Source organism: Homo sapiens, chromosome 8 (genome assembly GCF_000001405.40).
Source record: "Homo sapiens chromosome 8, GRCh38.p14 Primary Assembly".
In the NCBI taxonomy this organism is placed as follows: Eukaryota; Metazoa; Chordata; class Mammalia; order Primates; family Hominidae; genus Homo; species Homo sapiens.
In genome coordinates, this window is record NC_000008.11 from 8,602,149 (window position 1) to 8,667,862 (window position 65,714).

The following is a 65,714-nucleotide window of genomic DNA, read 5'->3' on the forward strand; positions in this document are numbered from 1 at the left end:
AATGTAAATCAAATTCATCTTACCATCTTCTCAGATGTTAGGCTTGATCCAAAGCCCACCAACATATGTGCCATATCCTGGGAAAATAAGACCAACTACACACAAATCTGTCTTTTAAAAATGATTGTGAGCACCTGAGTGTGTATGGTGGCTCACACCTGTAATTCCAACACGTTGTGAGGCCAAGGTGGGCAAACTGCTTGAGCCCACAAGTTCGAGACCAGCCTGGGCAACATGGTGAGACCTCGACTCTATACAAAAAATACAAAAATTAGCTGGGAGTGTTGGCACATGCCTGTAGTCCCAGCTACTCGAGAAGCTGAGGTGGAAGGATCACCCGAGACCGGAGAGGTAGAGGCTACAGTGAGCGGTGATGGCACCACTGCACTCCAGCCTGGGGGACAGAGTGAGACCCTGTCTCAAAAAATATATATATATAGTTGTGGTTATTTTATACTTGATAAGTGTTTGTTGTCAACATAGCATCTTAACTATGAAATACGACCCATTCTTATTATTGAAACTGGAACTTGTGGATTCATTTTAATTAACATTCCTTTTCAAGTAGCTAGTGCTATGAAAAAGTAGACATTGCCTGGTTTAGCAAAGTGGAGTGAGTCTTGATTATCTTCCGAAACTGATAACAGCAGGCAGGGAATCCGGGGTACACAGGGAACAGAACTGACTTTGCCAAGGCACTTGAAAAACAACTGGTTTTTGTTTATTTCTTTTTACTGTGGCTTTGTGAAACATATTCGGGTGATTTAATTAACCTCACTGAGCCTCATTTATTCAGTTGTAAAATGAAAAAAATAGTTGAACCTAAATCATTTGTTTATTGTGAGGATTAAATAAGAGGAGGCATGGGCTGGGCACTAGTAAACACTCAATAAATATAAGCTTTTTTTTTTTTTAAATAAGGGCAGGACAATTATAGCCTCAAGTGTCACATTCAATGTAACTCAAGTCATACCCTCTCACTTGAAGTTGAGGGTCACAGGCTTTTATTCCAGAACTTCTCTAAGACCACGTCATACTGAAGTCAAGGGTTAAAGAGTTCCCAAAATATTTGGACCCTATTAAAATGATCTGGGGTGAGCTTTCTACTGAGTCCTGGCAGAGAAAATCAGACCTAAGAATCAACCCATCACAGTTAAAACTTACCTGCTCAATTCTAAGGCATGCATATATATATATAAGTGTGTGTGTGTGTGTGTGTGTGTGTGTGTGTGCTTTATAAATCAGTTTACCTTAATCAATTTTGCCTTTAATCAATATCTACATGTAATTTAGAGTTTTTCTTTTCTGCTCCATCCCCTTTTGAATTGGTGGCTTGTCTCAGGATCAATGTTGATGTAAAATTAAGTACAGTGTGGGCATATGTTATTTTTAAAATCCTTCGTGAGTTTTATAATTTCTTTTAAAATACCATCTTATTTAGTAAGAATTTATGGATTATTTGCATTTATCAGGATGTCTGTTTTAATATGGAGTTGATTCTGATGGAAAATCTTCATTGATTACACCTTGGGCCCATCTTTGCTTTTAGTTCTCCACAGAAAGCCTACATGAATGAGCCACTTTATCACTTCTCTTAACCATGGAAGTAAAGTCTAAGAGACGAGGAAATAACACTTCTGGAATGAAGCCATGCAATCCCTGGAAAGGAACTTAGCGTCAACTCGGGCAGTGACCCACTGTGACCCTGTTGGTTGGCCATACCAACACCTGCCGGGCAAAACCCCATGCCTGAGGACTTCTCTGGGCTCTGCTACTACCAAACCTTTAATGCCGGGTCTAAGATGAATGAAAATGGTTTTCTATGAAGACCAGTATATAAGGACAGAGCAAGATTCCTCATCTTCAAATATTTATTATTTCCTTCTTCTGGTATTAGCAAATTTTGGCTTTAGATGATACTAATGCATATAGTAGATAAGAAATGTGTTATCAAAATAAGCATATTGATGAATAGTACATAAGATTCTATAAAGTGTATCAATTCTAACCTGTATATCTAATAGTAACATATTTTATATTATTAATATTACAGTACTGTAAGCCCTCTGTGTTCATGGGTTCTCCCACCAGCCACAGATGGAAAGTATCTGAAAAAAATGGGTGATTGAATCTGTACCGAAAATGTGCGAACTTGTCATTATCCCCTAAATAATATGTTATAACAACTGTTTACAAAGCACTTACACTGTATTGAGTATTATAGGTAGTCTAGCGATGGTTTAACGTATATGCGAGGATATGTGGAGTTTCGATGCAAATACTATCCCATTTTATATCACGGACTTGAACAAACAAGTACTTCGGTATGAGAGTAGGGACTGCAGTCGTCCCTGCCAAGGGACAACTGTAATCACATATATTTATTTTTTGTAATACCACTCTCAGCAAATTCTACATCAGAATCCAGACATTACATAGACAAATGCACATTCGAATTATAGAATGTTGGACCGGATTATATAGATTTATACAGATGTTCTATCATTTATCAATTGAGCAAGGTTCAGTTTAGATTTTTGGCTAATTTGAATTCATTTGATTTTGAAAGTGCTAGAAGTTGAAATTATCATTCAGTGATAAAATAAGAAAGATTATGATATTTGAGAATACTGTTTTTATCTTGACTATAACCTCTATACCTGGCAGAATTAGTGCCTAATTTTATGAACAATGCAAAGCCTTATTAGCACAGGAAGGAGGCTGGGCCCAATGGCTTACACCTGTAATCCCAGCATTATGAGCGGCCAAGGGAGGTGGATCACTTGAGCTCAGGAGTTTAAGACCAGCCTGGGCAACACAGTGAAAACCCCTCTCTACAAAAAATATAAAAAATTAGCCGGGTGTGGTGGCATGTGCCTGTAGTCACAGCTACTAGGAAGACTGAGGTGGGAGGATCCCTTGAGGCCAAGAGGTGGAGGGTGCAGTGAGCCAAGATCGTGCCGCTGTTTTCCAGCCTGAGAGACAGACTGAGAACCTGTCTCAAAAAAAAAAAAAAAAAAAAAAAAAATCAGTTAAAAACAAAAGGGAACAGAAAGGAGACTTCCTTCTTCCTCACCTGGCTTACAATTTTCAGCTTTGGGAGCAGTGCTGTGGGTGAGGATAATAAAATTACAGATGCATAAAAATACTCTGAGAGAAAAATGAGATGAGGGTGAAACTAACAAAAGAAAAAGTGTATATGGTCAATCCACATATGAAAAACATATAACCTTACTAATAAAGCAATGCAATGCAAATTATAATTTTAAAGTATCATATTTGCCTTTCAAACAGATGAAAAAGGTTATTACCCCTGATGAGCACATGTTAAAATAAACATCCTCATACACTTCAAGCCACGTTTCACTGGACACATCACAGTATACATTAAAAGCCTTAAAAATCTTTAAGCCTGACCCAATAAATCCATTCCTAGAAGTATACACTAAGAGGAAAAAAGAGATGCATTTTGATATTTATGTTTAATGATAATTACTACAGTATTATTACTTATAAGAGTCAAAATTAGAGACCTAATGTGTCCCATAATACAAGAAAAAACAAATTTTAGAATATGAAATACTTTAGGGTAATTTAAAATGTTTTCAGATAATATTTAACAACATGGAAAAATGTTAATGATTAGTGGGAAACTGAAATGTTGTCGGAAAAAAAGCAGGAAAATCAAATTACATATGTATTCTATTTCCAATTTATTAAACAGATATATACAGAAGTTTTCCTGGGACCAACATCATGGTTATATTTTTTAGGGACATGAGAACTGTCACACTGGGTCAGGTCCAGGTTCAAAAGTCAAAGGAGGCTCCAGGCCACATTTTAGGAAGACGGAATTGTCCTCCCTAAGGAATGCTTTCCAAAGAATTTAGATTTAATAATAAGAGCCACAACAATTTTTTATGCGTGTGAAGCACTTTACACTTTACAAAATTTTTCAGATTTACTTTCTCTCTGGATTCTTAAAACAATCCTTTGAGGTTGGCTGCATACTATTATGTGTTTTACAGGTGAGAAAATAAAAGCTCAAAGAGTTACCCAAGTGGTAAGTGGCAGTTTTCAGCTTTGACCATTACCCTTCCCTTTCTCATATTGGCCACTTCTTCTGGAACTGTGATTCATAAATACCTTCAGGCAATTTTGGAATACACTTCTAACTCCTGTGTATACTGTCTCTTGAGAAAATGTATTGTTTGCTTTTAGTCTATCCTATGTGCTCTGAAATTTCCTGGTTTCAGTATCCGTGGGCATATTAATGTAATAGTTATTTAACTGTATTATATATAATTAGACATAGGGGGTAAGAGTGAGCTTAATAAGGCCAACTACCACCAGCAGCAAACACACTTGCAACCATCTTTCCCAAGAAATGTAAGATGGGGGACAGGAAAAACACCATTTAAAGGGACTTCCCTTGGGTCACAGGGAAAATTTCTAGGAGAGCATTGAGAATCAAGAACCATCATGATGTATCAGCTAAATAAGGTGTCAACAAAAACCATGCTTGGCCTTGTATGAAGCCCAGAGCTGGCATTTCCCCACCCTTGGTCATTCTCTTCCGCCCTGTGTCTATCTAGGTCAGGCTTCTCAAACCTCACCATGGCAGATGCATCATTTGGAGACCTTGTGAAAATGTAGACTCTGATTCCCTAGGTCAAGGGCTGAGATTCTGCATTTCTTTCAAAATCCCAGGTGATGCTGCTGCTGCTGCTGCTGCTGCTGCTGCTGCTGCTGCTGCTGGTCTAGACCACATTTTCAGAAGTAAGGATTTAAACAATCAGCACCCAGGGAGCTAGGACAAATCTTCCGCTTGATTCTTACTTGTAGGTTGGTTTTCTATAGCTAAGTCAGTGAGAACTCTCACCCCTTTGTTTCTCCATTAGCAATTGTTCTTTTTTGTTTGTTTTTATAATCTATTTAATTTTTAATTTTGGGAGTACATAGTAGGTGGATATATTTATGGGGTACATGAAATATTTTGATACAGGCATGCAATGTGAAATAAGCACATCAGGGCAAATGGGTCATCCATCACCTCACGCATTTATCTTTACTTTGTGTTACAAGCAATGCAATTATACTCTTAGTTATTTTTAAATGTACAATAAATTGTTCCTGACTGTAGCCACCCTGTTGTGCTATCAAACTAGATCTTATTCATTCTATCTAAATATATTTTTGTACCCATTAGCCATCCCTATCTCCCTCCCTCCACTACCTCTGATAACCATCCTCCTACTGTCTCTCTCCATGAGTTTGCTTTAATTTTTAGCTCCCATAAATAAATGAGAACATGTGAAGTTTGTCTTTCTGTGCCTGGCTTATTTAACTTAATATAATGACTTCCAGTTTCATCCGTATTGTTGCAAATGACAGAATCTCATTCTTTTTCATGGTTGAATAGTACTCCATTCTGTATATGTACCATATTTTCTTTATCCATTCATCTGTTGATGAGCACTCAAGTTGCTGCAATGAACATGAGAGTACAGATATATTCTATGTACCGATTTCCTTTATTTTGAGTAAATACCTAGAAGTAGGATTGCTGGATCATATGGGAGCTCTATTTTTGGTTTTTGAGGAACCTCCATACTGTTTTCCACAGTGATTGTGCTAATTTACATTCCCACCAACAGTGTAGGAGGGTTCCCTTTTCTCCACATCCTCACCAGCATTTGTTATTGCCCGTCTTTTGGATAAAAGCTATTTTATTGCGGTGAGATGATATCTCATTGTGGTTTTTAATTTGCATTTCTCTGATGATCAGTGATGTTGAGCACCTTTTCATATACCTGTTTGCCATTTGTAAATCTTATTTTGAGAATGTCTATTCAGATCTTTTGCCCATTTTTAACCAGATTATTAGGTTTTTTTTCCTATAGAGTTGTTTGAACTTCTAATATATTTTTATTATTAATCCCTTGTCAGATGAGTGATTTGTAAATATTTTCTCCCATTCTTTAGGTGGTCTCTTCACTTTGTTGATTGTTTCCTTTGCTGTGAAGAAGCTTTTTAACTTGATATAATCTCATTTGTCTATGTTTTTCTTTGGTTGCCTGTGCTTATGAGGTACTACACAAGACATTTTGTCAAGACCATGCCCTGGAGAGCTTCCCCAGTATTTCCTTTAAGTAGTTTTATACTTTGAGGTCTTTTATTTAATCCTTTAATCCAATTTGACTTGATTTTTGTATATGGAAAGAGATAGGGGTCCAGTTTTATTCTTTTGCATATAAATGTCAAGTTTTCCCAACACCATTTATTAAAGACACTATTTTCTTCCCAATGTATGTTCTTGGCACCTTTGTTAAAAATGAGTTCACTGTAGACGTATGTATTTGTTTCTGGTTCTCTATTCTGTTCCATTGGTCTGTGTGTCTGTTTTTATGTCAATACCATGCTATTTTAGTTACAATAGCTTAGTAGTATAATTTGAAGTCAGGTAATGTGATTCCTCCAGTTTTTGGGTTTTTTTGCTTTGTTTTGTTTTGTTTTGTTTTTTTTTTCAGGATGGCTTTGGCTATTCTGGGTCCTTTCTGATTCCATATAAGTTTTAGGATTGTTTTTCCTATTTCTTTGAAGAATGTCATTGGTATTTTTATAGGGCTTTGAATCTGTACACTGCCTTAGTTAGTATCGAGAATTTAACCACATTAATTCTTCCAATCCATGAACATGGAGTATCTTTCCTTTTTTTGTGTCCTCTGATTTCTTTTGTCAACATTTTATAGTTTTCATTGCAGAGATTTCTCACTTCTTTGGCTTAGTTAATTCCTGGGTATTTTGTTTCATTTGTAACTATTGTAAAAGGCATTACCTTATTGATTTCTTTTTCAGATTGTTTGCTGTTGGTATATAGACATGCTAGTGATTTTTATGTTGATTTTGTATCCTGCAACTTTACTGAATTTATCTATTAGCTCTAATAATTTTTTAGTGGAGTCTTTAGACTTTTTCAAATATAAGATCATATCATCTGCAAACAAGGATAATTTGACTTCTTCCTTTCCAATTTGGATGCCCTTTATTTCTTTTCTTGTCAGATTGCTCTAGCTAGGACTTCCAGCAATTGTTCTGTGTTACATGAAATTCCTTTATAATGACCCTCAATCTTGGTTCTACATTATAATCATCTGGGATGCTTTATCAAACTTTGATTCCTGGGTCATACACCAGTAAAAGTAAATCAGAATTCCAGATATCTAGGTGATTCTAATGTGCAGCCAAAGTTAAGAACCACTCACTAGAGGAGTGTAGAAGGCAGAGAACCCCATAAGTCTGGCTCTGGTCCATGCTGCAAACATTTCTTTTTAAGCCTGGGTCCCTCTTTTGCCTTTAATGTTAACCTGAAAGTCAACCAAAAATAATTGCCTCAGAAGCCTGCTTGCAAAGACAGGTCATCTGCTCTGAAGACGGAGAGAGAAGGTCACTTCAAAGAGACTCTACTGGAGAAAGGTCAATACAGGAGCTAGAGACTACATTTTTCCTTGATTTCTCTGACTTGGAATTACATCATAAATTCATTCATAATTTTACCTTCCACTTTTGAATCTTAAGAACATATTCTGTGAATCATTTCTGAAGAAATTGATTATTTTTCTTCAATAATATGCAAACACTTTAAGACAAATATTCAGCTAATAATCAGGTAATTAAATAATCACAGGTACCCAGGGAGCTGATAGCACTCAGAGACAGAAGTTCAAACAGATGAACCTCTAAGAAGAGAGAAACCTTTTCCCTATGAAGTTGAAAATGAGCTTTCAAGCAAAGTAAAACACCCAAAACCATGTTATTTCTGAAGCAAAATTGAGAAAAGGAAGACCTTAAAATATATATAAAACATTATATTCATCACAGTTTCTAGCTTTCTCTCCACCTTTTCAAATATCTAATAATTCCCTGATTAGTAGGTGACTATTTGCCAAAAAAAAAGCCAAAACAGAAAAGAAAACTTTTCTCTACAAGTCACTCCATGTATGATACATGTTTTTAAGTGACTGTAATTTATTTAAAACTTTTTATTCTTATGAGCCCCCCCCCCATTTTTTTATAATAACCTCATGATTTACTTGGCTAGAGTGTTTGTTCTCACTCAACAGGAAGAACAAAACAAGACATCAGTAGGGAAACGCAGCCACACCCAGACTGAAGAGAACAGCCGTATCCCTCAGGAAATTAGAGGAGAGTTCAAAGTTCTGAGCCAATGTATTGTTCAGCCAATTAAGCATCCTGAGCAAGGATATTCACTTGATACCTGAACACTGTGTTTTCAGAAAGGCTCCAGAGATATCCATTCACTCATCCATTCATTAATCCAACAAGTATTGTTTGAGGATCTATTATGTTCCAGGCACTATTTCTAGGGGCAAAATATAAAAGTCATGGCCCTTGTCCTCAAGAGTTTAGACACCAATGGGAGAAGCCAATTTATAAACAAAGAGGCAACAGGTAGAGCAGAGAGGAAGAACTCAGGCTCAGGAATCAGGCAGATGGATATTCGAATCCCAGCTGTGCCATTTTCTTAGCTGTATGATCACAGTTTATTTACAGCCTCAGTTTCTGCATCTATAGAATCCACATAATAGTAGTACCTATGTCTGAGGGTTGCTGCACAGGCTAAATGAAATCTTCCATGTAAAACCACTTAGCCCAGTACTGGGCATATACTAAACAAGCCAGGAATGTGAGGCACGTGTGCGGTTCAGTGGTCGCACACAGAGAGAGGAGTGATTAATGTGGCTGGGGGACAGAGGCACTACTGTTTCAGGACTTTATGAACATAAATAATACTGTGTTGAAACCAGCTAGCCAGCTATGAGGGCTGAGAGGGAATGTCTCAAGTAGCCCTGTAGCCACAGAGCATTCAACTTAGGAAAGACAGAGCTACCTAATTATCACTGGGACTGAAATCAGAGAAGACCTTGATTAGTCTCAGAATGTACAATACATCTTGATTCTTTCCAACTCTCCTTTTGAACCTTTATATCTTCATAGTTTGTACTTCCTGTACACATATGTCTTCAGTTAGAAGATGAATTTCATAACAAGGGTTCCATCACAGTGTTGTTGCTGTCAAATAAGATAACGTATGTGAAATGCTAAACACTAAAGCATTGTACAAAATACACGAATGCACTAATTATGCCAGACAAGACAAAGTACTGTCTCCAAGAAGCATGCCAGGCAATCCCGATGACGACAACCACAAAAGCCTCTCTAGAGCTGTTCAGTTGCCCCCTGCTCTTCCCTGGCCCCAGCTACCCAACCCTTTCCAGTCTGAGTTTAGAAAACCATGGGCTCCCCTCTTAGGGAACCTGAGCACAGTTGATGAAGGAGGCACTGAGAATAAGAAAGTTGAGTAAGAAAGGATGAGTCAAGAAAATTCCATAGACTGGTCAGAGGTTAGAACAGGCTTAGCAACCAAGGACCCATCCCCCTCAGGGAGAAAGGGAAAGCCTGAAAGGAATGAGTGGCATCTCCACTCGCCTCCCGGAAGGCAGGTCAAAGATTAGAAGATAAGAAATACACCTGCCTGAAAATGAGAAGATGGCAGACACTGAGCCCAAATAACTGTGACCTGGTGGCAATCATGGCATGTCCTAACCAGCCTACCTCTGTCTGGCTGACAGATGTCCCCTGATCTGAGCCTGGTATTCTGGCCAGTGTACAGACACATAGACTCTAAGAGCTACCCACTTCCTCCCACGTTTCTTAACCTTTTCACACACCCCCATAACCACTAAAACACTTTTTAAGACTTTTTTTTTCCTCTGATCATTCCCATTTCCCCATCCCCTCCAATGACATTTTAATATCACAGATATTCAGTACATCTGTTTAAAGACGATGACCCTGTGGAGGGTAACGGACTATTGCAATATCTAAGCTTTTCTTTGGTCCTCAGAGACTAATTTTCACTCCTTCTCTGGGCAATGTAACCCCTATTGAGAATGAATGTATTAAATCCGCCTTCTGCTTATGCAAGACAGACTCCAACTCTCATATTTACAACCATGAACCTTGATAAGAACACCCCAACTCATGCTGTTAAAACTCAAATCCACAAAGTTGATATTATGTTCATGTACTCTACACCAAAGCTTCATAAGATTCTGTTAAAATTCAAAATATTGGAAAAAATCCTTTTAAAAAAATACCAATAGGTACTGTCTATCAACCAAGCACTGGGCTGTGTATTTTACACATCACCTCATTAAATCCTCACATCACTGTAAGCATCATTGGTCTGCTTTACAGATCAGGACTCTGGAGCTCAGACAAGTCAATAGCCGACCCAAGGTTATCCTGTTGGTCAGTGGCAGAGCCTGGAATGAGCACAGCCTTGTCTGATTTCAAGGGCGTGGGCCGTAAGCACAATGCAACATGCTGGCATGCAGAAAGTAAGACTCGCGCCTTGCTTACCTAGCTTCACTGGGGGTTGGCTTAGGAGTTTAGGAGCTCTGCTTATAAAGGAGTAATAGTTTTTAAAATATTCACATGTGTTTTCATTTGCACTTCTGTATGTCTTGCCTTCCTCCCAGGCAGCCTGAGATAAGGAGTTAGGGTAGATACGAAATTTGAATTATTCAACAACCAGTGCTGCACATGCACCAGCCAATCAGAACAGGCCAATCACCAGCCAATGAGAATAGACCAGGCTCCAGTGAACCATAACAGTCCAGGAACCGAAGTACTGGGAACCAGCCAATGAGAATAGACCAGGTACTAGCCAATGAGAACAGTCCAGGCCTTACCATTGGAGCAGAGTTCAGCTGCCACCTGTTACTCCAGGTGTACTTGGGGAGGGGTTGCGCTGGTGGGACAATGAGGGGGCTTGGGGCAGCAGCTAGTCATCTACCGATGTGGATGCAGACTTGGTTCTACAAGACCTAGAGACACTTTCTTTTTTCTTTTTTCTTTTTCTTTTTCTTTTTGAGATGGAGTCTCCCTCTGTCGCCCAGACTGGAGTGCAGTGGCGCGATCTCGGCTCACTGCAAGCTCCATCTCCCAGGTTCACCCCATTCTCCTGCCTCAGCCTCCTGAGTAGCTGGGACTACAGGTGCCCACCACCATACCTGGCTAATTTTGTTTTTGTATTTTTAGTAGAGACAGGGTTTCACCGTGTTAGCCAGGATGGCCTCGATCTCCTGACCTCGTGATCCACCCGCCTCGGCTCCCAAAGTGCTGGGCCTTAAGGAGTTTCTCTCTTGTTGCCCAGGCTGGAGTGCAATGGCGGGATCTCCACGCACTGAGACCTCCACCTCCCGTGTTCAAGTGAGTCTCCTGCCTCAATTCTACAAGTAGCTGGTATTACAGGTGCCGGCCACCACACTCGCCTAATTTTTGTATTTTTAATACAGACGGGGTTTTGCCATATTGTCCAGGTTAGTCTCGAACTCCTGACCTCAGGTGATCCACTCACCTCGGCCTCCCAAAGTGCTGGGATTACAGGCATGAACCACCGCGCCCGAACTGTTTCTTTCATAGTGTAGAGGATGTTTCATAGAGACGGGTGTTGCCTTATGGGAGGTGGACAAAAAGACACAGAGGAAGGGAACGAAGCCCAAAGTCTGCCCGAGGATTCTAGGGGAGGAGACAGGAGGAGACACAAAGGGAAAGCAAGGAGAGCAGAAGCCGGAACGTTCATCCCCACTCCACTTTTTACACCTGACCTTGTCGGAAAGGGGATTATTTAGAAACAACCAAGAATAAAAGGGACTTTTTCTGCTTCCCCCGCCTTACCCGCGGGCACCTCCACAATGGCACCAGAGCCATAGTCAGAGGGAGGCAGTGGAAGGAACGTAGATAAACAGCTTTAGGGCAGTGCTCCTGCCTCCCTCGCCTGGTATACAGTGGCCCAGAGGGGATGGAAACCTCCAGTGCCTGAGGACTGACAGAGGCCTGGCGCCAGGACAAAGAAGCTGATGAAGCAGTAACTTTAAAATGTGCGGATGTTCAGAACCACAGGTGGGAGGTGAAGTGTCTTTTGGAAATAAACGAAGACCAACCATAGGAAAACAGAACGACCGTTTATTTAGAGCTTACTATAACAAGAGAGTTAGCCAGCATCAACTGCATTTTGGCAGAGACTCAAAGACAGGCAATGGAGTGGAAGAGCTTCACAGTGGCAAGAAGTGAAGGCATCAGGTGTGTCCTGATTGGAGACTGCTGGCATGGGGAGGCTGCAGGCGGGCAGACTCAGAGCAGGGCATCCTATGGGATTGGTTAGGGAAGCATATTTGGCTTTCTCTGGTGGGTCCTAAATTGGAAGCAGGGACAAAAATGAGGATAAGCTGTGATTTATTAATCAAGTCCTGGCCATTTGGAGCCAACTGATACAGAAGTGATTTTTTGGCTTTCAGGACTGTTACTAGAGATAGCAATCTGGCCTCCTACAGTTTCGACTTGTTGCTGGGCTGGTTAGTGTAGATAAGGGGGTTGGTTTCTGGAGCAGGTTTTAGATCAGTGTTCTGTTTTTATATGTGGTCTGGCCATTGTTCAATTGTGTCTTTAGTCTCTCCATTTTGGCCCAAAAGGCCATATAGGATCAGTCACATCTTAGCGGTCAGGACTTTGAATGAGAAACAACCCGGTCTCTTCCCAGCAGAGTCAGTGACTATGCAATCTACCTATGTAGATCTGGGAACACCACTCCTCAGCCAAGACACTGACTATAACGTGGGAGGATGACCTTTCAGAAAGGTAAGCATCATAGCATTGACAGAGTTGTTCCAGAGGCTCTGCAGAGGACAGGCCACCCTTTCCATGTCCCTGTGCCTCCACTCACCACCCCTTTATGCCATCTGGGCTCTGCTGTGTGCCTGCCTCATTTAGCTCCAAGGAATGACTCTGATGTTGGTCATGGATACTTTAGTTCAGGTTGAGAGATGTGTTGTTCTCAATGTTTTATTTACATACTATTTACTATGTATTATTATATAATCATTTTTTAGATTACAGAACAGGTGGTTTTATCTAGTATTAAGGTTATAGGTCCTTTGCAGAGCTCCTGAAATCACAATGCACAAGATATCATAAGGCTTTTAGCTGGTTTATTTGGTTGATCCTTATGAAATTGCCAATATTCAGTTGCTTTTGTCCTGCAAAGTAGACGTTTTGTAGGGTTCAGCCAAGAAAATGAACGAATATTCTGAGTTTTACTTCTAAGAACCAACTGGGTGACTAGAAAATGCTTTTTAAAAAACCATGAGGCCAATTTTAAATTTTCATTTTTATTTAGAAAAACTGCAGATATCTTTGTGACAAATATGCAGACGCACACACACACAAATGATGGCTGATCCCTCTTAATATTTGTTTAAAGTATAGAGATAGAAACTTTTAAAACATGCCCCTGTCTAAATCAGCAGAGCGGCTTAACTATTGCGTGGGAACAGTTTTTATGAATCATATTTTACTTCACTTTTTCATTTACCTACTGTTGATTAGAGACTTTTTTTTAGACCTCAAAGTGATGGGTTTGAATTCCCCTTCAAGGTGGAGTGATAATAAGATTCAGTTTCATCTCATCTACAGGGAATTGGCAAACGGAAGGCAGAGCAAAGTGAGAAACACTGTTGATGGCCAGTAAAGAAGCCTATAAACCAATATTAGGTAAACTGCAAATAGTTACACATATCTCCCTGGCTGTCAATCAAGCGGAGCCCATCACAGCTCCCTGATGTCGAAAAGCGTGTTTGTCATTGATTTTCTAACGCGCTGGTTGAAATCTTGTCAGCCACTGTCAATTCAAAGCCCCCTGTAATTACACTTCTTGTAGGAGAGATTCTGATTGTATTTTCTGTGCCAAAACCTTGTCCTAAAACATGTTTCATGATCAGTCGGAAGGGAGGCTCTAGCAATTCTTATCCCAAGGAGTGTGTAAGGCTCCCTGAAGAATTTTTCTTTAATTAATGAATGAGACATCTTATCCCCCTGATGGAGGTCATTTTAGTCATCTTTCTTTCCTAATGGAGCAAAAACCTTTCATGTGTGAGACAAGTTCAAGGTCAGGGAGTGTTGTCAGTGGAGTTACTGGAGTCTGAACTCTGAGCTGCCCACCAGGTTACATCACATTTTTGAGGTTAAAGATATAAGGGTCCTCTATCTGGACCATGGAGTTTTGATTCCTCTTGACACAGATTATCTTGGACATCACAGTCAGCATATATTACTATTTCTTTCACTCCCCTGGTACTTAATTGTAAACCAAAAATAAAATTTTAAGATGTGCCCCCCCTTCCCTGCTGCCCCCGCCAATCATCTGAGTGGACCCCTCGTCTCAGCCAAGTGCATTCCAAAAATTAACCTGAAAAATCTAGTTTAGGACATGATGGGAAGGGGGAACTAGATATGCTTCATTGCAGCCTCCTTACTTTTGGAATTGCTTTAGAACAGACTCTTTAAGTCTGATAAGAAACATTTACAAGACTGGGCATGGTGGCTAATGCCTGTAATCCCAGCACTTTGGGGGTCCAAGGCGGGTGGATCACCTGAGTTCAGGAGTTCGAGAACAGCCATAGCTAACGTGGTGAAACCCAGTTTCTACTAAAAATACAAAAAATTAGTCGGGCATGGTGGTGCATGCCTGTAATCCCAGCTACTTGGGAGGCTGAGGCAGGAGAATCTCTTGAATCCAGGAGACGGATGTTGCAGTGAGCTGAGCTCGTGCCATTGCACTCCAGCTTGGGCAACAAGAGCAAAATTCCGTCTCAAAAAGAAAGAAAGAAAGAAAGAAAACAAAAGAAACATTTACAATCTATTCTCTCTGCAGACTGCTACCTGGAGGCTTCATCTGCATGATAAAACCTTGGTCTCCACAACCCCTTCTCATAACCCAGACATTCCTTTCTATAAATAATAACTTTTTCAACCAATTGCCCAGCAGAAAATCTTTCAACCTGTCTATGACCTGGAAGCCTCCACTTCTAGATGTCCCATCTTTCTGGACCAAACCAACGTACCTCTTACATGTATTGATTCATGCCTCGTCTCCCTAAAACTTGTAAAAGCAAGCTGTGGCACATGTTCTCAGGACCTGCTCAGGGCTGTGTCACGGGCCATTGGTCACTCATATTTGGCTCAGAGTAAATGTCTTCAAATATTTTACAAAGTTTGACTTTTTGTTGACATAATCAAAAACAGACTTCAGATCTATCTTATATGGTTAATTTTTCTTCTTTCTCTTACATTGTAAATCTAGTGAGAGAAGAAACCATATGCTCTACCCCAAAACACCTATTTCAATGCCAACCATAAATAATGTATCTGTTGAGTGGTAAGTGGACCTTCGTCCATACAACAAAGACTCTGTCCAACTCTGAGAAGCCACTAGAGGCCATAATTAGCACTGTTGCTAATGTTATTGATATGAACCCTGGACTCAAAAGTTCAGGCATTAAGTGTAATATTTATTTCATAAAACTGGGGGATTTTGAGAAGCCACTGGGGAAAAAAAGCTATCCTATGTATGGACATTATATAGAAGCACACAGGGACCTTAACTGAGGTAATATGCTTTCAAATGCAAGAGGAAAATGCGAGCAGGTAACTAATCCAAATAATCTCCTGTATTCTCCCTCAGAAAGGAGTTCTAAGGTTCTGGCCATTGGGCATCTCTCCCACCCAATGCCTGTTATGTGCAGCAAAACAGACTGTGCTCTGGCCTCTTGCCAAGATATCACCTGACGAATTCTCCAATAATATCACTATAAGGTTTCTGTACAACAAAGAAATATAAAACCAAAGATATCACAGGAAATGTCAAAAAAAAAAAAAAAAAAAAAAACCCCTCATCCCCAGCTTCACCCCTGAGGGCCAAATATTCAACTTGAGAGTTTGGCAGTAAGAAAAAAGGACATGCAAAGAACAACAAAACAAACCCAAAAAAGCCTACTGATTCTTTGTCCCTTTCTATTTTGTTTGAAATGAAAACTTCACCCCAGAAAACAGAAACAACTAAATCCCCAGAAAACATAAAACTCTCTTAATTTTGTTTCCAGCACTGAACCTCCTGCTACTGCCCACTGCTGCATTTGCCAGATAACCGATTATGGGACTAAAAAAACGCCAAAACCTGACAAATAAATCATTCTGAAAGCTGGGGCTTCCCAAGGGTAACATCAGAGATTATCAGTCAGGCAGAAATGTTAACATCCATTTTCCCATCATTGTGAGGCCCTTTGTTAATGGGTTTTCTTTGCAGAAAAGGCACAATGCCCTGCATTATGGGGACATTTTATGCAAATAGCACTTAGGCTGTGTGAAACTCTGTATCAGACACTGTAGCCCAGGCAAATACCTCTTACAGAAAGATCTTCATCCCAGTGCAGAGCCACCTCACATGGCCCTGAGGATTAAAGGACCAGCCAACCCTTCATGTCTACTCCCAAATGAAAATGACCAGGTTTTGAACAGACCAAGCTCTGAGTGGTGGCCCAGGTAAGATGGGGCTTTATTCAACAGCAGGAGAGGAACTTTTCCTCACCTCAAGTCCTGAGACTGAAAAGGGGATCAGCTCCTAGGTCAGTCTAACACCAGGAATCATAGGAGTTCAGAGCTAGAAGCACTGTGTCATTTTATCTACTTACTTCAGTGTTGACACTGAAGCCTGAAAGGTGATGTGACCTACCCATGCTCAGAAAGCCCACGCATAGGGAATCAGGACCAGAATCTAAAGTGACTGGGCCCAGCTTGCTAAATTCATTTATTCGTTTCCTTAATAAGTAGTAATATTAAGGCTGGGGCACTGTGCAGAGTTCTGAAAGAACAACAATGAGTAAGTTGTAGTCTATGCCCTCAGAAGCACTAACAGTCCAGAAGGGGAGGTACAACTAAAAAGATAGATACAAGGGCAAAAGATTTGATGACCTCAATGCCTGTCATCATAGAACTGGTTAAATAAATTGTGGTACATCCATATAGTGGGATAGCAGGCAGTTGTTAAAATAATCATAGGATGATCTACATGTACTGATTGATATGGAAAGTCCTCCAAGTTATGTTGCCAGGGGAAAAAAGTGAAGTGTCTGTGGTAGATATCCATCCAACTATATCAATAATCCTTTTTAAATGTCAGTAGTCTAAATGCACCAATTAGAAGACAGAGATTATTGGAATGGATTCAAAAATGGATTAATACCCAACTATCTATTGCCTACAAGAGACCCACTTCAAATATAAACATACACATAGATCAAAAGTAAATGATGGACAAGCACGGTGGCTCACACCTGTAATCCCAGCACTTTAGGAGGCTGAGGTGGGCACATCACTTGAGGTCAGGAGTTCAGGACCAGCCTGGCCAACATGGCGAAATCCTATCTCTACCAAAATACAAAAATTAGCCAGGCACGGTAGCACGTGCCTGTAGTCCCAGCTAGTCAGAAGGCTGAGGCAGGAGAATCACTTGAACCTGGGAGGTAGAGGTTCCAGGGAGCCCAGATCACGCTATTGCACTCCAGCCTTGGTAACACAGTGAGACTCAGTCAAAAAAAAAAAAAGTAAATCATGCAGAAGAAAGACTATGCTAATATTCACCCAAAGAAGCCAGAAGTAGCTATTTTACTTTCAGACAAGCAGACTTCAAAGCAAAGAAAGTTACGATGGATAAAAAGAGGCATTACATAATGATAAAGGAGGCAATTCTCCAAGAAGATATAAACGTTCTTAACATATATGTGCCTAACAACAAAGTGTTAAAATATATTGGGCAAAAATTGATAGAACTTCAAGGAGATACAGATGAATCCACTATCATAGTTGGAGACTTAGACACTCCTTTACCAGAAATGAAGATCCAGCAGGGAGAAAGTCAGTAAGGACACATGTGAACTCAACAATATAATCAATCAGCTGAGTATAACTGATATCCATAGACTATTTCACTCAACAAGAGCAGGATACATGGTCTTCTGAAGCTCACCTGGAACATTCACCAAGGTAAACCACATTCGGGGCCATAAAACACACCTGAACAAATTAAAAAGAATAAAAATCATACAGGGCCTGCTCTGAGAGCACAAAGGAATTAAAGTAGCAATCAATAACAAAAAATAACTGGAAAAAATCACAAAATACTTGGAGTTTAAATAACACATTTCTAATTAAAATGGTTTAAAGAGGAAAACTCAAAAGAAATGTTAAAACATTTTGAACTAAATGAAAATGAAAACACAACTTAGCCAAATTTGTGATATGCAGGAAAAGCAATGCTTAGAGAGAAACTTATGGCATTTAAAATAAGAAAGATCTAAAAATCATCTAAGCTTCCATCTTAGGAAACATGAAAAAGAAGAGAAAATTAAATCCAGAGGAAACAGTCTGGCGCAGTGGCTCATGCCTGTAATCCCAACACTTTGGGAGGCTGAGGAGGCGGATCACTAGAGGTCAGGAGTTTGAGACCAGTCTAGCCAATATGGCGAAACCCCATCTCTACTAATAATACAAAAATTAGCTGGGCGTGGTGGCATGCATCTGTAATCCCAAGCTACTTGGGAGGCTGAGGCATGAGAATCACTTGAACCCAGGAGGCAGAGGTTGCAGTGAGCTGAGATAATGCCACTGCACTGCAATCTGGGCAACAGAACTAGACTCTGTCTCAAAAACGAACAAACAAACAAAATTCCAGAGGGAACAGAAGAAAACAAATTAAAATTAGAGCAGGAACCAATGAAACTGAAAACAGGAAATAGAGAAGATAAGAATCCCAAATCTGTTTTTTTGAACAAATCAATAAAACGATGAGCCTCTAGTCAGGCTTAGAAAAGAGTAAGAAGAAAGAAATTATTAATATCAGAAATGAAAGAGGGACATCACTACAGATCCCATGGACATGTAAACAATAATAAACAACTCTGTGCCCACAAATTTGACAATGTAGATGAAATGGGCTTATTCCTTGAAAGACATAATCTGCCAAAACACACACCAGAGGCAATAGACACTCTTATTAGACCTATATCTATTTTTTAAAATTGAAGCAATAATTAATAACCTTCCAAAACAGGAAAGTCCAGGCCCAAATGGATTCACTGATGAATTCTACCACAAGTATAAGGAAAAAATTATGCCAATTATTTGTAATCTCTTTCAGAAGGTGGAAGCAGAGGGAATACTTCCTAATTCATTCTACCAAGCTAACGTCACTCTAATACAAAAGCCAACAAAGACATTATAAGAAAACTACAAACCAATATCTCTCATAAACATAGACAGCAAAATCCTCAACAAAATTCTAGCAGATCATATCCAACTATATATAAAAAGAATTATACACCATTACCCATTGAAATTTATCCTAGGTATATAAGTCTATTTCAATATTCCAAAATCAATTAATGTAATCCATCACTTCAACAGGCTAAATTAGAACGATCATATGATCTTACTAATAGATACAGAAAAAGCATTTGACAAAACACAATACTCATTCACGACAAAAACTCTCAAGTAATTAAGGATAGAGGGAAACATTCTCAACTTGATAAAAAGCACCTACAAAAAGCCTGCAGCTAACATTATACTTAATGGTGAGAAACCAGAAGCTTTCCCACTAAGATCAGGAACAAGGCAAGGATATCCCCCTCGCCACTCATTTTCAAACTTGTACTGGAAGTCCTAGTTAATGTAACAAGAAAAGAAAAAGAAAGAAAAGATATACTGATTAGGAAGGACGAAATAAACTGTCTGTGTTCACAGATGATATGATTGTCTATGTAGAAAATTCAAAAGAATCGACAACAGCAACAACAAAAAAACTTCCTGGAACTAATTAATAAGAAATCACAGCAAGTTTTCAGGAGGCAAGGTTAATATACAAAAGTCCATTTCTTTTCTATATACCAATAATAAAGTGGAATTTAAATTAAAACAACACCATTTATGTTAGCACCCCCCAAAATGAAATACTTTGGTATAAATCTAACAAAATATGTACAAGATCTTTATGAAGGAAGCTATACTCTTTGAAAACAAATGAAAGAAAAACTAAATAAATGAATGGATATTCCATGCCCAGAGATAGGAAGAATCAATATTGTCAAAATGTCAGTTCTTCCCAACTTGATATATAGATTTAATACAATCTCAATAAAAATCCCAGCAAATTATTTTGCATATATCCACAAACTAATTTTAATGTTTATGTGGAAAGAGAAAGGACTCAGAATAACCAGCACAATATTTGAGGAAGAAAATAAAGTTGGAGGAGTGACACTACCCAAATATTGGTAAAAGTATAGACAAATATATCAATGGAACAGGATAAAGAGCTCAGAAACAGACATACATAAATAGAGTCAACTGATTTTTGACAAGCAACAAAAGGTGTTCAAACAACTATACAGCCACATGCATAAAAAAGAAAATAAAGTGAATCTAGACACACTAGACACAGACCTTATGCCTTCAACAACAACACTCCAAATGGATCACAGATGTAAATGTAAAACACAGAACTATAAAATTCCTAAAAGATAACATAGAAGAAAATCTATATGACCTTACGCTGATGATTTTAGATACAACACAAAAGGCATGATTCATAAAAGAAATAATTGCTATGTTGAACTTCATTAAAATTGAAAATTTCTACTCTGGGAAAAACACTGCCAAGAAAATGAAAAGACATTGCTTCTCAGCCTTTTGGCTAAGATCAAGTGAAAATGAAAAGATAAGACACACACTGGGAGAAAATATTTGCCAAGACATACTGATAAAGGACCGTTATGCAAAATATACAAAGAACTCCTAAAACTCAACAATAAAAAAACAAACAAACAACCCAATTTAAAAATAAGTCAAAGACCTTAACAATACTTCACCAAAAAAGATATACAGATGGGAAATAAACGTGAAAGGATATCATATTTCATTGGGGAAATGCAAATTAAAACAACAGTGAGATATACTTTACACCTATTAGAATGACCAAAATCCAGAACGCTGACAACACAAAATACTGGCAAGGATACAGAGCAACAGGAACTCTCATTCTTTGATGGTGGAAAAGCAAAATGGTTACAGCCACTTTGGAAGGCTGTTTAGCAGTTTCTTACAAAACTAAACATACTCTTACCATATAATCCATCAAACACACTCCTTGGTATTTACTCAAAGAAGTTGAAAACTATGTCCACAAAAAACTGCACGGGGATGTTTGTAGCTGCTTTATTCATAATTGCAAAACTTGGAAGCAACCAAGATATCCTTCAGTAGGATAAACTGTGATATGTCCAGACAATTTAGCACTAAATAAAAACGACCTATCAAGTCATGAAAAGACACAGAAGAAACTGAAATGCATGTTACTAAATGAGGGAAGCCAATAGGAAATGGCTACATGCTGTATTACTCCCACAATAGGACATTGTGGAAAAGGAAAAACTATGGAGACACTGAAACTATCAGTGACTGCCAGGGTTAGGGGAGATAGAGGTATGAATAAGCAGAACACAGAGGAAATACTCTGAATGATACTATAATTGCGGCTACATGTCATTACATATTTGTCCAAACCCACAGAATGTTCACCACCTACAGTACACCTTAAAATTAACCATGAACTTGAGTGATGAGGTTTTGATGTAGGTTCATGGTAACAAATGTACCACTCTGATGAGTTTTTTTTTAATGGCAAAGTCTGCATTTCTCAAATGTAAAATGAGGGATTTGGATTTGATCAGAGATTTTCCAACCTGTTTCATTCCATTGTAAGTAAAATATAAATATAGAAGGTTTAGCATTTTAACCATTTTTAGGTGTTTAACTCAAGTACAGCCCACTTAAAAGTCCTTGGACATTATTTGGCACTAAGCATATTCATATTGCTGTACTGACATCATCATTATCATCCATCTCTAGAATTTTTTTGTTTTTTTCCTTTTTTAAAACTTTTCTTTAAGGATTTAGGGGTACAAGTGCAGTTGTGTTACATGGTTATATTCTGTAGTGGTAAAGTCTGGGCTTTCAGTGCATCCGTCACCCAAATAATGTCCATGGTACCCAATAGGTATCATTTCATCCCTCATACCCTCTCACCCTCCCACCTTTTGGAGTCTTCATTCTCTATGTTCACAAGTGTCCATTGTTTATCTTTCACTTATAAGTGAGAACATATGAGTTTTACTTTTTATTTTCCAGTCATTCCACTAAGGATAATGACCTGCAGAACTTTTTTCATCTTCCAAAACTGAAATTGTACTCACTAAGCACTTACTCCCCATTCCCCCTTCTTCTCTATCTCCTGGTAACCACCATTCTACTTTCTGTGTCTATGAATTTGACTGTTTTAGGGACCTCACATGAGTATTTGTCCTTTTATGTCTGGCTTATTTCACTTAGCATACGGTCTTTAAGCTTCATCTATCTTGTACATGTGTCAGTATTTCCTTTTTTAAGGCTGAATAATTTTCCATTGTATGGATATACATTTTGTTTGGCCATTCATCCAACATGGACATTTGGCTTGCTTCTACCTCTTGACTATTGTGAATAATGCTACTATGAACATAAGGGTATATAAATATCTTGAGTCCTTACTTCCAGTTCTTTTTGTTACATACCCTGAAGGAGAAGTGCTGGATAATATGATAATTCTAGTTTTAATTTTTTTAAGAACGGCCATACTGTTATCCTTAGCACCATTTTACATTCCCACTAACAGTACACAGGGTACCAATTTTTCCATACCCTTACCAATACTTGTTACTTTTTGCTTTTTTAGTAGTAGCCATCCTAGTGGGTATGAGGTGGTATCTCACTGTGCTTTTGATTAGCACTTTCCTAATGATTAATAATGTTGAACATCTTTTCATGTGTTTATTGGCCATTGTATGTCTTCTTTGGAAAAATGTGTACTCAGGTACTTTGCCCATATTTTAATTGGGTTGTTTGTTTTTTAGTTGTTGAGTTCCAACCTTTTCAAAAGCTGTGTAAACATTAACTTTCAGTGAAATCGTTTATCAAAACCCAATAAGCAAAATAGGAAAGGGCAGCCCTAGCCTGATTGAATTGGATTCATGTACAGGACTCAGAGCTCTGACATACTTGCCCAAGAATTTCTCATCCCAGATCATTCCCCCTCTTCCCCTCCAACATTTCCCCACAGCTGAAGGGGGTCTCTGGGACGCCTCCATGAAAACTTTAGTGCACACAGAACTGAGCAGAATTGAAAAATCACTAGACTAGATAACCTCTAGGCTACTTCCCAGGTAACAGACAGTGTTCATGTGAAGAATGACCAGAGTTTAATTGTTCAAAGGAGAAACTACTTAAAGTAAATGGGTTTTCACCAATACTTATTTGCAGAAGGCATACCCGTGATGTTCACTTCCTTCTGTAAAGACTCTGTTTTAACACGTAAGTCAGATTTATGCCATATTCTTCTGAAACACTGAAGATGTTTATTTTTCGCATGTTACTTATCAGATTCTTGTAGTGAATCTAATTGCTCAGTCATATCTTTTGGGGCACAGTACTCGGATAAGTCTGTCTGCAAAGTTTCTAAAAATGATTAAACTATTAGAGATATCCCTGTAGTATATTGATTGCAAATTTTTCCTTAATTTCTTCTCTTCTCCCTGTATCCACCCCACCCTTTGCAATGTGACTGTGTGGCTCCTCCCATCAAGAAGTGGAGTCTGATTTCCCATTCCCTGAGTCTGGGCTGGCCTTGCGGTTTGCTTTTTTCAATGGACTAAAGTGGAAATGGTGTTGAGGTAGTTCTGAGCTGTCCAGCTTCACTTCTGCTCTCATTCTTGGAATCCTGTCCAGCCACAGTGAAAACAAGCCTGGGCTAGCCTGTCTGATAATGAGGAACAAAGGGGTTCTATCATCTTGTTGCCCCAGCTGGCAGCCAGCCAACAGCCGAATATATCATAGTAGCTTTCCTAACCAATCCAGCACACAGCCACCTTACTCACTGACCACAGACATGTGTGCCAGCCCAGTGCAAATCAGCAGAACTGCCAAGTTGGCCCACAGACTCATGAGTAGTAATGAATTATTATTTTAGGTTGCTGAGATTTGGGGTGGTTTGTTAGATGGTGATACTTAAGTAATATTGTCACCAACTACTTCTTACAGCAAAACCAAAAGGTAATAAATAACAGTTAGCAATTCTGAGGACCTATTGCATCCTGTGCAATTTAAATCCTTCTCTCACTATCCTACTCTTCAACAGGTACTTGGACTCACTATCAAAAGGTAAACACTACACTTCGAATTTAAGGAAATTTTCACAAATCACAAAAGGTTCTGGAGATAATGTTTTATTTCAAAATACTCTGAGATGAATATAAACAAGTATTTGGGTATACCGAGGGGTTTGGTTCTTTTGTTTTTCTGTTCCTTCTGGGTTTTTCCTTTGGGGGTTTTGTCCTCCCTACCCGTGTGCTTGCATTTGGTAAGCCACACTTCTGTAGGGTAACCACATTACTTCACCAGCAGTGTTTCAAGAAAACATCTTCTGAAGTTATTTCAGGGAGCAAATGCATCTGTTTCTATTTGGCTATAAAATATGGTTAAAAACAAAAAGAAAAAGCAATCAGAAATAGCATTATATCTAATGCCCTTTCCAAATCAGAGAGTAGAGGTCTTTAGTTGGTTAAGCTGTCAGCATCCCCAAATATATGGTATCCCTGCAAAAGTAAGAGAAATTATGTCTCCTCTGTGGAGCAAGTGAGGGTTTAGCCTTCCCTGTGTCAAGAGTGCAGTACTCTCCCTGCACTCATTACCATGGTTCATTGCAAGCCAGCACTCCACAATGTCAGATGGCCACCGCAGCTCAGCCTTCTGACTTCAATATTCTCAAAGGCTGGGCAGTCTTCCTTTTGAGAACATTAAGCAGGAAGAAGAAACGTGAGACTAATTTATGCAAATGTATGCAACATCAATCAGATGGTCTCTGCCAGATAGCACAAATCACTGGGTGATTTAGTGCTTTCCTACTATGCACAAAAAGACTTCCAGACACCAGCTCTTTAGTATGGTGGCAGTGTACCTCGGCCACCAGCTAGGCTTTGCCATGGTAATTTGTTTCTTTATCTTTAAAAATAAACAGCACAATTCAATCTAACATCTCAGTTAAATAAGTAAAACCCAAAAGGCAAGCTTCAGTGTCTCGAATAAATTACCCAAGCCTACTGAAAGTTAGAATCAGGCCGAATTTAATCTAAGAGAAAGTAGAATAAGAAAAAATTTTTTAAATGAAGAGTTTCAAGGAGAGTGAGAGCTCAATTGACACTGATAAATATCACAGAGAGATGGGAAAGGAGGGACTCTGAAAAGTTGATTGATTGATTGATTGAATTATGGATTGATTTTTGCATGTGAACTTTAAAAGCTCAATTCCAGTCGGATAGCGGTGACGAACACCAAATAATAGTGACTCTAGGAATGAACAGGAATTAAATAATTAAAGATATAAGTATGTTTACAGGAAATTCAAGTGGGAGTGATAAGAAATGCAGTGGTAGTTTAAGGGGATCAAGGGGTCATGGAAAGGAATTTTTGGTGAGCACGGTAATGAATCACAGGGGCATGACTAATCCAGAGCAGCCAGTGGACCGACATTGAAGGCGCCAGGGAGAAAGGGGACAAAACAGGCATCCGAAGATGGGATTAAGAATGCATTTAAGATACAGCAGGTTTAAAACTTGCAACTCAGGTGTTTATACATGCAACTTGATCTTCTTGTCTATGACAGTACCTAATTTCTCTCCTAAATCCCCATTTCAACTCAGTATCTCTGTTGCTTTTGGTTCTAAGAAGGGTCAGTTTGGATTTAAACACTGGCAATTGAATATTAAAGATTGTCCTCCTCCCTCTCCTCCTTCTCTCATCCCCAGAAGGGAGCTGTTTCCCTGGGGTTTGTTTGCTGTCCTGGCTCTTGGTTCTCACGGCAAGGCATCTGGATCTTGGGCATCATGCTATGGTATATCCACCGATGTCCATGGTCCTATTACAGTTTCTAGTTCCTCATTCTATGTGCTCTGCATTCTCCTCAACAGAACCCCACTGGGACTTCCATGCTCAACCCTATCCTGAATGACAGGGCACCCTCATCTTTCTATGTCGTCCTGAGGGACTGCTCTCAGGTCCACCTGCCTACTTGCCACATGTCCAGTCATTGCCCACATACATATGGAACTTCTCGGTGAGGCTTTTAGAGTCCCCAGTTAAATCCCGGTAAGCCAAGCAATGGTCTCTTCTGTCTGGAATCCCACAAACTTTTCTGGGGTTTCTGATGGTCCCTCATAAGCTAGCAGGTTATAGGAAACCCTTTCTCATGCAATCTCTACCTACCAAACTCTAGCCATTTTCCTTCTGCCCTCCCTGGTGAGCCAGTGGCAGGAGCTTCCATGGCCATTCCCAGTGGGGGAGATGCTGCTCTCTGGATTTGGGGGATGGTTTACTCATAGACTTAATGCCTTTATTATTTAAAAATATTGAAATTAACTAACTATGATTCCACTAAAAAATCTGGAACCGACATAACTAAAGAAACTAAAAACAGGCTAGAATTAGGCATCAGTAAAAAATAGTGGTCAATATCTTCACTACTGTTTTCCACGGACTTCTCTCAAATCCCATTCATTGGCTCACAGGATTCTTCCTTTTCCAGAAAGTCAGGTCTCTGTTGGCATCCCATCCATGTCAGCAAAATTATCAAGAGTTATAAAGGGTCTGAGATTTTACTCTACTTGCAAATTAACAGGTTAAGCTACCAGTTTCATGGATGTTGACAGAAGACATGAGACTCTTGGGTCAGAGGCAAAGAACTTTATTACAGCAATAGCAGTAGCTAGAGCATTTGCTTTATCTTGTACTGATTCTCTGAGTCTCAGATCTCACAGAGTGAGTAGAAGACAACCAGGTGTCTCCTTCACATGCAGTGGGTTGAGTTACAAGAGAGGAACCCTGAGCTTAGGGTATCTGAATCTTTTATAATGCCTGCCATTTGTTATGTTGGGAGGCACTATCTCTGTCTTCCAAGACTGTTTGCTATACAAACATCCTTGAAAAGATAGTCCAGAACCAATGTGGCCATTGCCTCTGCTTGTGAGATATACAGAAATATAAGAAACCCACAGAGACTTGCCTCCAAACAGAGTCAGTCCCTTCTCTAATCTTCAGTAATCTATAGAATTTTTTAAATTACATTATTTTGTCATTTTTTTTGAGAAACTGAGAGAGAAAAAGAGCCAAGAGTGTGTGTTTAGAATGTCATCTTTGTCCCTGAAATCCTGAAATTTGCCTGTATAGAACAAATTAATTTATTTTCAAAAATTACTTTTCCTTGTGCCTGTGATAGAGTTTAACATGTAACATAGGTTTTACCATTTATTTTAATCTGTGTACCTATAGTTGCTTTTTACCTCTGTGGCCCTAGTGAATATCACCCATCATGTTATTACTGTTGACTGGGGGATAGGTTGAAAAAAGCTGCTGAATTTAAGAATGTCTTATGGAAATCTAGTAACCTTGTCTTGACCATGCTACAGGGAACTAATGTGTCAGAGGTTCACATTTCAACCGGAACTCAATAGGAGGAGAAAAATATCTCTAATACAGCAGAAGAGAGACACTGATCTCTAGAAACAAAGTCCCCCAGGAAAGTCAAATCTCTGATCTGGTCAAGCTGCACTTACAAAGGAGGAACTCTGCTTTTCATTTCTAGTATGCCAAAACCTTGGTTTGATTTGAAGAGAAAAAGTGGTTGCCTTTCTATCATTCCTTCTAAATTGTCTTCAGTGGCTACTCCGATGTCCTGGAATGTTGGGCTCTGTAGGTTTTCATATCCAATCTTCTTTCCTTTTCGTTCGATCTGATTTTAGTTGGCTTTCTCTCTTCCCAGGGAAGCAATTACCGGATAGAGATTGATAATATAGTCCTGGAGCGGTGGCTCACACCTGTAATGCCAGCATTCTGGGAGGCCAAGGCAGGCAAATCACTTGAGGTCAGAAGTTTGAGACCAGCTGGGCAACACGGTAAAACCCTGTCTCCGCCGAAAAATACAAAAATTAGCCGGGCATGGTGGTGCGCATCTGTAGTCCCCAGCTACTCGGGAGGCTGAGACAGGAGAATCACTTGAACCTGGGAAGCAGAGGTTGCAGTGAGCCAAAGCACTCAAGCCTGGGTGAGAGTGAGATTCTGCCTCAAAAAAAAAAAAGTCAAGAGTTCGAGATTGCTAATATATCAGTGTAGTTACTCTCCAAGCAAGAGACCCAAGTCATTCCCAGTGCCAATGATCTATTAAGATTTTTGTTGGTTCTATGATCTGACTGTCTCCTCCAAAATTCATGTTGAAACCTCATCTTCAAGGTCATGGTATTAAGGTGTGGTTCCTTTAGGGGTGAATGGGACTAGTGACCTTATACAAAAGCTCCAGGGAAGCTTGTTTAGCCCTTTTGCAAGGTGAGGACACAGTAAAAAGATGACATTCACCAGATATCAAATCTGCCGGTGCCTTAATCTTGGACTTCCCAGTCTCTTGGACTGTGAGAATATATTTCTGTTGATTATATACCACCCAGTTTATGATATTTTGCTATAGAAGCCCATATGGACTAAGAGAATTGGTTTTGTTGTTTGCTAAAGGTTGTGTCACATAACACTGTCTAGATAAAAGGAATTGACCTTTCCTGCATAAACTTTAGCATGTGATAGGCCCTTCATAAATATTTATTGAATAAATGAGTGAATGCACTAGATAAGAAATGCAGAGGTTGGACTGGGCGAGGTGGCTCATACCTGTAATCCCAGCACTTTGGGAGGCTGAAGCAGGGAGATCACTTGAGGTCAGGAGTTAAAGACCAGCCTAGCCAACATGGTGAAACCCTGTCTCCACGAAAAATACAAAAATTAGCCAGGGTGGTGGTGCACACTTATAGTCCCAGCTACATGGGAGGCTGAGGCACGAGAATCGCTTGAGCCCGGGAGGCTGAGGTTGCAGTGGGCCAAGATCTCACCACTGTAGTCCAGCCTGGGTGACAGAGCGAGATCCCATCTCAAAAAAAGAAAGAAATGCAGAGGTTAATGATAGTATTATTTTATTCGTATATCCTATAATTTGAAATGAACTGTCCTTCATACACATAAACTCTTCTTCCACATTGGTGATGAATTTACAGTGAATGATTGATCATTCCTCTTTTACCTGGTCTTTCTTATAAAATTAATGGCATATACTAGGGGATCAATCAAAGGAGCTTCTAACCCCGTGTTTCTTCCTTCCCAGGGCCTACCTCATGCTGTCTCCTTACAAACACCAATTCAGTGTAGGACAAGGTAGGCTGGTTATGAAATAAAGTACAGTTAACCGTGTTATGTGGGAATTGAAATCATGACCTCATGTGCATAACACCTGCAATCAGCCAGTGAAGGCCTGATAAATCTTTGCATTTGTAAGAGTTAGCTAAACACTCAGCCTTTAGGAGTATGCTTTGGGAAGGGTTCCAAGAGTTGGACTGGTAAATATTCTACCTCTTTATTCACTGCCAAATTTCTAAGCTTTATACTCAGTTGTCAATTTTTTCTATTTTTAGTAGAGACGGGGTTTCACCGTGTTATCCAGGATAGTCTCGATCTCCTGACCTCATGATCTGCCCGCCTCAGCCTCCCAAAGTGCTGGGATTACAGGCGTGAGCCACCGCGCCCAGCCAAAAGTCTGTGTTTCTTTTGGGTAAAATTACTTTCAGAAAGTATTAGCTCCCTATAGTCAGCTTAAAGGATTCCTGGAATGACATGGCTAAACATGTATCAATTCCCTGGCTAATTTCCTTCAAGACAATACAAGATTATATCACACTGCTTGCTTCAGCCTGGAGTTCTTCCTATCTAAAAATAAGAATGTATCTTTCACATGAAAGAAACCCTAAGCTTTGAAAGAAACCTTGGTTTCACTTGTTACATGAAACTCCTGTGTGTGTACAATCTACTATATTTGTCCTAACTGTGTCATGGTTTTAGGTGCCTCTAGGCATACCAGAAAGACATCTTGCTTGAATTACCAAGGTTCTGTGCTTTTAGGAGACACTGGATTAGGAGCAAGGCACCTCAAACAGACACTTCCTTCTCTCTCTGGGCACCGTCAAAACCTCCAGATAACCTGGCAACTGCAAATGAATTTCAAGCATTTGACAAAGTGGGGTTGAACATCACTTCACTCTGGTTTGCCGCGGAAGCCTTAATATTAAGGTATACTTTTTTAAAACTGTATTTTTCTGTATTCTGTATATAGAAACATTTTCTATTTCTCCATGTTTCCTATATTTCTTTTTTTTCTAGCTAAAGAATTTATTTCAACATTTGCAAAATACTATATCACAATTATTTACCTTTCTTTGTTTTCTGTATTTCTATCTTTCCATTCAGTTAATTTGTACCCCATTTTGGAAAGCAAGTTGGTAAATCAAAAGTCTTAAAATGCTCATAGCTTTCCTCCCAGTAAATCTATATCTGGGAATCTTTCCTAAACAAAGCATCCTAATCATCTAAAACAATGTTGCAGTATTATAATATTGAAAAGGACCAAAATGATCAACCATAGGATGCTTAGTTTTTAAAAAGCATGATTATATTTACAAAGAGTTTTGAATAACATTGGCAAATGTCTATTATTATATTTGCTAAAAAATTGAATACAAAATTATATTCTCTATGTAAACACAGTGTACACACTATAAGCACAGCCCTGACACATAAAAAACGTAATGCAAATATTTGTTAAATTCACTCATTTGAATGAATCACAGCTATGTTGAAAAAAAAGAATCCTGCCTAGAAAACAAAATTTACACATTCATATGGTTATCTCTGGACGACAAAACTAAGCATGATTTTGTTTATTTTAAGATTAGTATAATTACATTAACATTTTCATAACATGAAAAATAAAATTATCTTGAAAAAGAAATATGTTTATGAGCATATTCTAGGGAGTTCAACATACAAGAGAAATTCTACTATATATTGAGGCTTCCATTGTTTGATTAACTTTTTAAAAACATGGTCTAGAAGCCTAAACTTTTTCACCTAAAGCTGCATTTCAAATACTAGTTGAGATATGGAAATAAGACGCCTCACAACTTAGTTCTGAAATTATGTATCCTCATAATCATAGCTACCCTTTATTGATACCTAATTTACATCAGATGCCAAGATAAATGATATACCATTGAATTTAATTTTATTTTTATTTCATTCATTCATTTAATACATTTTGAAAGCAGCTGCTAGGTACAAGACACTTAGTATAAAGGTAGCAAAAAGTTTTTGCCATGAAGGAAGTTATTAGATTGGTGCAAAAGTAATTGTGGCCTTTGCCATTAAAAGTAATTGCAAAAACTGCAATTACTTTAGTGCTAACCCAGTATAAGGAGACCTGACCTTAATTAAATGAGGACACTAGTGTTTTGGATGTTGACCCACCCAAAACAATACTGTTACTAGAGCGTAAAAGAGGGACGATCACATCCAGGTGAGGGTCATAGGAAGGGCTAATGATTGAGCAGAAACTGTAGGATTAAAGCAAAGGCCCCTGGCCCTGGCCCACCAGGCTAGAGGGAGAAAGTGCAAGACCGGGACCCAGGCCAAGGCCACACACAAGGCCTGGCTCCTCTTCCGGAGACTGCTGGTCAGAAAATAATTTTCCCCAGGTGCCTGAAGTCTCGTAACGCAGATACTCTAGACATTTTCCGTTTTCTGATTTTATATATATATATATATACATACACACACAAACAAATATTTAAAATGGGCATGTGAAAATATGTGTTTGTGTATTTTCACATACCCATTTCATATATATATACATATATGAAATATATATTTCATGTATACATATATGTATATATGAATATATATCATGTATCATATATATCATATATACACATATATATGAAATGGGTATACATATATGAAATATATATTTCAAGTATACATATATGTATATATGAATATATATCATATATCATATATAATATCATCTATACACATATATATGAAATGGGTATGTGAAGATACACAAACATATATTTTCACATGCCCATTTTACTAAAAATATGGGGTTTTTTTTTTTACAATGTTTAATTCTATTCTAGTAATCCTTAAATTTTGATGTGTATTCTTGAATGGTTAAAAACATGACTTTTTTAAAAATAAAAATGATCTGTAGAAACCTGTTTCCATAATGATAGAAATCTTGACTTTCCGTCTTGCTGACAGATCCCAGTTAGAAATTTAAACCAAATTGTTTCCATCAATTAGTAGGCTCGGAGAGAAAGTGTGGAGGACAGGAGTTTCTGCAAATTTATCAGAATTTTAGAGGAAAATGAACAGTTGTACCTTCCTGAGATGTGAGTTTATATTGACCACCAGATTTCTCTAGCACTGATCATAGATTCGAACTTATTTATTTATTAACGATGATGATAAAACTACCTAACATTTTTGAGAACCATCTGTATGCCAGGCACTCCTCAAAATTCTTTGCACAGATTACCCCCATTAACCACGATGCCAACCTCATGGCCGGCAAGGCAGAAAAATCTCATTCTCACTTTACCAGTGGCTAACTGTGAAAACTCCATTCATGTTGGCCATTTTCACTAGTCATTTGAAAATCCAGCAAATGAAATCAGACATTTTGTGGTGGATGAAGAAACTTTTTTGGTTTGTTCTCTTTTTTTGAGACAGAGTCTCACTCTGTCACCCAGGCTGGAGTGCAGTGGCACGATCTTGGCTCACTACAAACTTTAGCTCCGGGGTTCAGGCGATTTTCCTGCCTCCGCCTTCTGAGTAGCTGGGATTACAGGTGTCCTCCACCATGCCCAGCTAATTTTTGTATTGTTAGTAGAAATGGGGTTTCACCATGTTGGCCAGGCTGGTCTCTGAACTCCTGACCTCAGGTGATTATTCCACCTTGGACTTCCAAAGTGCTAGGACAAATAGGCATAAGCCACCACACCTGGCCTGAAACAATTTTTAAGAAGTGATTTAGTTGCAAGTTGGCTCAGATCCTCTGTTTAAACATTATGAATTCTCCTCAAGTTATCAGAATTGACTAACTTTTAGTTAAGCCCCATTCCATGGCAAATAGAACATACCTTAGGCTAGGGACAAATTTATTGCATCTTTATATATTTGTGAAATTTAGCATTCTGCCTCTAAATTTCCTGTAATAAAAATACTCTTAGAATGATCCTTCTTGAAAGGACGTGATTCTAAGGAAGTCACTGAACATAAATAACTAAGTAAAGAAGGAGGGGGAGGGCATTCCAGAGAGGTTTCTCATCACTGCTATTTGCATGGATTTTTACCTGGGGGCAGCCAGTTACTAACTCTGAGCTGCTTTCAGGAACTTCCAAGTACACGGAGTTCAGGGATCTCCTTTTTCCTATTAACTTGGTTATAATGGTTTCCAGGATTAATAAACAAACTCAAAGTTTGGCCCAGGAAGCAGCTCTCATGTTATAAATCATAGCACCCACAACTTTACCATCTAAATAGATAATGATATCCAAGTCAAGTATTTCCATGGGAGGGTTTTTCATTGTCCTAGCAGAATGAAAGTTTTAAGGAACTTTGTCTTTCAGGTATTATAAACTTTGGGGGCCTCTTCCAGTTTTTCCTACACGCAGACGAAAAAATGTCACAGCTCTAGGGATGCTTAAGTCTCACCCAGTGACCTGCAAGTTCTTCAACAGACGGGAAATTGAGAACCAGGATTATAGCACTCAGACCCCTATGGACTGAAAAAGTGGCTAGTTTGACTTCCTTCTGAATTCTTTTCACACAATAGTAAATGACAAATAAAAATCAGAATCTGTTACTCTAAGAGGAGTGTCCCTCTGTGATGTCATATAATAAATGGTGAGAGACAGAGAAGATGGGAAGGCGTGTGGAGGCTTCTATCTTAGGCCTGAGGAAAGTTTCAAAACAATTACGCAATCAGGAGCAGGAGTCATTGTTGACTGGCAAGTGGCAAAAAAAAACAAACAAAAAAAAAAACAGAAAGATAGATAGATAAATGGATAGATTTGTTTTCATTGGCTCTTACAGGTGATGAGTTCTTGAAGAAGGGGTGGAAATTAACAAAATCTATATGTATCCATGAGGGCTTTTCCTCCATTACTTCTGTAGGCAGGAGATTCTCTAGAATTGTGTCCACCATGGCTGTAATTAATGAGAACCAAAGATGTCCAATGTAATCTGTTTCAGCAGTCATAATAGAACTTTTAAAACATCTTTCCTTTTACGATTCCATCAGCAGCCCTTGCTTGAATACCAGACTGATGTGTTTGCTAATCAATAACTCATTAATAGTTATAATGACCACAAAGACTTAAGCTGTCCCTTAAAGTAGGAGCTGGATGCCTGTGTGGAATCCTGAGGGCTTTGTTGATTGGTTAGGTAGGTAGGTGAAGAATTAGTGAAGAAAATTGTGATCAAATCCTTCCTCACATTTTTTACCAAGATCATAAAATGGAAGAAAAGTAAATTGGGATTAAAACAAGGCAGTTATTTTCTCATCTGCTCTCATTGAAAAGGAATGTTTGTCATCTGCATGCTCCTAATAACAAACATTCATTGAGCACCTATGGGCAAGACACAGTGGGCCTTAGGATCAGGATGAGTCCGCTGGTGGCTCCATGCAGGAGAGAGATGGCCATCCCAACCATGCTGAAAGAACAGAACGAAGACACCAGCACGGAGGCAAATGGTAAAGACCAGTCTCGTACCACTGAACAATGGGCTACAGGGAGCCCAAAGATGAGGATGCTACACTTCTTACCCTCAGAGAGCTTATGGGACCATGTGACCGGAGAGAATTTAGGTCAGCTTGTTAGCATCACAGGAACAGAAAACGAGATGAAACTCACTGTCCCTAGGACTGCTGTAACTTTTGTGGCACCTACAGGAGGTCAACTTGAAAAAGGAAATTGCTTCATCAGGAAGGAAAAAGAGCTGCTTGCTGATGCAGGAGGTAGAAAGAAATTATTAGACAGATAGTAGGTGCAGCAGAGTCCCCAGTAAAATGTCCCTTTTAACAAAAAGCAGGCCCCAAATCACTTCCTTTCTAACAAACAGCAGCCTGAAAAATTGAGCTGCAGACAAATAAGCAAGCTGGAAACTTGCATGGGTGAATGCCAGCAGCTGTGCCAATATAAAAGGGCTACCTGGAGGCCAGGTATGTCCAACATAGAGTCTCCATCTTCTCTTTTTTTTGTCACCACATGTACAGTAAAGGAACAGGCAACATGGCACCGGCCAGGTAGAGAACCACCTGCAATGGCACACCGAGTCCTAACCAGTTTTTCGCGCCTTATGCAAATGAAACACCTGGTCTGACCAATCTTTCATGCCCTCTGTAAATCAGACACCACCTCCTCAAGCTCATCTATAAAAAACCTTGCATTCCACTGTGGAACCAGCAACTCACTTCTCCAGCATGCCTCTCTGCTGCAGAGATCTCCTCTCTTTCTTTTGCCTATTAAACTTCCATTCTGAACCTCACTCTTTGTGTGCCTGCGTCCTAGTTTTCCATGGCCGTGAGACAATGAATCTCGGGTATTTACTCCAGATTATTACCCCAATAACGCCACTTCATCGTTAGTGTATATATATATATATAGAGAGAGAGAGAGAGAGTAATAAAATAGCTAGCACTGACTGAGTACTAACCTTGAGCTGTATATCAAACTCTTTATTACATATTACATTTTATTACATTTTATTAATGTAATAACTCATTATTACATTTAACCCCTATAGTAATCCTATGAGATAGATATTATTGTCATTTCCAGTATATAAATGAGACAACTGAGCCTCAGATATAGTACTTTATGTAACGAACGTGGCATGGCTTCCTTCAAAATCTGCTCTCTTGACCCTTCTGCTGTCCTGAATATCATTAAGAAACACAAATATGTTATACAACTAAAATAAAACCATCATAAAGCAGCTTATATAACCAAAGGCTTCTCAGCCTCCACATACTGGCTGTTTTTTTTAAGCAATATTAAATGAAAGAATGTTCTAATAAAATCAGAAATGTCATATAATCTTCCGATGCTCCTAAAAATGGAATGTGAATTATGGTCAAACTATTAATAATATATTAAACTATCCAGAGAAAGAAGGCAAAGATAGAGGTGTGACTTGCTTTTTCTCTGGATAGATAAGATCGTCAGACCAAATGAAACCATACAAACCACACATCAAGATGTTTGACAAGCTCTTCCTGGCTCCTCCAAAATGTAATTTTGGCAGCAACTTTGGACAGAACATCAATTCAAATACATAAATAAAAGGACATGGATTATCACAAAGAGGACAGCCCAGAACTCAAATATTTTCTATTGACATTGAAAATAACTTAAAAAGTGATGATTACTCTGGAAATGTTTGCATTGTGGACCTTAATTTCTCTGTGTAATTCCCTCTGTGAGGAAGCAACTAGCAAGGGACCTAACTGGGTGTAGAAATCAGGAAGCTGTGCTGAGGAGGTGATATTCAAGTTTCTCATCTTGAAGGAGGATTAGGAGTTGGGGAGGGAGGGTCTGGGGGAAAGAAGTGTATACACAAAAGGCTGAAGGCAAGAGAGTGCACATGAGGTGAAACCTGCAATCGTTTGGTGTAACTGGAGGTTAGTGTCTGAGAAAGGGCGAGCTGTGGAGGAATTTATGCCTATGGTGGCAAGAAGCTATTGAAGAGTTTTGCTAAATGTTAAGTGTATCTACTGTTTCCCAGGCTTTATTTAAGGATTCATGAAATCATGTTTGTAAAACCCATTTGCAGCCCTTAAAAACGAATACTAAAGAAATACCAGGGTGTTTACATGTTTTCTTGCAGATGACAAATGCAAAACACCATCCATAAGGTTTTTAGGAAAAAAACTCGAGGATTTCATTCTAATTGTGAGGAGACTCCCAGACGTGTCATTATAGCTAATCCCATGAAGCCCAAGTCACAGATAAAAAAATTACTTTAAATGGCAAATATGCACTTATTTATAAACAGATTTGATAGAATCACACTTCCAAACACGCATTTGCTTATTATTCCCTGTAAAATGACAAAACTATCACCTGATTGTTCATTAATTCTCCTGGAACATTCCAAACCTACCCAGGTAACAACTACTAAGGGTTCACAAAACATTTTTAGCTATTGATTTCCCAGGCACGCCACAAGCGATGAACAACAGCCATGATCTATGAAGCCGCTGCAATGAAGCAAAGCTACAGCAATTACTAAGTACTTGAGTGAAGTATGGAAAACTTCACTGTTGGATAAAAAAATTAAACCTAGTTTCTGTACCCAATGGGTCATGCTAAGTTACATGTTACATGACTAAGTAATCATGACTTTGCCAAAAAGGTACAAAATAGGCACAAATGGCTCTCATCCCTCCTCATCCTCTTCTTGTCTGAGGACAGTGATGAATCATGCTGACCACCTCTCTCTGGAACTTATCACTGCTATGCCTTGTTAAAGCAAACTAAATATGGCCTGGGAAGGACTCCATACTTCTGTATTTGAGTCCTTGTGGACGAACTGCAACCTACCTTAGTGTGCAGACAAGATTGAAACCCTAATTTAGGATTACAGCCTGTAACAATAGCTGAGTCTCAGCCAATCTCAGCAGCCACACTTCAACCATTCATACAGTGCTGAGTGTTCAGACTGTGTTCAAATAACACAAATGCCAAGCTGTAACCAATCCACCTGTTTCTGCACCTCACCTCTGATTTCTGTACGTCACTTCCCTTTTTTTGTTCTGACCATGAGGTACCCCTGGAGCCTCTCTGAATCTGCAGTAATTCTGGGGGCTGCCTGATCCGTGAATCATTCATTGCTCAATTAAACTCCTTTAAATTTAATTCTGCTAAAGTTTTTCTCTTAACAGCCCATTTATCTATTCAACACATTTTATTGAGCTCTGTTCTGGTCACTATGCTGGGCAACGGAAGAGAGAAATTAATAAGACTTAATTCCTGCCTTTGAATTGCTCACAGTGAGATGGGACAGGCATGTAGATTTTTAAAAAAAGAATGCAATACAGAGTCAGGACTAACAGAGCCATCGGAATATACAAGGCCTTATTTGTAACTTTGAGATATATGTTGTCCCCAGAACCAGGGTCATAATAAAAAATAAACAGGAATTCCCAGCTGCCAGCTTTCACTAAACAGTCTCTTACCCAGGACAACAGTTAATCTTTAATAGGAAAAACAGGAAGCATCCTATTCAAAATCCTGGTTGAAGGATGCAGACTGAATATTCATTAGGGTGGGGGTGAAGGCTGAGGGGAGCAGGAGTGAGAAAATAGCAGGAAGCCAGGAACACCCATGGTATGAGAATTTCTTGAATTGTTGAGATGTGTTTCCTAGACAGCTTCCACGGAGGAGGAGGGCTGTTGAAGATGTTCTCTTGTTAGATGCACTGTAACAATGACGACTAGTTTAGATCATAAAATATTCTTTAGTTCCTGACCATTTTCAGTTCACACACTCTGTATACATCTTACCATTGAGGCATATGAGAGTGAAAGCATCACTGGCTTTCTGTACTGTCACCTAAAGTCACAATTTTTAAAACACAGAGGCTGTATGAAACCATAATTATGATGTAGTGCAGCCAGGAGAACTAACAAAGAAGAATACGCTTTCTTCTTGCTCTTGTTGTTTCTCTTGTTATTAATCCACTGCTTTTCTGCTATTGACATTGGGCCTGGCTAAATGGTTGGTGGACAGGTAAACCTAGAGGCAAGCTTTCAGAGAGGGCATCATATATATACAGTAGTGCTAAAACACAGGACAAGAAAATAGTTCTAGAAAATGAGGGTTTGTCTTCCTCTCTATTTCTCTAAAAGAGGAAGGAAGAAATGCATATTAGCAGTGTAATTAAGTCAGATGTCTTGCTGAATTAAGACATTATCTCTGAATGCAGCCCCTCTAAGGGACAGCCAGGAAATTTGAAAGGTGACCTAAAAAGAGGATTTTATTGTAAGAACTGAAAAATACTTGCTGGCAATATTTAAGTAGAAGTTAAATGCATTTGGCTGAGCTGCATAAAGGAAATCGATGTTCTCTATTAGCTAAATTCGAGGACATTCACGTCTGCTTTCCCAGCCCTTGAGAATGTATGAGGTCCAACAACCCAGTTCTTTCAAAGTCAGTCACAGCTTCTCACTTCCCTTCTTCTCCTCCCTCCTCCTACACACTCTGCCTCCAGCCTTCATCCTCCTAACTCCCAGACAAATGCACAAACATCTGTGTTCAGGTTCCTTCCCTCACATCTTCCTGGGAGGATGGGAGCGGCAGTCTGACTGCCTCACAGTACCACTCTGACATTGGTCACTCCTTCAGAGTCTCTTATCGGTGTACAGAGGACAACCAACTCCAAGTAAGGGGGCCAGGGGGTACACATGACGCAGATGACACTTCCTATTCTAGTATCACCTCCTACTCCTCCCCAGACAACACAGGTGAAGTCTTGAGGGGGAAAATTAGTCATAGAAAGCGGGCAGGAGAGGCATTGTGGGTGCTGAGTAAAGTGGAGAAAGTGAGAAGAAGGGGCTGGGCACGGTGGCTCATGCCTGTAATCTCAGCACTTTGGGAGGCTGAGGTGGGATGATCACTAGAGGTCAGGAGTTCAAGACCATCCTGGCCAATATGGCAAAACCCCGTCTTTACTAAAAGTACAAAAATTAGGGCTGGGTGCGGTGGCTCATGCCTGTAATCCCAGCACTTTGGGAGATCAAGGCACGTGGATCACCTGAGGTCAGGAGTTTGAGACCAGCCTGGCCATCACGGTGAAACCTCGTTGCTACTAAAAATACAAAAATTAGCCAGGCATGGTGGCAGGTGCCTGTAATCCCAGCTATTTGGGAGCCTGAGGCAGGAGAATCTCTTGAACCCAGGAGGCAGAGGTTGTGGTAAGCCAAGAGAGAGTTACTGCACTCCAGCCTGGGCGACAGAGTAAGACCCTATCACAAAAAAAAAAAAAAAAAAAAAAAAAATTAGCTGAATTTGGTGTAACACGCCTGTAATCCCAGCTACTAGGGAGGCTGAGGCAGGAGAATCACTTGAACCTGGGAGGCGGAGGTTGCAGTGAGCCGAGATCACACCACTGCACTCCAGCCTGAGCAACAGAGCGAGACTCGGTCTCAAAAAAAAAAAAAAAAAAAATTACCTGGGCATGGTAGCATGTAGCTGTAATTCCAGCTACTGGGGAGGCTGAGGCAAGAGAATCGCTTGAGCCTGGGAGGCAGAGGTTGCTGTGAGTCAAGATGGCGCCACTGCACTCCAGACTAGGTGACAGAGTGAGACTCCATCTCAAAAAAAAGAAAGTGGGAAGAGGGGATTATTGATTAGATTTGATGAATGGAGATCTCAAAGTGTATCATGTGCACGTCTTTCAAGGTACTCCAGCTCACTGCCCCCTTACCATTGTATGTGAGCCCCCCCTCTGCACCTTTTCTAAAGAAAAGGCACCTAACTCTTTGGAGGGAGAATGGATTGGTCATAGACCCCTATCGCCATTAAAATAAACATACATGACATATTTTGCAAAAAAAAAAAAAAAAAAAATTCAGTGTTGGCCCCCCCATAAAGGCTTTCCATTTTCATTATCCTCTTCACCAAGTCAGAAATCCATCTCAGAGCTTCTGGCCAACCTACCTTTTGAACTCTGGCCAGCCCCTCTTCCTTTTGAACTCAAGGGTTGACACTGGGTGCTCCCTGGTGCCACACTGCCTCGAAATTCTGAGCTATCCTCTTTTCATCCTAAAACCCAAACACCTGTGCTGCTTAGTGACTTTGCCCTTTATACAGCACTTCCATAGAGATTATTCCATTGGAACCTTCTGGAACTAGGCGTGATTGGTCATCCCATTTTTGAGATAAGACCTAGAGACATTAATGCACCTTGCCCAGGGCCATGCCCTTAGGGAGAGCAGAGCTGGAACCCCAAAGGCATCTCTTGACTCCAAAGCCCTGCTCTGTCCTCTGTACTTTGCAGCTTGTTTTTTCAGAGTCTTGAAAGTTTAACACCTCTTGACTGGGCTCTAAAAATGTGATTCTGATCCAGGTATTTACATGTGAATTTAAGAGCCCAGAGAGTTCCTTCTTCAGGGTGAAAACTACGTAAGAAAAAAAAATCAAAGCATTCTTTGGCATTTCGTGGCACAAAAATAAATACTTTAGGTGTACACACCCTTCCCTTTTGGCAGGTTTTAAATAAATGGATTATTCATGGATTCTTCAGCATTCTAGTGAGTCCTGGCTTGGTGCACTGCTGAACACCCCATGATGGGCTACTCATCTGTGGCCACTCCATCTCTAAAAACAGGGATCCCAAAGGCCTAATCTTAAAGTGGTCAGGAGCATTCGATATGAGCTTAACAGTTGGCAGACAATTTGTATGTTGCCCTAGTTAACATTTCTCTGTTTTTTTTCTTTTAAAGCATTTTGTAAGAAAGTAATTTCAAATAAATCATTTCATTTATCTGGGATGCAGTTTCCCCATCTATAAAATAGGTATGACTCTGGCCTGCCTTTCTGTATAAAACAGAGGTATTCAAAGATCCACCAAGTTTCTGAGCTATTGGTGTATGACGGTCCTAGGGCTGCCATCACAAGATATTGCAAACAACAGGAATTTATTCTCTCACAGTCCTAGAGGCTAGACATCTGAGATCAAGGTATTGGCAGAACCGTGCTCCCTGCAAAGGCACTAGGGAAAGATCTGTTCCCCGTCTCTCTCCTCACTTCTGGTCGTTTCTTGACTTGAGGCACCCTAACTCCGGTCTTCACATGGAGTTGTCCCTGGGTACTATGCCCCCTTACTTGCCATTCCTTTTATAAGGACACCAGTCATAATGAATTAGGGGCCCACCCTACTTCAGTGTGAACTCATCTTAACTAACCATATCTGTGGTGACCCTGTTTCCAAATAAGGTCACGTCCTGACATATTGGGGGTTAGGACTTTTTTTTTTTATTTTTTATTTTTTATTTTTTTTGAGACCGAGTCTCTCTTTTTCACCCAGCTGGAGTGCAGTGGCACAATCTCAGATCACTGCAACCTCCACCTTCAGGACTCAAGCGATTCTTGCGCCTCAGCCTCCCAAGTAGCTGGAGCTACAGGCGCACACCACCACGCCCAGCTAATTTTTGTATTTTTAGTAGAGACAGGGTTTTGCCATGTTGGCAAGGCTGGTCTCAAACTCCTGACCTCGAGTGATCCATGTGCCTCGGCCTCCCAAAGTGTTGGGATTACAGGCGTGAACCACCATAAATGGCCAAGACTTTGATATGTAAATTTTAAAGGGGATAGAATTCAACAGTTCTATATTTACATATACAGATGCTCCTGGACTTACTCTGGGGTTATGTCTGGATAAACCCACTGTAAATGGAAAATATTAAAAATTGAAAGCATGGGCTGAGCATCTGACACCTGCAATCCCGGCACTTTGGAAGGTCAAGGCAAGAGGATAGCTTGAGGCCAAGAGTTCAAGACCAGCCTGGGCAACATTGTAAGACCCCCTACCACCTCTACAAAATTAAAAAAAATTTAAAAAAATTACCCAGGTGTAGTGGCACACATCTTCAGTCCCAGCTACATGAGAGGCTAAGGTGAGAGGATTGCTTGGGCCCAGGAGTTGAGGTTACATTGAGCTATCATTGTGCCACTGCACTCCAGCCTGGGCAACAGAAAAAAAAAAGAAAGAAAGAAAGAAACAGAAAATGTGTGTTTGACTCACAGTATTTTCAACTTTTGATAGGTTTATCCAGATACAACCCAATCATAAGTTGGGGGGTGAACTAAATGCATGTCATTTTCACACCATTGTAAATCAAAAAATTTTAAGTCAAAAGTATTGTAAGTCAGGAACTGTTTGCACCCATCTGAGGACAGAAGCAACACTACAGCTGTCAGTAATTCAGGTTCCATAGCAGAAGGAATAATGACAGCTTTCATGTGCATATAGATGATGCGTATATGTGGACCAGCCAGTGTTAGAGCTGGAGTCAGAGGACTGTGATGTCAGTTCCAAATCACCAAAAAGAGGCGAGCCAATGCCTGTGTGGCCTGGAAAACACATCTCTGTGGGCTGGCAGCCAGCATGAGAGAAGCACAAGCTGTAACACCAAGAGGTTTACAGAGTCCCCATGAGAGGGTGGCAGAAGCACCTCCAGGCTCCCACAGGGGCCCCAGTGCCTCTACCACAATCAAAGCTGCCCCTAGCCCTGCAGTGCCCTCGGTGGACACAGACGCAGGGAGGCTGACTCACTCACGCTCCAGTATGGAAAGCCAAGTGTCAATGTATTCATTTCTACCAAGGGATGTTTCTTTCCAGCAACAAAAATACCCCATTGCCTACCAAGGGCCCAGAGCCACTGCCTCCTGACATTAATCAGAAGGATGCGTCATGAGCATGGAGTGAAGCCAGATGCAGCACGACACAGTGGCCTCACTTACCCCACTGTGGTCAAGCCTTCTCACTGGGTGGTCCACATGAGGGTGTTGCTCTCCTCTGGACATTGGTGGGGCACTGCCACCCTCTGCCTCTGCCTTCCCTCACCTGGCCCCCAGGCTGGACACCCATTTATGTTCATACAGCCTTTCCCACAAAGGCCATAGTGAGATCTCAAAGGTCTGATTCAAATGTGCCAAGGGAGCCAGGGAAGAATGGGGGAATGGTGGTCTCTGATAGTCCCCAGGGAACTGAGAAGATGCTTCCCATCTACCTGAGAAAATTAAGAAACCCTGAACCTTCCCCTCTTCCATATCGCCCAGCAATCCCAGGCCATACCCCAAATCCACCCCTTGGGTCACACCTCAGGGGTTCACACCACAGGGGTTCACACCTCAGGAGATCACACTGCAGGGGTTCAAACCCCAGGGGAATCACAGCACAGGGTTTAACACCCCAGGAGATCACACTTCAGGGTTCATACCTCAGGTGATAACACCGCAAGGATTCACAACTCAGGAATTCATACCTCAGGGGAATCACACCACAGTGGTTCACACCTCAGGGGATCATACCTCAGGGGATCACACCGCAGGGGTTAACACCTCAGGGAATCACACCACAGGGGTTCATAACTCAGGGGATCACACCTCAGGGGTTCACACCCCAAGGGAATCACACCACAGGGGTTAGCACCCCAGGAGATCACACTTCAGGGTTCATACCTCAGGTGATAACACCGCAAGGATTCACAACTCAGGGATTCACACCTCAGGGGAATCACACCACAGAGGTTCACACCTCAGGGGATCATACCTCAGGGGATCACACCACAGGGGTTCACACCTCAGAGGATCACACCACAGGGGTTCACATCTCAGGGGATCACACCTAAGGGGTTCACACCTCAAGGGATCACACCTCAGAGGATCACACTGCAGGGGTTCACACCTCAGGGGATCACACCTCACAGGATCACACTGCAGGAGTTCACACCTCAGGGGATCACACCAGAGGGGTCCACATTTCAGGGAGGGTCACATCTCGGGGGTGGGGGTCACACCTCAGGGGATCATCCACTCACTCTGAGGAGGTGCACAGCTGTGGGAGATTTGTTCCAGAATCCAGGCAAGTCAGAGGTCACAGAAATTCAAGGGACCACCTGATGCAAGGCTACAGCACCTTCTTCTTTCCTACCCAAACACACACTAGCACACACACAAAAAACACACATATGCACCACATACACACACATCAAACACACATATCACACGCACCACACACAAACCACACACACCACACAAACCACACACAAATACACATATACCACACACACAACACGTAGCAACACAAATGCACACATACCACACATGCCACACACCACACACACCATATACACACACCACACACACATACACACCACACACAGTACACACACCACATACCACACATATGATATACACACATCACACACACACATAAACACACATACCACATACACTACATACTACACACACTATACACACACCACAAAAACACACCTTGCACACCACACAGACACACCAAATACACACACCACACACACAAACCACACACACCAAACACACCATGCACCATGCACACACATACACCACACATCACACACTACATCATACATACATACCACAAACACACAGCACACACACAAAACACACAGCACACACAAACACACAGCACACACACACACCTACACTCAAGTGAGCCTGAGAAGCACATGAGATGCCCTCTGTTCCAAAGCTGAGCTGTTAGAGCCCCTCTGGGTAATGCTAAGGCTGTTCTCCAAAACACTTCTGCCTGCTAGGATTTGGAAGAGAATCAAGAATTAGTTTAATAATTCTTCTAAGAACACATTTTCAAAAAATAATTATGTATTTGCACAAACACAATGTGTGTACAAAGGTGTACATTGGAGCTTTTCTTGTGTAACGGGAAAGAAAGCAGCCTTAGTGCCCAGCATGCGGAAATGCTTAAATAAATTATATTTTACCCGTCAGTGAAGTACTAATCAACTGCTTTTTAAAAAAACATGATTTTGCAGATTTTGCAATGTCCTTGGAAGATTCCCACAAAATACTTACTAGGAGGAAAAAAAAAAGCAGCATATAAAACTGTAATAAAATGATGAGATTCTCCAAAAGGTTAATACTCTTTTTATTAGGCCATTATTGCATTGCTATAAAGAAATACCAATGAATACCAGGTAATTCATAAGGAAAAGAGGTTCAATTGGCTCACAGTTCTGTAGGCTGTACGAGTATGGTGCCAGCATCTGGTCGGCTTCTGGGGAGGCCTCAGGGAGGTTTTACTCATGGTAGAATGTGAAGTGGGAACAGGTACATCACATGGTTAGAGCAAGAGCAAGAGAGAGAGCAAGAGGAGGTGCCTCACACTCTTAAACAACCAGATCTCACAATAACTCACTCACTATCTCAAAGACAACAACCAGATCTCATGAGAATTCACTCACTCTCTCAAAGACAGCACAAAACCATGAGAAATTCGCCTTCACAACCCAAACACCTCCCACTAGGCCCTCCTTCCAGAATTGGGGATTTCAATTCAACACGAGATTTGGGCAGGGACAAATATCCAAAATATATCAGTGTTTATCCTTTAATGTTGCTATTACGAGCATCTTAAATTCCTTCCTTGGACTCTTCTATATTTTATAATTTCTCTATAATATTCTCTACATTTATAATCAGAAAAAAATACAATAATTGAAGCATAAGGAAGGACCCACTGCTTCCTCTTTTCTTTATACCTCCTCATCCCTACCCTAGTCCTCCAGTGGTGGAATTTTCCAACTTCTTTTCCCCACGCTTAAACAAAAAGTAAGCAATCCTGGATCCGAAACCAAGGCCAGGCCAAATGTATTTTTCTTCAGTAAAAGAAGATGCTCTAGCTAAATGTCTCTCCTCTTTTCTTGCCCCACCACCCTACTCATTCTTAACTCCAACACAGAGAATCTTGAAAGAAGCTGCAAACAGCAACCTGGTCTTTGACTGCACAATAATCCTCTAAGGTTCAGATCGTCTCAACCAGAGTTAAATTCTAACAGAGAGAGAGAGAGAGAGAGAGAACGAGAGAGAGAGAGAGAGATTGATCTGGATTCAGGCTTCCTAGATGCAGTCTATCCAACTCAGGCAGCAGTGAACGAGGAATACAGGCTCTTTCCCACATGTTTGGAATCCTGGCCCTGAGCCCTGAGCTGTGCATTCCATTTATCCTCTTTGTGGGCTGAACAGATGAAATTGCTTTAGCTAAAGGAAGTGGCACGAATTTACTTATTTATTAGATGTGCAGGATACATCCATCACACCGACCTCTGGATCAACTCAAATCATGAGACAAGCACACGCTGGAGCAGACAAAACAGCACAGACGTGTTCATGCACCCAGACCAACAGGATGGTAGGGTCGCCCTCTGTTAGTGCACATGGCAGCGGGGGAGTCTGGCCAGCGAGGGGCAACTCCCCATTCCTAGAGATGTGATTGATTGTTTCACAACTCACAAGGGATCACAGAACTAGAAAGAGGAAATGCTGGTTATTGGAACTCCAATTTCCATCTTCCCAGTCCTTTCTTCTCACCACTGCAAGACTGGAACTGAGGCTACTGCTGAGAATTTAGCAGCCTCCTGGCTCTAGCCAAGTACAAAGTGCGAAATTCCTAGGACAGTTCTCTTTATTCTTCTTTCCCTTGGCCTCTCCCCGAAACCCTGCACTGCTCCCTGCCCCTCCTCTCACAGACAATAAACCATTTAACAAAGAAGGTAGCTTTGTTCCTTCTCACCTTTTCTGATAAGTCTCAGGCTGCAATGCCAAGGGGCTCATCTCTGATGAATATCAACATTAAGCTTCTCTCTCTCCCAGCATCAATCTCTTCTTTCAGATCTCAGAAGTCAGCCTCCCCTCCCTGCCTCGCTGCTCCCCTCTTCCCCTTTCTCACACCCCCACAATAGTCTCTTTCCTCCCTTGCTCGCCTCCTTTCCCAGACAGAGGCAATGTGCTAACATGTCCCCACCTGAGACAAAGAAAGGAGGCTTTGTTATACCGGCAAGAGCCTAAATATTAACATCATTTAATTACCGCCATTCTCCCAAGCCAACTTCTTGGCAGCAGGCTCCTCTTGTTAAATAGGCTTTTAAGTTTTCCCAGGGAGGCTGCATCGGAGATAATTTGTGAATGGAGACTGGGGTGTTGCTGCTGGTATAAAGAGGTGACTTCAAGGTAACTGGGTCTTCAAAGACAAGCAGGGGGAAAGGTTATGTAGTTCCTTTAGGCTCAGATCATCTTTCGGAAATGGCCACTACTCTCAGATTCAACGTCTTGGGCACAAACCGGTGGACTGCATTATTAACAGGCCCAGATTCAATTCTTTTTTTTTTTTTTCCCCAAACACAAGGAGAGCTGTGTCACATTCATGATGCCAGGACTTGTTCTCTTGGTTGTGTGCTGAGGTGAAAGACAACTTGACTTTAGTCTGCTGGAATGTGCCTCAGCCAGGGGTGCCCAGTTGACCCTAAAAAGCATGAGGACCTTTCACGTCCTGAAAGGTCACTTGATCTGTAGAAAAGAGCAAAGTGATGACAAGGTGCAGTGGCTCACACCTGTAATCCCAGCACTTTGGGAGGCCGAGGCGGGTGGATGACCTGAGGTCAGGAGTTCGAGACCAGCCTGGCCAACATGGTGAAACCCCGTCTCTATTAAAAATACAAAAATTAGCCGGGCGTGGTGGTGAGCATCTGTAATCCCACCTACTCGGGAGGCTGAGACAGGAGAATTGTTTGAACCCAGGAAGCAGAGGTTGCAGTGAGCACAGATCACACTACTGCACTCCAGCCTGGGCAACAGAGCCAGACTCTGTCTCAAAAAAAAAAAAAAAAGAGCAAAGTATTCCCCACCTGATGTGACAGCATTTCTGGCAAAAGTGGCTAGTTCCCAGTCGCTGCAATAATTCTGAATTGCTGCATTTGTTAGTGCATCTCACAATGCATTCGAGGCATCTCATGATAGCTCTAACTTCACCTGGCCAGATCACAACCCTCTCATTTCCTTACGATAGTCTCATGAAAAGTGTATGACTGTGGATTTCTTTGTTTTTATTTCATTGATTTATTATACTATTCTTAATAGAGTCAATTTATGACCGATAGGTGGATTATTTATGCATGGTGCAGAAATGCGTCAAGAATCCGCAATACAATAACTGGTCCTGAAGCAAGAAATCCTGTCCTATATTATCAGTATACTTTCCCTGTCTTTAAAGTCGGCTTGCCGGCCAGACACAGTGGCTCGTGCCTGTAATCCCAGCACTTTGGGAGGCCGAGGTGGGTGAAGCACTTGAGGCCAGAAGTTCAAGACCAGCCTAGCCAAGATGGTGAAACCCAATCTCTGCTGAAAATAGAAATATTAGCTTGGCCTGGTGGCATGTGCCTGTAATCCCAGCTACTCAGGAGGCTGAGGCAGGAGAATCACTTGAACTCAGGAGGTGGAGGTTGCAGTGAACTGAGATTGTGCCACTGCACTCCAGCCTGGCCAGAGAACGAGACTACGTCTCAAAAACCAAAACAAAACAAAAAAAAATTACTAAGTTTATTTCACATTGTCAAAACTGTAAAGATCACACTATTAATATTAATTGCTTGCCTTGATTATGCAATTCTACAGTACTCCCGGCTCATTTTTTAGTTGTTCAGTCGTGCTCAGTTTTGGCCACTGGAATTGGGGGAAAAAAATCAACTCATTCCATTTGCCATTCCCAGTATTATAGGATAGGAAAGAGTTAACACCTGCATGCCTACCTTCTCTACATAGATTCTAATTTTTAAATAAAGTTAAAGGTAGTTGTATCTTATAAGTTCCAGCATCAGAAATCACTTTTAGAGCATCAGCTGGTTCTAAACTCTACAATAGCTAATGAAATCATGGCAACAACCAAGAAAACATATGGCAGGATCAGAGAGATGTGTTCAAATTTGCATTCAAGGTGAACTCTGCAGAAAGAAATTAATGATCATGTGGGCAAGAGAGAGAGAGAGAGACAGAATACATTTCACCACAATGACAAAACATTCTTATCTTTTTAAATCTTTTTAAAACATAAAACAGCTCATCTGTTAGCCTGCTTTTTTTTTTTTTTTTTTGAGATGGAGTTTCACTCTTGTTTCCCAGACTGGAGTGCAATGGCATGATCTGGGCTCACTGCAACTTCCACCTCCCCACTTCAAGCGATTCTCCTGCCTCAGTCTCCCGAGTAGCTGGGATTACAGGCATGAGCCACCACGCCCAGTCTAAACTATAAACTATAAACTAAGTTTCTCCCAAAGTTAGCTCAGCCTACACCCAGGAATGAACAAGGACAGCTTGGACGTTAGAAGCAAGATGGAGTCATGAAGTTAAATCTCTTTCACTGTCTCAGTCATAATTTTGCAAAGGCAGTTGCAGTACCAAAGTTGAGTTTCCCCAGTCTTCCTCTCCCAGTTGGCTCTCAAACTGTTGGGAGTCAAGATTATACCTTAGCTTAAATGTTTATTTCCTGAGTAATACAATTAGCTCAAGAGAAGGAGAAAAAATTAAAGATACCAACACTAAGGATGTCTTCCAAGAAAATAATGTAGTCAGATCACCCTACAAACAAACGCCACAGTTAGAGACCCACTCATGAGCACAGAGCTCTAGCAATCAACTTTTTAGAGCCTCAAGCATAAATAAAAGCAGAAAGCCAAGGATTACCAGACATTTGAGGAAAGCACAGGAAAGACTTGAACCAGTTTTTAGAAGTAACTTAGGAAATAAAGACTACACAGGAGCTAAGAAAAAAATCACCTAATTTTTTTATTGTTGTTCAAGACAGGGTCTCACTCCGTCACCCAGGCTGGAAAGCAGTGGCGTTACCATAGCTCACTGCAGGCTCGAACCCCTTGGCTCAAGCGATCCTCCCACCTCAGGCCCTCTGAGTAGCTGGGACTACATTTAGGTATCACTACGCCTGGCTAATTTATTTTCATTTTTGTAGAGATGGAGTCTTACTTTGTTGCCCAGGCTGGTCTCGAACTCCTGGCTCCAAACTATCCTGCTGCCTGGGCCTCCCAAAGTGTTGGGATTATAGGCATGAGCTACCATGCTGGGCTTAATTAATAATATTCTCAGAAAGACAAGACAATATATTGAATCCATAAAACAAATATAAGATGATACACACAATGGACATTTGGAATATATACATTGTGCTTTATTCTACAATTGCTTTTTTTTTTTTTTTTTTTTTGAGATGTAGTCTTGCTCTGTCTGTTGCCCAGGCTGGAGTACAACGGCTTAATCTCAGCCCACTGCAAACTCCGCCTCCCAGGCTCAAGGGATTTTCCTGCCTCACCATCCTGAGTAGCTGGGATTACAGGCACCTGCCACCATGCCCGGCTAATTTTTGTATTTGGTAAAGATGGGGTTTCACTATGTTGGCCAGGCTGGTCTCGAACTCTTGACCTTGTGGTCCATCCACCTCAGCCTCCCAAAGTACTGGGATTACAGGCATGAGCCACCGTGCCCAGCCTACAATAGATTTTCATACCACAATGAGACTGAGTAGTCACTGCTGTACACTGCGATGCACCTCACAAACAGGATGATAAGTGAAGGAAGCCAGGCACAAAAGGGCACATACCCTGTGATTCCACCATAAAACATTCACCAAGGGCTGGAGGTGCAAGAAGTCATCATGGTGGTTACTCTTTAGAGGGAAGCTGTGGAAAACATCTGACAAATTTCCAACACGAAAAGAGAAATAAAAAAGGTTTTATCCAAAAGATCAAGAATCAGAATGGCCTCAATTTCCTCAACAACAACTAGAAGCTAGAGGAGAAGGGAGCAATGCCTTCAAATTTCTAAGGGAAAGTGATTTCCATATCCAGCCAAATTATTGATTAAATGTGAAAAAACACCAAAGTTTTTTTTTTCAAATGTACAAAGTCTTTAAGGATTCCTTCTGTGTAGAGAAAAACTCATACCACATTTCCCCTCTACTCACACCACCACAACAATCATCAACACAGAAGACTTCTGTAACAAATATGTGGACACCAGCTGGGTGTCCTCCAATTCAGTTCCCACACTGTCTACCCAGAGATAATGTCAGATCCCACAGGTTGGGGGCTCAGTCCACAAGACTGCCCCTCCTCCAGTTGCAAATCCAGGTCTCTGCAACTTCTTTTTATTTTATTTTTTTATTTTTTGAGATGGAGTCTCCCTCTGTCACCCAGGCTGCAGTGCAGTGGCATGATCTCAGCTCACTGCAACCTCCATCTCCCAGGTTTGAGTGATTCTCCTGATTCAGACTCCCAAGTAGCTGGGACTACAGGTGCCCACCACCACACCCAGCTAATTTTTGTATTTTTAGTAGAGACCAGGTTTCACCATGTTGGCCAGGCGGGTCTCAAACTCCTGACCTCATGTGATCTACCCACCTCGGCCTCCCAAAGTGCTGAGATTACAAATGTGAGCCACCATGCCTGGCCTCTGGAATTTCTGATCAATGGGCTTCAAGTTGGGGTTCCCACCACCTCCTCTATGGGTTGGATTAATTTGTGGGAGCAAATCGCAGGACTGAAAGAAACACTTACTTACATTTACTGGTTTATTATAAAAGGTATTACAAAGGATACAGATGAAGAGATGCATAGGGTGAGGTAGGACAGAAGGGGTGCAGAGCTTCCATGCCCTCCCTGGGTGCCACCCTCCAGAAAATTCCCTGTGTTCAGCCACCCAGAAGCTCACTGAACCCTGTCTTCTTGGATTTTTCGTCAAACTTCATGTCAGCAGGCCTTCCCCCGGGGTATTGGGTGGGACCCTTTCTGAGGAGAATCTAAAGACCCACATCAGAAAGGTGGGGAAGATTAGAGTCCTGCCTTGGGGCAGATGAAAGGAGGGCAGGAGAAGGTTGGAGAGATTCTGTTTCCTGAGGCCTAACACAAACCAGAATTATAACAAATGACTAACAAGGGCTATGGGACTTATGAGCCAGGAACTGGGGACAAAAACCGATATATATCATAACACCACACCTTCCTTTTACTCTTTTCTCAGGAAGCTAGATATGCCAGAAATATACCCAGAGAAAGCAAGATACGAGATCCATGCAACTAAAGAGAGAAAGAAGCAACGATCATTCCCAAATGTTGGCCAAGAGACAGCATAAGGCGACAGGTATACGGCAAACCCAGAGAGCCAGAAACCCAGATTGGCACAGGTTCGGAGGCTCTGACAGAGTTGTCTTCAAGAAGACAAATTGGCCAGGCGTGGCGGCTCACACCTGTAATCCCAGCACTTTGGGAGGCCGAGGCGGGCGGATCACCTGAGGTCAGGAGTTCAAGACCAGGCTGGCCAACATGGTGAAATCCCATCTCTACTAAAAATACAAAAATTAGCTGGGCATGGTGGCATGCACCTGTAATCCCAGCTACTTGGGAGGCTGAGGCAGGAGAATTGCTTGAACTCAGGAGGCAGGGGTTGCAGTGAGCCAAGGGGGCACCATTGCACTCCAGCCTGGACAACAGAGTGAGACTCTGTCTCAAAAAAAAAAAAAAAAAAAAGACGACAAATTGATAGAATACCTAGAAAGGAGATTTACACAATTAGGGCAAGTTTAGGGTTAACTGTGTATAAATTAGATGGGTGTATTATTGTACGTATATATGTTTGAATCACACGTTCATATTACTATACCTAATATATTATAAACATTATGAAATATAAATAAGAAAATAATGAAATAAAAATAAATATAAATAACAGCTCTATGATTTTCTTCCCTCCCCTTGCAGGTGCGCTGGGCAGGACACAGGCTGGAAGTGCTCAGGGGTTATCTTGTGCATTTCCTGCCTGTGCCCCACAGCGCACCCACAATACAAGCAGTGCCTTCCTTGTATTCGTTGATCAGATAAACCAAGAAGAACCATCAGGCCTTAAAGACATGGAGCACAGAAACTGGGAGAGAAGGTCACATGTTGGTAGATGCCAGGCTCCACTGTAATAAGTCCTGCTGGGTACCCCAAGGTGGGCCCTGAGAAGCTCAGGCCAGCATGAGGTCCTGGACCCTGGAGTTGATGATCAGAAAATTATCAACTCCTGGAAAAAGCAAACGCCCTCAAGACCATCTCAGTTACAGTTCTCCTTTTAGCAATGAGAAAAATGTATGCTTTAGAATCTTGCCTGTCTAGTTCTACATCCATTTAACATATCTGCTTTTGATGGACTCCCAGATAAATGCATGAAACGTAAATATAAAGAGATCGTGTGTGTGTTTAATTTCCTGTCCTAATTGTCTTCCACTGCCTACACAGGCTGCCAAGTCTCTTATTTGCTGCCATTTGGGATGTGAGGTTTCTCCTCATCAATTCCTCTACAGTTCCTGTAAGAGCTCTGAGCCAGAGCTGGGCAGTTTGTTCAGAAAACTTTCTCTGAAATATTTTTAAAGAACTTCACAGAGCCCTTGTTATCTAATAGACAGGCCAAAACATTGACTCCAGGCATGTTTTCCTTTCTGTTTCATCAAAGGAAAATGAAGATGAAAAGCCTTTTTGTAAGTACTTATTCCCTATTAGGAAATTGTTTAAGTAAATCACTTTAGTCAAAAATGTTAGAGGCAGTCTGCCTAAGACAGAATATTTCAGTGGCTAACTTTAATAAATGCTAACTTACAAATTGAGCTCATTGGCCATAATTGCTTGCAACAGTAGGCACTAAACACAGAGATTAGCATAATTGTGATTATAACTCCCATTAGCATTTGTAATGTAATTATAGCCAAGTAACGTGCCAGGATGGAAAGATTCTACTAAAACTTCTCTCGCAAAGACACGAAAAGTGCATGCCCTTCCTCCAGGAGGTAGCATCACGGGGAGATGGCTCTGTGGTGAGGCCTTTAACCTCCCAGCATCTCACTTTTGCATCAGCAAAACATTTTGTGATTATTCAGTATACCTGGCAAGGATACACTGCTGGAAGAAAACTGTTTCTGCTTAAGATGGAGTCAGATTTTGACTTAAGGTGGACACATTTTGCCACCTGCCTGAAACCAGTATGAACACACACAAACAAGAACAGCAAAATGTATTAAATGACAGTTTGCAAGACGTTGGTTATCAGGCAATGAAGCACAGTGACCTCCAAGAGATGGGAAACAAATTAGTGGAGCCCTATTTTTGCCCCAGCTCACTGTCTTGAGACAGTTTCCAGACTGTGGCACAGGAAGGGAGAACCCAGGTAGAAGCTGGTGGACTCCTTTAGGCAAGAAGATGGAAATGAGAGTCCAGGGATAGCAAGGCAGCTGGAGTTTACAGGACAGAGAACCAGCAGAGATAGTTGTACAGAGAGAGAATCCTGGGATCTGGACGGGGTTCTGTCAATATTCACACAGTATTGATCGTGACAGCATGTGAAGATACTACTCAATGCCAGAGGGGCGAAAACATCTGAAAGGATCAGAGAAAAGCACACAGTGTTCACCAAGTGTCAAGACTATTAGCTGTTCCCTCCCACCAGCCAGCCAGGGAGAAAACACATTTTTGAACACTGGGCAGAATACTCATGAACATTCTGTCTTAGCGGTGGGAAATAATTAGCCGCAGACCAAACACTGCTCCAGATCCACCTCACAAATTATGAAATCTAAATCTGAAGGGCTCAAACTATACCCAAGCAACTTAATTGCATCCCAGAGAAAAGCTTAAGAACAGCTATAGGAAAGCAAAGTATCACGTATCCAAAAATGGTAGTAACCACAACGGGTGGTATCTGATAAGGATTATCAAACATAGAAAGTATAAGGAAAATATAACACATGATGGGGGAAATAATTCAAAACTGACTCGAAACTGACACAGATGTTATCATTAGTAGACGAGTACATTGAGCAATTATAACCATATTCCAGATATTCAAAAAGTTAAGTAGAGAAAAATGATTTAACAAAAATACTCTAATTGAACTTCTGTAAATAAAAAACTACAATATCAAAAATTTAAAAAATTGATGGGATTAATAGTAGATTAGACATAGCAAAAAAATAGATCTGTAAATTTGAAACCATGGCAATGGAAACTATCCAAAATAAAAACACTGAGAGGAAAAACAATTTTTTTTTTCTTTTTTTGACATAGAATCTCACTCTGTTGCCCAGGCTGGAGTAGAGTGGTGCAATCTTGGCTCACTGCAACCTCCGGCTCCCAGGTTCAAGCAATTATCCTGCCACAGCCTCCTGAGTAGCTGAGATTACAGGTGTGTGCCATCACACCTGGCTAATTTTTTTGTGTGTTTTTTTAGTAGAGATGGCGTTTTGCCATGTTGACCAGGCTGGTCTTGAACTCCTGAGCTCATGTGATCCACCTGCCTCGGCCTCCCAAAATCTGGGATTACATGTGTGAGCCACCACGCTTGTCTGGAAAAAAAATTTTTAATTAAAAGAGGATCAGTGAATTCTGAGACAACTTCAACTGGCCTAATACACGTGCAGTGGAGTTGCCAGAGGAGAGGAGAGGCAACTGAACAAATATTTGAAGAAATGACAGTTGAAAACATTGCAAACTTAATTGAAACTAAAAACTCACAGATCCAAGAAGTTCAACAAACCCCCAAGCAAAAGAAGCATGAAACAAAACACTAAGACATATCATAATCAAATTGTTAAAGAAATCAATAATAGACACAAAATATTAGAGCAGCCAGAGGAAAATAATAAGATGTTACATAAAGAGGAAACAAAAATAAAGATGAGAATAGATTTTTTTAATAGAAAACAATGTAAGCCAACAGACATCTTCAAAACATTGAAAGATAAAAACTATCAAGCTAGAATTTTACACCAAGCAAGAATATCTCTCAGAAACAAAGATGAAATGAAGATGTTTTCAAACATAGAAAAACTGAAAGAATTCACTAGCAAATCCACACTGCAAGACATTTTAGAGTCTTTTAGGCAGAAGGAAGTAAGGAGCTTCACAAAAAAGGAACACCAAAAATTGTAACTATATGTGATTTTTCTTATTAAATCTATTTACAAGATAACTGAATATTTAAACAAAAATAAGAACAATGTAGTTAAACTTCATACGTGTAAGTAAAATATATTACAGTGCTAGCAGAGCAACCAGGAGGGGGAAATAGAAATATTCTATTCTGTGATTCTTTTTATTTTATTTTATTTTATTTTTTTGAGATGGAGTCTCGCTCTGTCACCCAGGCTGGAGTGCAGTGGTGCGATCTCGGCTCACTGTAAGCTCCGCCTCCTGGGTTCACGCCATTATCCTGCCTCAGCCTCCTGGGTAGCTGGGACTACAGGCACCTGCCACCATGCCTGGCTAAATTTTTCTATTTTTAGTAGAGACAGGGTTTCACCATGTTAGCCAGGATGGTCTCGATCTGCTGACCTCAGCTCTGTCACCCAGGCTGCAGTGCAGTAGCACGATCTCGGATCTGCAACTTCCACCTCCTGGGTTCAAGTAATTCTCCTGCCTCAGCCTCCCAAGTAGCAGGGATAACAGGTGCCCCCCACCATGCCCAGCTAATTTTTTTTTGTATTTTTAGTAGAGATGGGGTTTCACTGTGTTGCCCGGACTGGTCTCAAACTCCTGACCTCGTGATCCACCCACCTTGACCTCCTAAAGTGCAGGGATTACAAGCATGAGCCACCACACCCAGCCTCTATTGTATGATTCTTACACATAAAGTGGTAGGTCAGACAAAAGAAGACAGTGAAAAATTAGAATTATATGCTCTCCACTATAAACTATATACACTATATTTTACTACTAAAATGACAAAAAGATTTATAGTTAGTAAGCCAATAATAAAAAAAAAATTATTTCAAGGATCAGTTAATTCAAAAGATGGCAAAAATAGAAAAAAGTGAGTAAAGAACAGATAGGACATCTAGAAAACAAACAGCAAGATGGCAGATTTAAACCTAATCATATCAATAATCACATTAAATGTAAATGAGCTAAACAATCTTGATTAACTGCAGAAATGGTCAGACTGGATTGAAAATCTAGACCGAAATAAATACTGTCTATAAGACATGCTCTTCTTGCTCTCCTGGCCCCCACCCACACTGGCACCAGGGAAAGGCCATGTAAGCACATAGTGAGAAGGTGGCTGTTGGCAAGCCAGGAAGAGAGCCCTCACCAGAACCCAAACATGCTGGCACCCTGATCTCAGACTTTCAGCCTCCAGAACTGTGAAAAAATAAATTTCTGTTGTTAAGTCAAAAGAAGAAGAAGAAGAGGAGAAGGAAATGTTCTTTATATATTAAAACATGGGTAAAGTAAAATAATTTAAAAATTATTTTTAATGATATACCATACTAATACTAATCAAAAGAAAATTGGAGTGGCAAATTAGTAACAGTGGCACACAATAACAGAGCTTCAAACTACATAAAGCAAAAATTGTTAGAACTACAAAGAGAACAAAATAAATCCAAAATTATACTTGGAGATTTCAATAATTAGCTCTCTGATTGACAGAAGTAAAAAGAAAGTCATCAAGCTTATCAAAGATTTGAAAGTCACTGTTAAGCAACTTGACATAATTGACGTTTATAAAACACTCCACCTAGCAACAGCAAAACACACAGTGTATTCAAAGACACACAGAGCATTTGCCAAGATAGACAATATTCTGGGCTATAAAACAAGTTACAATAAATTTGGAAGTGTTCATGTCATACTAAGTATGTTCTCTGACCACAATGGAAGTAAATTCAAATCGATTATGAAAAGATCTCTGGAAAATCCCAATTATTTGGATGATGGAAACTAAATAATACACAATTATATACTTGTAAATACTAAATGGATTAAAGAAGAAATCAAAAGAGAAATTAGAAAGTATTTTCAGTTAAATGAAAATGAACATATAGAAATTTTCAGGATGCTGTTAAAGCAGTTCTTAGGGTAAATGTGTAACACTATATGCCTACACTAGAAAGAAGAACGTTCTGAAATCAATTACCTCATCTTCAACCTTAAGAAACTAGAAAAAGTAAGACCAAATTAAATCCAAAGTTACAAGAGTGTTTGGACTTGCTCGTTAATAATAGCTTCTTTAATGTCCTTCTAGAATATTCTATTATCTGTGTCATCTAATCATTGGTGTCTGTTGATTTTCTTTTCCCATGCAAATGATACAGGAGCTAGAAATAAATTATTTAGGCAAATAGTGAGGGTAAAGAGTCTTCAGCAAGGCTTCCCTTCTAACAAAAAGTAGCCCAAGAAATTATTTTTTCTATCAAGGAGCAGCCTGAAAACTTAAGCTGCAAAGATAGATAATCAAGCTGGAAGCTTGCATGTGTGAATGCCAGCAGTGTACCAACAGAAAAGGGCTACCCGGGGGCCAGGCACATCCAACATGGAGGCTCCATCTTCCCTTCTCTTTATTACCAAGTGTACAGTAAAGAAACAGGCGACATGGCTGCAGCCAGGTAGAGAACCCATCCATAATACAAGATTAGGGTGGGAGAAGCCAGTTTTTCACACCCTATGCAAATGGCACACCTAGTCCTAACCAGCTTTTTTGTGCCTTATGCAAATGGCACACCTGGTCCGACCAATGTTTTGGGACCTGTATACATCAGACACTACCTCCTCAAGCTCTGCATTTCACCGTAGACTGGTGACCCGTTCAGGACCCCTATCTCTGCAGGAGAGAGCTCTTCTCTTTCTTTCACCTATTAAACTTCTGCTCTTAAGCTCACTCTTTATGTCTTAATGTCCTAGTTTTCTGTGGCTGTCAGACAACGAACCTCAGGTATTTACCCCAGACAACGATGCCACTTCACAATTAGAGGTTTTTTAATATCACAAGTAATTTTGGTTTGTATCCTGAACATTTTCAGTATTATGCTGGGTCTTGTTTCTATCTGCCAGTTCTATGGCTCTTAGAATTCTGGTGTTGTTCCCTGATTTCCTACTGTTATTTATTTTGCAGAGTTTTCAAATAGCTGTCATTGTACCCTGTCCAGGTTTCAGAGTTGGGCTTAGTGGGAGGTAGGCAGAATTCTAAGCTGGGTCCCAAGAGTCCTACCCCCTGGTTACATGTTCATTATGAGCCCCTTCCCTTGAATGTGAGCAGGATTTGTGGGTACAATGGAATACCACTCCCATAATTATTTTGCTTTATATGGCAGAAGAGATCTTGCAGATGTAATTAAGATCCCTAATCAGTTGACTTTGAATTAATAAAAAAAAGATTATTCTAGATGAACCTAATCTAATCGGATGAGCCTTTAAAAGGAGTCAGAGAATTTCAAAGCCAGATAGATGTCAGCCTTGAAGATGCAGCCTCTGTGAGTTCTCCAGTTGCAAGGAAATGGATTCTGCCAACAGCCACATGAGCTTGGAAGAGAACCCTGAGCCTCAAATGTGACCCCAATTGACACCTGATTGCAGACTTGTAAGAACTGGGGCAGAAAATCAAGCCAGCTGTGGTGGCTCACACCTATAATTCCAGCACTTTGGAAGGCCGAGGCAGGTGGATCACTTGAGGTCAGGAGTTCTAGACCAGCCTAGCCAACATGGCAAAACCCCATCTCTACTAAAAACAAAAATTAGCCAGGCGTGGTGCTGCATGCCTGTAATCCCAGTTACTTGGGAGGCTGAGGCAGGAGAATTGCTCGAACCTGGGAGGTGGAGGTTGCAGTAAGCTGGGATCGCACCACTGCACTCCAGCCTGGGTGACAGACCAAGACTCTATCTCAAAAAAAAAGCAATAAAAGAGAACTAAGGCAGAAAAGCCTGCCAGGACTTCTGACGTACAGAAACTGTGGCTCAAGCAATGATGTTGTATTAAACTTCTTCTTCTTCTTTTTTTTTTAAAAGACAGGATCTCTCTCTGTTTCACCCAGCCTGAAGTGCAGTGGTGCAATCTCAGCTCACTGCAACCTCCCAAGTTCAAGCGATTCTTCCACCTGGAGTAGCTGGGACCCCACCCCAACCAGCCATTTTTTGTATTTTTTGGTAGATGCAGGGTTTCACTCTTTTAGCTAGGCTGGTCTCGAACTACTGATCTCAAGTGATCCACCTGCCTTGGCCTCTCAAAGTGCTGGGATTACAGGTGTAAGCCACCTTGCCTGGCCAATCTTCTATGTTTATAGCAGTTTATTACACTGCAAAATTTAATAGACTTTATCCTACGTGAAACTGTGTCTTAAAAAAGAAATTCTAGGTACTCTATGTTTGAGCAAACGTTATCCTTTAAGTATTGATTAATACTCAATATGCTTTCTAACAAAGCTCTTTGTTGATTTTCCTTCCTCCGTATTCCCAATATAGAATTAGGGAAATAACTTAAAGATTCAGATCTCCTCAACATCAAATTTCCAGCAGTGTAGACTCTAGCAGCTCATCTTTGTGCAATTACAAGCTGCTTCATTACTTCTTTTCCTTTGCCCTCTTGGTTCATCAAGCTCACTGAGTTTTATGAAAGAAAAGCTAATCTTGCTATATAATTGCATTAATTATTGCCACATGAGCCACTCAGCAGGGACAAATAGCAAGCCTGGTATAATGAGTAAACTAGAAGAAGTAACCATTTATAGCCACTCATAGGATAGGCCAAGTCAAAGTTACCATGAAATGATAGGTTGTTTTCTCCAAAACATGACAGCTATCAAAAGAAAGTATAACTTTCATTTAAGATATGCAAGGTGGCCAGGCGTGGTGGCTCCTGCCTATAATCCTAGCACTTCTGGAGACCAAGGCAGGAGGATCACTTGAGCCTAGCAGTTCAAGGCCAGCCTCGGCAACATAGTGAGACCCTTGTCTCTACAAAAAATACAAAAATTAGCCAGGCATGGTGGCACATGCCTGTGGTCCTAGTTACTCGGGATGCTGAGGTGGGAGAATCACCTGAGCCAGGGAAGTTGAGACTGCAGTGAGCTGTGATCACAACACTGCACTCCAGCCTGGGCAACAAAGTGAGATTTTGTATATACATATATATATATATATGCAAGGTGTCATATCTATTCAATCTGCGTGTGGGGACACAGACAACATTGAAACACTGTAGCTTTTTTTTTTTTTTTTAGCTGGAGTCTTGCTTTGTCGCCCAGGCTGGAGTGCAGGGGCACAATCTCAGCTCGCTGCAACATCTGCCTCCGAGGTTCAAGTGATTCTTCTGCCTCAGCCTCCCAAGTAGGAGGGATTACAGGCACCTGCCATCATGCCCGGCCAAGTTTTGTATTTCTGTACAGATGGGGTTTCACCATGTTGGCCAGGGTAGTCTTGAACTCCCGACCTCAGGTGATCTACCAGCCTCAGCCTCCCAAAGTGCTGGGATTACAGGCGTGAGCCACCGCGCCCGGCCACAAAGCAGCATATCTCTTGTGATGCTTCTTGGGGGGAAAAGCAATCTGTAATGTAATCAAATTGTTTGAGAACTATTAATTACAAATAAACCCCTTCTTAGAGATGCACACTTAATAAAGATGACCCAGGTGTGTGCAGGAAAGAAAACTGTTTCACTTGAATTTCAATTTCATTCCAGAATTTCCCAATCTTATTTGATACATATTCTGTTCAGGTTTTAGAGTTGAGTTCAATGGAAGACAAGTGGAGATGTGTGCTTACTTCACACAGTAGGCAGAGTCATTTTGGAAGCAAACCTATCAAAATCCCTGGAAACTCAAATGTTTCTTCCTAGAAAATATTTTGGGAAATGTGGAGCTAGAGATTTAAATTCTTTCCATGTTTGTTTATCCTGTCCCCTCTTTCGGGTGATACTCCACTCTAGGTCAAGGGTTGATAATATGTCAAGTGGTGAGAAAAATTCCAAGCATAGCTAATGGAAATTGCCACCCCAACCTCACCCCCAGCTGATGTCAAGCACTCATGCAGTCCGTGGTCTCTGCAGATAAAAATGCATCCTCAGTGACTCAAGAATTCCAGGCATTCTGATCAGTTGCGTACTGTCTCCCCAAAGCATTCAACAGACATTCTCCAAGCACCTATCTTGCGCTAGGCTCAGTGCATTACCAGCAAGCATCCCAGGCAGGGCACTCATTTTGCAAGCTCGCAGAAAGTGTGGTCATGCCAAGTAAGTGTCCAGGAGGGATTATAATTCATGGGCTTCTGGGGAAGAGGATGAGCAGCCAGCCTGGAAGGTAACAGACAGTCCCAGCACAAAAACCCTTCAACAAGGTCATGGGGTAAGAGCTGCCATCTCCCAGGCAGGGCTCTGGATGGGCCCGGATGGATGGGATAGCAAACTCACTCCGTAAAAGCAAAGGAAATTTGTGACAGGCATCAGCCACTGAAAAAAAATGTCTTCAAGTTGACAGCAGAGCAGGAAGTAGGAAAGGGAGAAATGGAAGAAACTGAAAGAATAAATTACTTTCCACTTTGCAATGATTCTAAGATGTAGACTTTTTTCACCTTTTAACAGCTCTGAATTCTCTGACATTGGAATAGATCGAAAGCATCCTACAATCGCCGCCCGCCAGGCGCCCACGTGACCTCGTTGTCTTTGCGGCATGTGCAAACTTGTTCACAGCTGTGGCTGTTGTCATCACTTCAGCGGGATTATGTGCACTGTTGGCACTTCATGTGCCGGGTTTAATTGCCATGTAAAATGCCTTCAGAAAGATTATACTATGATTCAGCATTGAAAGGAAAACTTACGGTGTATTCAGAAAGGTGAGGAGACAGAGCGGGTGGGGCGGGGGGGTACATACATTTGTTATTTGTGAAGTGAATATTCATGACGGGAGGAATGCTTGCAATTCCATATTCTCTTGCAGAACAAACCAAGTGCTTTACAACCTTGCTGCTCAAAGTGTGGTCCACAGACCAGCAGCATCGCCTGGGAGATGGATCGAAATTCTGAATTTCAGGCTCTGCCCCAAACCTACTGAATCAGGATCTGCATTTTAACAAAGTCCCATTGATTTGCAGGCATATTAAAGTCTGAGTGCCCTGCTTTAGTGAACATAAAGTGAAGCTAATTCATACCGAATTATCGAGCTATAAAAAGGGAATGCCCAGCAGAAGCCAAGCAGTGCAGCTGAAGGCAGGGGAAATTGTCAAGCCCTTTAGAATCCATGAAAGAAATTCCAACGCAACAAAGAGGTTGGTGTGGCCAATTCACTCATCAGGCAGGCCTGTCATTAAGACACCATGTCATAGTCTCATTGACAATGATTTTTCCTCTCTTTGTGGTACATCAGCTAATGATGGAGCTTAAAATGAAGGACATTTTAGATTCAATTAAATACGGCAAGTGGTATTTCTCCAGGGCACTGTAAGAGATTAAAATAAAGGCATCTCCATCAGTGAGGCGGAGCTGGGAGGCAGCAGAAGAGGGACAGTGCCACTGCAGTCCAAGCGGGAGAAGCAAGGACACTAGGAAAGTTCATGAGTCACCCAAGACCTGGCCAGGGCAAGGGAGGGACACATGGGGGCTGAGGTCCCTGTAACATTGCTGGTCGTGAACCATCCTGCCTGCATACTGCAGGTTCTACAGCTACTTCAGACCTCCAACTAAAAATAATAATAATAATACTCAATTCCTTATTCTTTTCAAATAATTGTTAAAATTATTATTATTATTTTGAGGCACAGTCTCACTCCATCGCCCAGGCTGGAGTGCAGTGGCACTATCTCAGCTCACTGCAACCTCCACCTCCCGTTCAATAATTCTCATGCCTCAGCCTCCCGGGGAGCTGGAAATACGGGCCTGTGCCACCACACTCAACTAATTTTTGCATTGTTAGTAGAGACGGGGTTTCACCATGCTGGACAGGCTGGTCTCAAACTCCTGACCTCAAGTGATCTGCCTGCCTCGGCCTCCCAAAGTGCGGGGATTACTAGCATGAGCCACTGTGCCCACCCTCAAATAATTTTTATAGCCATTATTTTGTACTTCTTTCTTCAATAACTCTTAGTGTTTTAACACCTCATCATCTCACTGAGCCCCAAAACAAACCCTAGGGAGAAGCAGCGTGAACTGAAGTCTGAAGTGTGGGCAGTGCTGTCGTTTTCCCTGTGGAGATGGGGAAATATGTCTGGGATTATCCTGTTGGTAAATGGTGGAATTGGGATTAGAATCCCAGAATTCTGACAACGCTTTCATTTTTTATTTTATTAATTAATTAATTTTTTGAGATGGAGTCTCAATCTGTCACCCAGGCGGGCATGCAGTGGTGCGATCTCGGCTTCCTGCCTCCCGGTTTCAAGGGATTCTCCTCCTCACCCTCCTGAGTAGCTGGGACCACAGGAGTGCACCATCACTTCAGGCTAATTTTTGTATTTTTAGTAGAGACAGGTTTTCGCCATGTTGGCCAGGCTGGTCTTGAACTCCTAATCTCAGGTGATCAGCCTGCCTTGGCTTCCCAAAGTCCTGGGATTATAGGCGTGAGCCACCGCGCCCGGGCTCTGACTATACTTTTGAAGTTCTAACTAGGAAGACATCTGGAGCAACTTGATCACCCCAGGTAATGGCAGAAGCCCTGACTCTTCCTTGGACCTCCTCTGATACCATCCTAGTGGGGAAGTAGAGGGACATGTCATTTCTTCCCTTGGAGGCAGGAATCTGGGCTCCCCATGTGGCCTCTGCTGACATTGCAAGGATGGAGCTCATCACAGGAGGGGAGAGAATGTCCCTGTTCGCTACTTAAACTTCTGTGACCCTATCCTGGCTGGGAGGTCAGGATGCCTTATTCCAGTGTCATGAGGATAGAAGCCCAGCCTCCCCATTCAGCCTTGCAAGGAGGGAGTTTTTGGTGGGGTTTGTCTAGAAAAGAGCAGTGATTTCCCAAATTTTCCATCTTACTAGCTTGTGTCTTTCCTTGTCCTTTAGCTAGAGAGAGCAGGGTTTTGTTGGTGCTTTCTTGCCTCTACCACTTGGGACTTCTGGGTTACTGGCCTCATCAGCTCCAAATCTGAGATATATGAGGCAGTGAGAGAGGGAGAGAAAGAAAGACAAGAGAGAAACCAGGACATCCTGGCTAACACCGTGAAACCCTGTCTCTACTAAAAAATATAAAAAATTAGCCGGGCGTGGTGGCGGGCGCCTGTACTCCCAGCTACTCGGGAGGCTGAGGGAGGAGAATGGCATGAACCCAGGAGGCGGAGGTTGCAGTGAGCCGAGATCATGCCAGTGCACTCC

At 41.0% G+C, this 65,714-nt stretch overlaps 1 long non-coding RNA gene across 1 annotated transcript in view, besides 6 other annotated features; it reads left to right on the forward strand.

Moving 5' to 3' along the window:
* Window positions 23,749-23,808: an enhancer, noted in NCBI's record as "active region_26970". NCBI's record gives its function as "activates an Ori minimal core promoter by ATAC-STARR-seq in GM12878 lymphoblastoid cells {active_cell/tissue: GM12878}" and the evidence as "EXISTENCE:reporter gene assay evidence [ECO:0000049][PMID:35858748]".
* Window positions 24,219-24,278: an enhancer, noted in NCBI's record as "active region_26971". NCBI's record gives its function as "activates an Ori minimal core promoter by ATAC-STARR-seq in GM12878 lymphoblastoid cells {active_cell/tissue: GM12878}" and the evidence as "EXISTENCE:reporter gene assay evidence [ECO:0000049][PMID:35858748]".
* Window positions 29,679-29,818: an enhancer, noted in NCBI's record as "active region_26972". NCBI's record gives its function as "activates an Ori minimal core promoter by ATAC-STARR-seq in GM12878 lymphoblastoid cells {active_cell/tissue: GM12878}" and the evidence as "EXISTENCE:reporter gene assay evidence [ECO:0000049][PMID:35858748]".
* Window positions 37,831-37,880: a silencer, noted in NCBI's record as "silent region_18899". NCBI's record gives its function as "represses an Ori minimal core promoter by ATAC-STARR-seq in GM12878 lymphoblastoid cells {active_cell/tissue: GM12878}" and the evidence as "EXISTENCE:reporter gene assay evidence [ECO:0000049][PMID:35858748]".
* Window positions 39,857-39,906: an enhancer, noted in NCBI's record as "active region_26973". NCBI's record gives its function as "activates an Ori minimal core promoter by ATAC-STARR-seq in GM12878 lymphoblastoid cells {active_cell/tissue: GM12878}" and the evidence as "EXISTENCE:reporter gene assay evidence [ECO:0000049][PMID:35858748]".
* Window positions 62,400-63,599: an enhancer, noted in NCBI's record as "BRD4-independent group 4 enhancer chr8:8522058-8523257 (GRCh37/hg19 assembly coordinates)". NCBI's record gives its function as "activates an origin of replication core promoter dependent on BRD2, P300/CBP, MED14 and CDK7 cofactors, and independent of BRD4, by STARR-seq in HCT116 cells {active_cell/tissue: HCT116}" and the evidence as "EXISTENCE:reporter gene assay evidence [ECO:0000049][PMID:35650434]".
* Window positions 62,932-65,714, forward strand: part of LOC124901881 (uncharacterized) — a 6,823-nt gene continuing 4,040 nt past the window's right edge. The window contains exon 1 of the long non-coding RNA XR_007060801.1: window positions 62,932-63,244. This is a non-coding gene — a long non-coding RNA (uncharacterized LOC124901881). The remainder of the gene's footprint in view (window positions 63,245-65,714) is intronic.